The sequence below is a fragment of the Balaenoptera ricei genome, chromosome 1 (genome assembly GCF_028023285.1).
Source record: "Balaenoptera ricei isolate mBalRic1 chromosome 1, mBalRic1.hap2, whole genome shotgun sequence".
Classification (NCBI taxonomy): domain Eukaryota; kingdom Metazoa; phylum Chordata; class Mammalia; order Artiodactyla; family Balaenopteridae; genus Balaenoptera; species Balaenoptera ricei.
Window position 1 is genome coordinate 109,574,123 of NC_082639.1, and position 60,948 is coordinate 109,635,070.

Genomic DNA, 60,948 nt, shown 5'->3' on the forward strand with positions numbered 1-60,948 from the left:
CACCAATACACCAATAAACCAATACAGGTAAGCTGTAGATCATGGCAGGTCAGTCTTCCTCCTGCAATAAGAAGCTAGAAAAACTACAAAAAACATGTTTTTTAAAGGCAACAAGGGGATGTCAAAGGAATGAGGACGAGATCAAGTAAAATTCCAGAGACAGGAGAATGTTTCTGAAGTGAGCTGAGCACAGGCTGAAGATAAGGCCTAACCTAGACAGAATGCCTCTGCCTGGGGAAAAGAAATCACCAAAGATTTTGGTGGTCATGCAATGCTGGAGTGACAAGTTAAAATTTTAAAGGGCCTCTAATGATGGCTAGTTTTATCTATGGAAAATTTGCAGAACTCCTGGAATGTTCATGAGGCTGGAGAGTTGGGTTAAAAGCTTCTAAAAGGCACAATGAATCTCCCACAGTCTGGCATTATTGATTAGGAAGTGAAGACCTGCTGAGGCAGGGAAAGGAGAAGAGCCTCAACTACTCAACTGGTATCCTCCTCAAGATATTTGCCAGATTTTGAGACTCCCTGGAACAGGAGCTTGCAGAGCTGGCTCAATCTTCTTCAGTACTTCAGAGCTAAAGAGATGAATACCTGCCCAGCTTTCAGTCAAAAGATTGTGAGGAACATGCCTGAAGAATATGGATGAACCAGACTGAAACAGCAACCCAACCCTGAGACAGCCTAATCCTTGACTGGATTGAGGTGAATCAGTCCCTCACCCTATCTGCCTAATAGGAAAAAGTGAGAACGCTCTCTGGTGGAAGAGAACATGATATGGAGCCTTCTGTAGTTATTCATAATTTCTGGCAAACAATAAAAAAGCATAAGACTTGTAAAGAGAAAAAAATATGACCAAAATGAAAAGAAAAAAAATATAAAAAGACTCATAGATGATCCAGATACTAGAATTAGCATACAAGAATATAAAAATAACAATGATTAACATGTTAAAGAAAATAGCAAAAATTATGGACATATAAATGAAAATGAATTTAAACAGAAAATTGGAATCTATAAAAAACTCAAATGGACATTCTAGAACTGAAAAACAAACAAACAAACAAAAAGCCAAAATCTGAAATGTAAGGGTTTAACAGCAGATTGGGCACAGAATTAGTGAACTGGAAGATATGTCAGTAGAAAACATCCAAACTGAAACACAGAGATAAAAAAGAATGGAAAACAAAAAGAAAGTAAGAAGCATAGGAGACATGCTCAAATATCTAGCACATGTTTAACTGGAGTCTTAAAAAAGAGAAGAGAGAATATTGGGAAAAAGCAATATTTAAAGAGATAATGGCTGAGAAATTTCCAAAACTGATGAGAGATATCAAACCACAGATTCAAGAAGCTCAGCAAACCCAAGCAGGATAGATACAAATAAAACCATGGCTAGGCATATCCTAGTAACATTGTTGAACATCAGAGACACTGTTGGGTATCTTAAAAGAAGTCAGAAGAAAAAAGCCCCATTATCTTCAAAGAAACAACAGTATAACTAACAGATGACTTCTCAACAAAAACAATGGAAGCCAGAAAAAAATGAAATAACATATTTAAAGTTCCAAAAGAAAATAACTGTCAACCTAGAATTCTATACCAAAAGGAAAAAAATGCCACAAAATATAAATTTTAAAGATATCTTTACCAAAACAATCTTGAAAAAGAAGAATAATGTCTTGTACAGTCTGATTTCAAAACTTACTACAAAGCTACAGTAATCAAAACAGTGTGGTACTGTCATAAAGACAAACATATAGACTAATGGAATAAAATAGAGAACCCAGAAATAAACCCTCACATATGATCAATGATTTCAACAAGGGTGCCAAGAACATTCAATGAGGAAAAGACAGTCTTTTCAACAAACGATGTTGAGAAAACTGGATGCCTACATGTATAAGAATGAAGTTAGACCCTTACCTTACACCACAGACAAAATTTAACTCAAAATGGATAAGAGATCTAAACATAAGGACTAAAAGTACAAAACTCTTAGAGGAAAACATAGTGGAAACGCTTCTTAACATTGCATTTCGTAATGATTTCTTGGATATGACATCAAAAGTATGGATATGATATCAAAAGTATGGGCAACAAAAAAAGATAAACAGGACCACATCAAAATCGGAATCTTCTGTGCATCAAAGGACACTGTTGAAAGACAATCTGTTTCTGCTTTTGTGGAACTTTTGCTTTAGCAAGGCAGTCTTTAGACAAGTGTGACACATGCTGCAAGAGAGGTATTGCAGAACTGAATTATAGAGGATGTAAAATTACAAAAATCCTCAGGGCATACCCACAGGGTAGTGCAGCCATGGACAAGCTAGACACATTTTCTTTCTCATCTTTCTGTTACAGCCCCCTGGAGCCAGGCCCTGAGCAGGTCAAGAAATGATCCTTAACTCTTTTGGAGTTGAAGTTTCAAATACCACTTCTCCTAAAATATGGAGCAGTGAAAATGTTTGTGAGGTGGTGGTGATGGTGATTATTAATTCCAATGTAGTCTAGTGTTATTCTTTTCTTAGAATTTCAAGACATTCCCCATAACCAGGGATACCCTGACATGTTACAAAACCAGTCTGGTGATTATTGACTTAAAAGCTCGAACACTGGTGAGAGCTAAATACTAATTAAACTCGAAGTAATAGCCAACCATAGAAAACTGGGCAAACTTAAAAATGACTTTCCAGATAATACCAGACCTGCTTTAAAAAGAGAAGAAACTTCTTATAAGTTTCCCTTGTTTCAGTTTAACTTACGTCTTGTTGTTTTCATCTTAGCACAAAAGACATGCTGGTCACCTTCCTCTGAATAGTGCATCATCAAATGTTAGTGGTTTGCTTTCCCTGTCATCCTACTCTCAGGCTGAATGATTCTAGATCCTTTCACTTTTCTTCTTTTAGACTCTGTGGAATTTAACCACCTGCCTGATCTCTGGGACTGGTACTGGCCCTACCAGAGCCTTAATCTAGGGACCTTAAAAGGAGTGAGACCAGAAGCCAGCAAGCCACCTCAGGCCACTTCTAAACAAGGATATAGCCAATTAATTGATGGCTAATTGCTTTAAAGTTCATATGAAGAGGACTCTGGTAGCTATGAAAGTGAAGTATTCAAGCAGTTTTAGAGGAATCCCAGTAAGCCTTTTGTCATTACAAAAGACACCTGCTATTTGTCCAGGTAAGCCTCAGAGAGGTCCAAGAGTCACCTGGAATATGGGGTTTGCGAGAAGGTGGCTACTACTTTGAAGAAAAAATCTACTACCTAGTTTTCAAGTCCCAAAGGTGATACAAAGAGCATCATTTGGGTGCCTCTAACACAAGATCTTGACCCTTCCCATTCCAAGGTTTCATGACCTAATAAAATATTTTATTTCAATTAGGCTAAAATTTTATGCATTGCTTTGGTTCAGATTAACTCAGGGAATTTTAAAAAACAAAACTGATTTGGTTTCCTGCTGAGTGAAAAATTTTAAAACTAGTTGTGAAGGGAGTTGTGGCAAAGTAGTGGTTTTAGGTTCACTGTTTGATTCTAGACACTGCTTCCAGCCCTTGCTACAGAACCACATTGAGAAGGGAACGCCTGTAATTTAGTTACACTCCCACAGTCAATGGAATTTTTCTGATGTTTAAGAGGTAGGCAAGAGCCTTTGACAATTAGGAAACTTTCAGAGATTTGTCCAAGGTCCTACAGAGTGAGTGATCCATCTGAGATATCATACACCCCAAGGTACGCGCAACTGTATGATTCCTTTTTTAATTCTGAGTTTGAAGACTCAGATCTTATACTACTTGCTGTGTGATCGGGTAAATCACTACACAAGTCTCGGTTTCTTATCTATAAAATGGGTCGAACATGCCACATGATCCTGGGTTCACTGTTAGCTTCGTGTGGGTTTTTTGTTTTTGTTTTTGATAAGGATCCAAAAAGGAAAGGAGAATTTCTGCTTCCTCGCTCAGCGTCAGCGTCTTGAAGTGCCCCGCCCCCCCATCCACCCCCGACCCATACCCATCTCCCACACCACCCACCCCTTCCTTGAATTTGTGCGTCAGAATACTGTTCTAGTCCAGACTCTACCGCGATGTGATACGACGTCTGGCAACTCCACACCTCTGGGTTTTGGTCGCCTCCCAGGACACTGGTACGGTCGGCTCTGACCTTATCAACATGGCAGCTGGAAGTGGCTTGCAGGAAGAAGAAAGGTGTGGCACTGAAGGATCACTTCCGCTTCCGTCGGCCACAATGCTTTCGTTTCTCGTGCTACCGTGACTAAGATGGAAGCGCTTTTGGAGTCGCGGTGCGGACTTTGGGCCGGCATTCCGGCCCCTGGGCAGTTTTACCGCATCCCGCCCACTCCCGGTTCCTCTGTGGACCCGGCGTCCGCGCTCTATGGGGGTCCGATTACGCGCACCCAGTAAGCTCTCGGCGCCTTAGCCTGCGCATGGGGAGGGACCGTGGGGCCTGTTGCGGCCGGCAGGTTCTGGGAGCCGGGGAAGGCGAGGGAGGCACCCCGGGGCGCACTAACAGCGGGGGAGCTCGGGGAGGAGGGTCCCGGAGAATGAAAGGAGCCGTGGAAAGTCAGAGGCGGAACCCACAACGTGGGAAGCGGGCTCAGGCTCTCCCCCTGCGTCGCCCCTCGCCAGACCACCCTCTCTCTCCAGGAACCCCATGGTGACCGGGACCTCGGTCCTGGGCGTCAAGTTTGAGGGCGGAGTGGTGATTGCAGCAGACATGCTGGGCTCCTACGGTTCCTTGGCTCGTTTCCGCAACATCTCTCGCATTATGCGAGTCAACAACAGCACCATGCTGGGTGCTTCCGGAGACTACGCTGATTTCCAATATTTGAAGCAAGTTCTCGGCCAAATGGTGTAAGTCATCTCGAGAATAGGAGTAGTTTCCAAATGGGGAGGAGAATCCACTGTTTTTTATCCCCTCAAGAAATTCTTGGGTGGAGAAACTTGAAACTGCAGCAGAGGACAGGGAGGCTTGGCGTGGAAGATGTGAGAATGTTTGCAAATAAGTAGTTTATTTTAGTGGGTTTAAATGGGGAAGATTGTGGTAACATCTTTTGGGGGTGGATGGAAACCCCGACTTCTGTTCTTTCCCTTTTTTCACAACCAATTCTTTTTAAGGATCGATGAGGAGCTGTTGGGAGATGGACACAGCTATAGCCCTAAAGCTATTCATTCATGGCTGACCAGGGCTACGTACAGCCGGCGCTCCAAGATGAACCCCCTGTGGAACACCATGGTCATTGGAGGCTATGCTGATGGAGAGAGGTTGACTTGAATACAAATAACTCATTTCCTTGACCTACCCAATCTCTAGTGCCTGTGTAGTGTCTGTCTCTTCCCCCTGAGTGACTCCCACTTCTACCTCAGACCCCATGGTCCCATCCTTCAGCTAAGATACAGAAACCTAAGATGACCTATTGTGTCCTGTTAGCTTCCTGGGTTACGTGGACATGCTTGGTGTAGCCTATGAAGCCCCTTCGGTGGCCACTGGTTACGGTGCATACTTGGCTCAGGTAAGTAGCCAGTTGAGGGACGAGGGATAGGAGAAGACAGAAGGCGGTGGGGGTTAGTGGTTGTCTGCTTGTTCTACCCTTGAAATTCTGACATGAGGAACAGGCTAGGATCTGTACTGCTGGGCGGATGGTTTTCTTTTTGGTCCAGAGGCCATAATGACAAGGTGGGGTATGTCCTGGAGGGAGTCAGTATACATGTGCAAAGAGAGGACACCCTAGAATTTCCCCTTCAAGTGGGTCTTAGCACAAGTAAGCAGAGTTCATTTTGCTGAGGCAATAGGTGGAATGTCGCCTTTTCACCCATTTATGATTCTTTTCACACCGTGGATTTGCGACATATCGCCTATCGCCTGGTATTCAGCTCGTGATATCTCCCATGTTTTTTCCCCCGATATCCCTAGCCTCTGCTGCGAGAAGTTCTGGAGAAGAAGCCAGTGCTGAGCCAGACTGAGGCCCAAGAGCTAGTGGAACGCTGCATGCGAGTGCTGTACTATCGAGATGCCCGTTCTTATAACCGGGTGAGAAGAGTGAATAATAAGTGATGCAGATCTAATTGGCAGGCTTTGCAATCCCCGAGTCTCTAAACTTTGAAGAACAGAGTGCCCCATTTCTGTGTCTCCTGTTTTCACATTTGGGAAAGACCCTCAACTTGACCTTTGACCAGGGACTTCTTTCACATAAGGGTTGGCATTTTCATTGAAGAGCTCTGCTTTCTTTCAGTTTCAAATCGCCACTGTAACTGAAAAAGGTGTTGAAATAGAGGGACCCCTGTCTGCAGAGACCAGCTGGGATATTGCCCACATGATCAGGTGATTGAAATTAAAATTACAGTAGAAAAGATAATTGGGAGATCCCTTGGTTGCAGTAAGCTTGGTTTTTCTGGAGGTCTCAACCAAAAAATTCTCTGGGTGGCAAGGGTTTGGGCTGAGGATAGAGCTGCTTTTACGAATTGATTCCTCACTCTATGGCTTCACAATTTTATTATGATCTCTTCCTTTTTAGTGGCTTTGAATGAAATACAGAGGCATTATCCAGAACTGAAGTTGTACCCTTCTTCTAACTTTGAACTTGGCTGGTTCAAAGGTACTATTCTTTTGTAAAATAAATCCTTTGAAACACTTGCTGAGTGGTTGTACTGTTTGACTAGGTCACCCCAAGAGTGAAACTGCTAAGTACTGCTGTGTGCCATCTCCCTCCCTGGTCAGAGAACCCTTTGGTTCTTGGTTCTGGTAGCATATATACAGAATGGTCTTCATGATAATACCGAAGACCCATTACTGTCTTCATTTGGGTCTGTATGGAAGGCTGCTTTGTATAGAAGTCAGACTTAATCTTTGTGTAGTAACATAATTAGCTTTTGTGTTTAACATTTTTCTTCAACGTTTTTATTTACCCATGCACTAGTCTAAAATACAGACTTTCTGGTTAATGTTGGCTCTATATGTGATTTTAGTTAAAACATCATTTCAAAGATGGAAATGTAACATCTAGTAGAGCTGTATAAGGTTACTCCCAAACTGGAACTAACAGCCTTGATCCCACACCCGTCCAACCTCCTCACCCTTCATGGGGAATACTAAGTAATTTCGACATTTAAGCTAAGTCTACTACTAATTTCTAGCACTGTCAGAAGACCTCTTACAAGTATTGTGTTCACTAAGTCCTAGGTGTAGTGGTGAGTCAAATCAATTCGGGTTATTAGCCAGTTCCATCACCAGGATGGCGTTAAACCCAAATTTAAAAAAACACCCTGGGTGATTCTGATGCATATCCTCTCTAAACCTCTTTTTGAGAAACTAGTATAGGCAGTAAACCCCAAAACCATTACAGGCATATCTTGTTTTTTATGCTTTGCAGATACTGCAGTGTTGTTTCACAAACTGAAGGTCTGTGGCAACCCTGCACTGAGAAAGTCTTGGTGCCATATTTCCAGTAGCGTTTGCTTACTTTGTGTCTATGTCACATTTGGTGATTCTTGCAATATTTCAAACTTTTTCATTATTTTATCTGATATGGTGATCAGCAGTGATCTTTGACGTTACTACTGCAAAAAAGATGACAACTTGCTGAAGGCTCGGGGTGGTCAGCATTTTTGGCAATAAACTATTTTTAAATTAAGGTATATAATTTTTTAGACATAGTGTTATTGCACATTTAATATACTATAGTATAAACTTACATGCACTGGAAAACCAAAAACACTGTGACTCGCTTTGCTGTGATAGTTGCTTCACTGCAGTGGTCTGGACCCCAACCTACAGTATCTCCAAGGTATGCCTGTATAGAAATTCAGTGAGGTGAGAGCTGAGAGAGAAATCAAAACCCCTCCACTTGTATTACCCATGATTACAACTAGAAAATTCAAGCAAAAGAAAACTATCAGCTTTCAATTTGCATCTTCCACACATTCAGTCTCAACACAAAGTAGTCAATAAATACTTGTTTATTGATTAAACTGAATTATAAAAAACAAAACAAAAAAAACTTCCTATACTACAAAGCCATGCAGGCAGAATCCACAAAGGTAACTTCCTGGCCAAAACCCAGCTGATCCACTGTTGGTATTATGGCCTTAAAAAAATTACCAATTGAGAAAGTCATACAGTGTGCAGAGGCCAGGAACCCAGCTCTACTAAATCTCGGGCTGCTGCGGAGACTACCAAAGAGAAGGATTAAGTCACTGCAGATAGAGTTGACCATAGTTCTTGAACTTTCTGAAAGGCAAAGTTTTGACTCAAAAGTCCATATTCTGTCAAAATGGCATCAGGCAAAAAGCTGGGGAAGAGAAGCCCAGGTGGATCCTCAGTTCAGTTTTCAGATGCCATGGGTTCACAAAGCTGGCCAAGCTGTTTATGGAAGGGAATACTCCAGTTCACTATATTATAGTGTGCTGGGAGTTAAAAAACACAAAAAAAACGGATGAGGAGAAACAGGTGGTAACAAATGTCACACCTGTACCACCAGGCCCATCACATCTTGAGAATCTCCCAGTCTGTGAAAGCCTGCTCAAATAGGGTCACCTAGAAAAAAACCACATTGTTTATAAATCCATTTCCCCTCATTTTTTAAAATGTTCCACTTATGTACATTTTAAAGATGAACCATTTACAAGCCTGTGCAGGTTGCCTCCTTGGCTCACAGGAGGGATACATTGCAGAAAGCCTCAGGATGTACAGAAGTATAGTATAGTTGTGGGAAAGGTGGACCTGGATTTTTGCTCCTTTTCTCTGTGTGTTACAGTACGTTTCAGTTTATAGCCATTGAGTACATACAATTAAAAAAAAAATTCCCTCATGCAAATTGTAGAAAAAATTTTCTTTCCTTGAAGCTGGCAGTGAAAAATAAAGATTCATGTCTTTTTCTTTGTGCACACCCCTACGTGTTTCTTCTTCATGTCAGATTCTTCTCTAAGCATTAAGAGAAATAGGGGAAAGCCACAGGGTAAGCAGAATTTCAACAAGTGGTCTTTTTAAAGTTCAATACAACTTCTTGCACAATTAGCTGCTGGCTGGCGGACATGTGATCCCTTGAACAGGTATGCTGTCCACTTAACAGGAGGAAGTTGAACAAAGCAGGGACTGCCCCCATGGATTGCAGGATGAAGACCCGTACACTGGGAATGGCTTCCACCCTAAGGTTCTGTGTGATCACCTCAGTACCTCTTGCTTGCTAATGACCCATGTATGATCCTTTGTCCAGAGTGACGGTGTGAGAATGGGGAAGGGGGCCAAGGATCACAGGTGCAAAGAATATTGGTTTTGTTGTGTTTTTGTTGGAGGGAGGGTGGTGAGGAAAAAAATCTACTCATCATTCTGGACGATTAAAGGTGGTGTCATGCATTTTTAAAGCCACAATTTTATATTTAGAGTTGCTGTAGAAACCAACATCTCTGGAGAGGGAAGGAAAGAAAGGAGAAGGAAGAGAGAGTTCAGTGGGATTTTTTTTCCATTTTCATTTTTATATAAAAGTGTTAAGACCACAATGAAAAAACGTTTTTATCCATATATATATATAATAAACCAGTTTGTGAGCTACAATTTTTGTCTTTCCCATCTTCAGAAATGTTCTCACATTGACAATGGTTGGATAGCATCATGCCAAAAGACACTGGCCACACAGTAAATCAAACAAAACCCAGATGTACTATGATACAGTTGAGGTAAAAGGGGAAACAAAAGATTTAACATTCGCCCACGAAAGATTTTTTTTTCCTTTTTCTTGATTTTGTCAGAAAAATACCAAGCACAGTGCTTTAAATTTAAAAAAAAGTCACAAAAACCTGTTTTTAGCAGAAGTGAATGACCAACGGGGCCGGGGCCAGGGCCAGCTCATCGGCTCAGACGTGATCACTATCGGTTTTCCTAATAATCCACAAATCCACAAGGATGTATAAGTCAACATCAGGGGGGAGTGGTGGCATAAAATTAAAAAATATAACCCAAATACCCCCACCTGGTATACCCCCTTTACCTCTACCCTCCCTAACGCTTTCCCACCCCCACTCCACACCCCCTCATGACCCCAACACTTAAATCTCCATCAGATCTAGGTCAGCTTCTTCAAAGCCATAGAAGGACTCGGTCTCGCTTTCACCCTCAAAGAGCTGGTGAAGGCTTTCAGGCTCAACTGTCTCTTCAGGAGATGACCTGGGTCGGGGAGTGGAAGCTGAGGCCTCCTCAGACTGTTCCCCACTCAGCTTCAGTTGCTCCTCTAGGGAGGCAATTAGCTCCTCCTGCATGTCAGCATTTCTTGTAGGTGAGTTAATGTTGCCATCAGGGCCAGGCAGAACGCTGGCCACAAGGAAGGACCGCTGAACTAGCTCTGGACAGTCCCCAATGACACCAAGCACCTCAGCCAGCCAGACCAGAACCAGTTGAAGCAGGACATCAGAATCACATGCACTATCTGCCATTTCCCGAGCCTGCTCCTTCCACTTTTTGTGCAGGAAGTTCTTGACAGTTCGTTTGATGCACACATCTAATGGCTGGATTTTGGAGCTACAGCCTGCTGGGACAACTGCAGGCAAAGTGCTAGAGGCACTAAGCATGGCCAGCACCTCTTCTGACAGGTGAGTGCGATGACAGTCCATCACAAGCATGCCTCTGCTGCGCTGGCAAGCGGTGTGCTTCTGCCACACTCGGGCTGACCACAGCTCCATGATCTCGTCGTCGCTGTAGCCACTCTCCTTCGCCTCTAGCAAGATAGAGTCTGGCACATTAGCAGGCTGATCCATCTGTCCTCGGTAGAAAACCAGGGTAGGGAGGACAGTGCCATCTGCCAGAATGGCCAGCACCACATCACACCAAGGCTCCCCTGTGCCCACTGTCTGCAGGGCATTCTCCTTTCGGTCATCACTGCTCAGTACCTCCGTATCCAGGAACAAGGAGACCTCATCAATAGCCACAATCATAGACAAGGGTAAGTCCTGGTTGTGAATCTGCCGTTGTACAAATTCAATGAAGAGTCCTGCATTCTCTGCCACATCCTTAGGTAGAGTGTGGGCCACAGCTCGCCGAGCGTGCGGAGTCAGGTGGTGCCGTAGCATGAAACGCACAGCCCACTCATAAGAGATCTTAAACCCCCCCTCCAAAGAACGTCCTATTTTGGTGGCCTTCTGGAACAAGGTCTCCTCATTTACAGGTAGCTGTTGCTCTCGTTGGGTCAGCACCCACTCAGCCAGTTTCTCTTCTGCCTCTAAGCTCAGATATTTGCCCTCCAGATTCTCCCCCTGTGAGGCCTGGAAGCGCCGAAGCCAACGCCGGATGCGTCGTTGGGGGTTTCGGAAGTGTTCAGCTGCCTGTTCCGTGTTGCAGCACAGGGCAAACAGTACCACTCGGAGCTTCTTCACAGAAAGCTGCTCCTTCTTGCCAATCACACTGCTACTACCACCCCCTGATGCTGGCTCAGGCTCCTGGGTGACTGGGCTCCCTTCATCCTGGTCATCGACATTCAGACATTCGGCCCCCTCCGTAGCCAAGGGTGGAAGGGCTAAAGGCTGGGGATGAGTGGGGGTTGGTGGTGGGGTTGCAGTTGAGGCTGGTGACGGGAGTGCCTGGGCCATGGGAGCTGGTAGCTCTTCAGGCTCAGCTGGGGTGGCGCCCGCAGATTTCACAGTGGCAGCTTTAATAGAGGGGAAGGAAGGAGGAGGGTACAAATTCTTCAAGTTCCGGTCGTGCACTCGGTCACGAGTCTGGCCATGCCTAAAGGGTTAGCAACGAGAGGAGGAAAAAGCTCAGTTAAACTAGAAGAATGAAATAATAATAGTAGTAGTAGTAATAATAAAGACCAAACATACTATAAAATAGAAATTAAACCATCAAGCGAGTTTCTGTTACCTTGAGTGAGATATCCAAGTGAGTCCTATGGGAAATAAGACAATAAAAAAATGTTAGCTCAGTGAAGAAACAAACCCTCCAAAGACAGTGCTTTAGATTTCAACAAAAAAGCAAACCTACTGCCTTCCCAGTCTTATATAAACTTCAGGTTAGAATGCTTCCAATTTGGTGAAGTGTATCTCAACAGTGAATGGGTTAGGCCAGGCAGAGATGCACCAGACTCATGGTATGACCTGTATCCTTAGCTTTTTTCCCTAACCCCCAACTCTCCTACTTACCCCGTGGCAGGATGCTACTGGATCTGTGAGAGGGGTTGAATACCAAATGCTTAGCCATGGCATCTCCCACAGAAGTAACAAAGGTACATGAAGTGCAGGCCAGCTTGATTCCACTAAGAAAGAGAGTCAAGAGTACATGAGACAAATGTAGTAGTGACACTAGAGAGAGTTAAGCTTTGAGGCTTAATAAAGAGTGTCCCTCCTTTCTCCTCTCTCTCAAATTAATTCATATATCCACCCCCCAAAATAATAAAAGGGATTTAATATAAAAACTTGAAAAATTAACAGACCATCAATAAGTTTTTTGTTACCTCACAGAATTTTTAAACAAAGCCAAATACTTGGGGCTCTTCCGTGGAACATGATTGCTGAGAAAGACAAACAAAAAGTGGTATGAGTTACGTGGTTCTGCTTGCTAAACTAGAGATCACCAGCGATTGACAATGCCCCAACAAGAGCAATGCCTCTTCACTCAATCCTAACCTCAACCCAAGCCTGTTTTCCTATCACATTAATATTTCCTATTAACATGCAAACGAATCATGGGGTGGGGGGAAATCTATTAAAAGGCACATTCTGGTTGGGGGTGGGGTGGTGGTGACCAGGGTCAGACGCTACATTTCTAAGAAGCTCCCAACTAGTGCTGCTGGTCCTTGGACCACATTTTGGGTAGCAACGTCCTACAGAATCAGAGCACAGACCATCAAAGCCAAATGAAGCCGGGTCTGGCCTCTTAACCTGCTAGGACAGGTGGACAAACAGCTCTAAAAGTTGAAGGAGGAAACCCCAGAAGCAGGGGAGGGAATGCACTGAGTTCTGGAGAACCTGAAATCCCAGACAGGAACATTGGTTTAATCGTGACTTACTTGATCATGTGGTTGGCATAAGCTCGAGAACAGCAGGTACTATAGCGACATAGAGAGCAGTGAACATAAGTAGGGAAATGATTAGGGAAATCTGGGATCTCAAAGCTGCACTCCAGACATGTCTGCCGGCCCATGACACTCCTGTCAAGAAACAAGGAAAATTCTTATTACTGCCTCAGGGGTTCCTAAATTGTAGGGGATTTAGACACAGATACTACCTAAAAGGCTACCAGATTACACTAGCTATCAGGAATAACTGTGCCCACCCGGCCCCCAGCCTCCAGAAGAAGGCACTGACATTTTCCTAACAGCTCTCTTCTGGACGTTGCGCTGGACAGGGGGATAAAGGAAGACGGGCAGAGGGTCCGCTGAGGAGGCCAGTGGTGCTGCCTCCTGCAAGGTGCTGGGAGGGACATCACTGGAGGGTACAGGAACAGTGCGTGGCTGCCCTCGGGAAGCCCGGATTGTCACCTGTGAGTCAAGGGAAGGGATAATTAGACACTACCCACGTTAAACCTCAGAATATGGAAAATCTCTATTCCTCCCCTTCTTGGATCTGTAAAGGGAATGTCAACAAACCCTTTACCTTGGTGCCTGGTTTCAAACCTTCCAGCTGCTTGGGTTTACGGAAGGTTTTATGGTGCTGAAGCTTGTGTTCAATTTTGTCCTTGGCAAAGAGAAACTGCAGCCGGCATTTGTTGCAATGATAAACATTCCTCTTCTGAAGGGGGAATAAAAAGAGACAGAATCCTTTAAAGGCTCCCAATGAATTTTCTTCCCTGAGGAGAAGGTAAATCATTGCCAATCGTTTTCTTCCCACCCTTCTGTTGATAATTTAACAGAGGAAAAAAGAGAAATATACAACATAACACCAAACCTATTATTTTTTAATCTTTTTATATAACTTTATTTTGAAGTAAAGTTACAAACCTATTATTGGGTGGTGAAAATCATCACCTCCCATGCTCCCAGAGAAAGGCAGACTCAAAGTCAGGATAACTAGGTCCTCAAACCATCTCCCGCTGACTTGCTTTAACAATTTGGCTGAGTGGCTTAAGCTTTCCTTGCCCCTTACTACTTCATCTTTACAGTGTGGATGGACAGTGCTACTACTTCTGGATATTCTTCTTATTTTTAAAAAAATAAAATATGTACGTGGTAAAAAAAAAAAATCATATTTTTATTCTGTACTCCTTCATGTGGTAAGCATGCCTTCAACTCCAACCCTCAGTCCCTCTCCACAGACACAACTTGTTACCAAGTTTCTTGGGTATTCTTTCACAGATAGTCTATGCATATAACCATATAGCAAACACATACGTCTCCAATCACCACCTGTTTTTCTTTCTCTTTCTTTAACAAAAATGATAGTCCTTTCTACATAGTGCTGTTTTTTTCCTCTGAACACATCAATGCATACAGATATGCCTCCCTCCAAGGCCATTTTGAGGATTCAGTCTGCCCAGTATTGAAATACGACACGTCTATGATTTTCTTCCCTAGGATAGCAAGGCTCTGTAACCTCAGCTGAGTTACAGGTGATAATTTCCATGCTACTATATGGAAATGCATTAGTGGTGGATTATCAGCAGTCACTATGTGTGAGCCTAAGAAAGTGCCTGCTTACAAGTAAGAGTGAGGGCACATGTGCACACACGTGGATGTTATGCACAGGTACACCCATCTTGTTCTCTCTTCTGTTCCCTCTCTATGTACCTTCACTCTTCTCCTCCAGTGGCTCCTTTCCTGCAGTATTTTAAAACAAAGGCATACCTATTCCATCTTAAAAAAACAAACACAAGAGCAACAACAAATTCTCCCTTGCTACCTCTTTTCCTGGATCTACCACCCTTGGTCCTCCTCTTCATAAACAAATTTATTTTTTTTTTATATTTTTAAAAATAAATTTATTTATTTATTTATTTATTGGGCTGTGTTGGGTCTTCGTTGCTGTGCACGGGCTTTCTCTAATTGTGGCGAGCGGGGGCTACTCTTCGTTGTGGTGCGCGGGCTTCTCATTGTGGTGGCTTCTCTTATTGTGGAGCACGGGCTCTAGGCATGTGGGCTTCAGTAGTTGCAGCACTCGAGCTCAGTAGTTGTGGCTTGCGGGCTCCAGAGTACAGGCTCAGTAGTTGTGGCACACGGGCTTAGTTGCTCCGCAGCATGTGGGATCTTCCCGGACCAGGGCTCGAACCCATGTCCCCTGCATTGGCAGGCGGATTCTCAACCACTGCGCCACCAGGGAAGCCCTAACAAATTTATTTTTTAATTTATTTTTTTCATAAACAAATTGCTTTAAGTAAGTTGTCTCCATTTCCTTACCTCTCATCATTTGTCCAGCTGAAATTTGACTTCCACCCTGCTAACCAACAAAACGGCTAAATTAAATGCTGGCCTCTAAAGTTTCTACCTTGCTGATACCTTCCTGCAACACCTGACCACACTCTTTTCTTCAAAATACTTTTGTCCTCTCAGCTTCCTTGACACCGAGACTCTTCTTGTTTTCCTTCCAGGACTATGGTCCTGGCTTTGTGGATAGAGACTTCAATGGTCCTAAGCCTTCACCTTATTCTCAATTTGGGGGGTGGGGGATGGGGGATGGGGGTGCAGCATAGCACTTGCAAGTTTAAAATCCACTGGATTTATATAATGATGATTCCTAAGTACCTTTCACAATCCAGGCTTTTCTCCCAGGCCTCAGACCTGTATATCCAACTACCTGTTTAATAGTCAGTTATACTTGATGTCCATAGATACTGCTAACTCAAGAATATCCAAACTTGGGACTTCCCTGGTGGTCCAGTGGTTAAGACTCCTTGCTTCCATTGCAGGGGGTGTGGGTTCGATCCCTGGTCAGGAATGAATAAGATCCCGTGTGCCACATGGCATGGCCAAAAAATTTAAAAAATAATAGTAATAAAAAAGAATATCCAAACTTATAATCCTCTCCTCAAAAATTATTTTCTCCAGTGTTCCTATCTCAATAAACAGTCCCACCATTCATTCAATTACCGAAGAGAGAATCCTGGGCACTATTCTTAACTACTCTCTCACTACCTTCACCTAAATCCATTTCTAAATCATAGATATCACTTATCTTCTCAAGATCTCTCAACTCTATCCTCTTTGTCCTCATTTCAAAAGCCAATAGCCACTATCATCTCTTATCTAAACTACTGAAAAAGCCTCTGGCTTGTCTCCCTAACTCTAGTCTCAACCTCCTTCAATTCATTCTCCTTAGAGCAGCCAGTGCAATCATAACTAAAAGCAAATTTGAACACATCACTCCAGGACTAAAAATCTCTTTAATGGCTTCCCAACAACTTATTATAATAAAAGTTGAAATTCCTTTTTTATGGCTTACAAGATTCTCCATGATCTGTTCCCTAACTTCCAACCTCCCCCTGAACCTTACACATGCCAACCACACTGAACTTCAATTTCTTGAATTTCCCTGTCTTTGAGAGCATTCTGTCCTTCTATCCCACTTCATCTGGCTCATCCTTACTCATCCTTCAGGTCTTGAACACCCCTTTTCCTAGAAGCCTTACTAGGCTCCCAGAATAGGTACATTCTTTTTTACATCTTGTATTTCCCCTAACACAACATTCTTCTTGCTTTATCGTACTGTTTAATTGTCCTGTTTAACCACTAAATCTCTAGAATCTAGCCCAGTGCCTGGCACACATCATTGGAATTCAGTAAATTTTTCAAACACATGTATATTATCTTCTCTACCAAAATTATTTGCTTAGCTCAGTCCTGGCCCCTGTATCCATAATTAAAAAATAAGAACACGGAAATTGCTTGGTGCCTGGTACCTGGTGCCTCATGTAATGCTGTTGGAATGCATTGCCATTTTTGAAGACCTTCAAGCAATAAGGGCAGAGCAGGTGCCGAGTATCCTCATGGATCATCCGAAAATGGACATCTACCTCAGAGTAGAGTGAGGAGCGATACTGACACACCTGAGTCACACAAGAAGGAAAATAAGCTAAGAGTGAAGTGAACAACTGAGGCCTTAAAAAAGAGGTAGCAACAAAAATGTTAAGATACGAAAAAAAAATTTTCCTAAATGTATAGAAATCAAATTATTTTTCTGACGTTTATTGCAGGGCTATGTTGGTGATAAATTCAGCCGTGAAATAAGATAAAAATGGGAAAGACAGGAAAGTCTGAGAACAGTCCATATTCTGACAAAGAGGAGTAGAGTTTTTTTCTATCTCCAAAGGGCACATTCAGGAGACAGACACTCCCTTAGTACAGGTATATGTTCCCAGACTGGGTTCCTTGGCTGGGTACATGCAGATATTCCTTTATGTTTTTCTCCTGCATGGGAAACCCTGAAAATGGAACCCGTGTTCACAATTTCTTCTGTATTTCCTCAGTGCTCCTAAAACTGAGTGTGTGCAGTAGGTACTAGGCAATGTTCATTAGTGTGTTCATTAGTTCATTCTTTGTGTTTAGCCTGAGAGCGAAATGGCTAAAGCTCCCTGGAGGAGAAGGCAATACCTGGCAAACATAAGGCATCTCTCCAGGCTTATGAGTGTCCTTCATATGCTGGAGAAACAGTGGCTCACTCTCAAACGCCCACTCACAGATCTTGCACTTGGCTGTAAGAAGAAAAATAATCAATAAATCCACCTGAAAATAAGACCAAAGTCCTGCTGACTCATAATCTTTATTTTCTCTGACTCCTATATCTTCATTTTCAATAGTCAGTAAATTACGAAGTCTCTTCTAGTCTTTCTTTAAAATGGTTCTGTCTCAACATTTGTGCTACTGAATAAAACTATCCTTCTGTCTCTAGCTCAGACTTCTTTACCAAAGTTCCATTCTAGATTTTGAACTCTCTACGAAACATAATATTCTACCATCTACTCTAACTTATTAATTCAGCATCCTCCTGCTCCCCATCATTTCCCTTCTCACATCCCACCTCCTCCTGAGCTCAAAACTTAGGCATTATCTGACTCCAAACCCATGTTCTGTCACCATTATTTCAAAATGCATCAAGGAATTGTCACTTCTGCATTCTCACAGGCAGAAACTTGGTAGAAGCCCATATGATTTCCTACTGCTAATTAGCTGGTGTCTAATACCTCCTATATCTCCAATAAATACAGTATCTATTCTTTATATACCATTGCCAAACGAATTCTTTTAAAATACTACATTACTTCATCCCTCTGCTCAAGGATAGACAATGATTATCTCCTATGAATAATTCAACATTTATTGAACGTTTACTAAATGAGGACAAATAAGGATTTGTCCTCAAAAGACTGATGATATGAACAGAACTTCTTGCCTTCTTATGAGTTATTGTGTTATTTCAGTATTAACTAATTTGAGATAATTAAACTTTAAAATTGGCCATTTTATCAAGCTTTTATAAGGCTGCAGTTCTAAATTTTTGGCAAAAATTTTAATTGCTACATATTTTGAATTATACAGGCAAAATATAGTTATTTGTATTTTTCTTACCATTACTGGAATTATTTTCAAGTTTTTGCAAACAAGAAAATTGTAAATTTGAAGCTCTAGGCGCTTATTTATTGGACAATGTCCAACCCCTGCCCCACACCCCCAAATGAGTGAAGCTGAAATAAAAAACAAAAACCAGGGGTCTGAATCTTGGGTCCAGGGAAGAGGTCTCAGGGAACCCAGGTATCCCCTGAAATTATCTGCAAAAGAAGTAAAATGTGTATTTTTCTGGGAAGTTTTGTGTTTATTTCTCAAAGGTGTCTGCAACCCATTTAGGACCACTTCCCAGAGGTACATTAGGTACAAGAACAAGATAAAGAAATAAAAAATTCTGCCTAGAATGAGGAAAAGCTGATATATGAGCTGAACCTTGAAAGAAGAGTGGTTTGCCAGACAGAGGAGACAAGAGAAGAACATGAGCAAAGGCATGGTACTGCATGGCATGTTTGGGAAACAGTAACTTAGTGGCATGACAATATTTTCTCCTGTTTTCTTCCCCCTTACCTCTCAATTCAATTTGCTAATCTTTTTTTCTTTTCTAGAACACTTTTAAGCATTGGTGTTTCCCAACCTTCTGTCCAGCCTTTTCTTATTCTCTATGTTTTCCCTGGGCGATCTCATTTACCCTCAAAGGCTTTTCCTACAACCCACACATCCGCTCTATTCTTATAGGTGTCACACATCAATTATAACAACATTTATTAAGCAATTTTTAATGCATAAACACCATGCTAAGATTTATATGTATTATCTCATACAAAGAAAATCAGTGAGAAAGGAACCAAAGGCATCAGTGGATTTAAGAGATCTCTAGTAACCTTTCACACCTATTGGAGTTGATGTCAAAAAAGATTTAAGAGGAAGAATTAACTGATTTTCCAAAGTGGCTATCCTAACACTGTCCCTCCCAGCACTATCACTCTCATCTCCCTAACACCTACCACAGTCTCCTGCTTTGAGAAAACAGGCATGAACTACTACAGCTTCTGCTTCCTGTTTTCCAAATTTGGAAGGACAGATTCCTTATGCCTTTCTAAGGCTCATCCGATCTCATCATTCCACATATCCCATGACTTTATCAAGCAAGTGGTTCTCCCTTTCTTCAGTCTTTTTCCACATAGGACCCTCCCGACACCTGAACATGATTAATCACCCTGAAGCATCCTTCCCTCAACCCTACCTCTTCCTTATTGTCCTTAAACAAGTGTGAAGAAAAACATAATGCTATTAAAAATTATACTGTTACCATAATTAAATATAATAATCCATTGATGTTTTGGAGACAATTCAGGAAACTTGAAAATGAAGATACATGATATTAAACATTTATGATGAGTTCTGTTATGTCTTGACAAACATACTATGGCTATGTATTTTAAAATGTCCTTACTTTTCAGAGATACATAATGAAGTATTTAGGAGTGAAATATCATTATGTCTATAATTTAGTTTAAAAACACTTCAGAAAATAAAAGGAAAAAAAATTTTCAAAACTAAAAAGAAAACAATTGGTCTCAAAATATTAACACAAAAAAATAAGCTACTTTCACGAAGGATCTGCCATGGATGCAAAAAAAGGGAGTTATAAAAAAAAAGGGGGGGGTGGAATTATAAAAGAAACCAAGAATAAGATTGATATATACTAAAGTACAGAAATGGTATTTACCTGTTTGGATCAACAATTTCTCAGGTTTTTCATCAGTGTAAATTTTAAGTCATAAGATACTCATATATAGTCAAGGATAAAAGAGCGGTAAGCCAAGAGAAAAAGATTGATGAGGTGCTGCACTGTTTCCCATTAGGAAAAACTTATCTTTTTATGTACAGTACATATATAAGTGGAATAACAAAAACACACCCCACCAGATTCTGTATAAAAGGAGATGTTTTCACTGGGAGATTCAGATGAGTTATTTGGGCTTCCCATGACTGACAGTGAAGAATTCTGGGTCCTAACCTAGACCAAGTTGGCTACTCTGCCACTACACTGTAGTGTTATGATGTTTGATTCCAGGATCTACTCTACTCACAAATGATTAGCCCAAAGTTCCACGGTCTAATATGGTAACCACCAGTAACATGTGGCTAGTGAAGACATGAAATGTGGTGAGCCCAAACTGAGATTTGCTGTGGTGTGATATACACACCAGATTTAAAAAGAAAAGAAAAAAAAAAGAATGGTAAATATTTCATTAATTTTAAAATTCTGATTACATGCTGAGATGATTTTATTTTGGTTATTTTGAGTTAAATAAAATACACTATTAAAATTAATTTCACCTTTAAAAAATTTTTATTTCAAATGACTACTAAAAATTTAAAATTACATATGTAACTCATTATATTTCTGAGAACCAGCACTAGTCTGAGCCACTCATGGCAATCCCATTTCCCCTGACAATATGACCAAGGCTAAGGAGATATAAAGGGAAAACAATTCTGTCTTGTAAGAAACAGACTTAGAAAAGACACAGGAAGATATGGTCTCTTCTTCATCTGCACAATTTTATATCCGATTGTATTCCTGAGACTAACACAGCCATCCTGCTATGAGCCACAGACAAGAGAACTGTTGAAAAGTACAAGACTCGCGTTCTGGGCTTGAAGCTTACTCCACCTTGAGTCTTTTCAGTTAAATGATATAATAATAGATGTCCTTAACATTTAATCCATCTTTAGTCAAGGTTTTTAATTTGCAGCAAAAATTTCTGTCTTTATGTGTTTCCTCATGCTGTTTCCCATCACCTAAAATCTTTTCTTACTACTTTCCATCCATCTAAATCCTTCGTGTATTTAAAGACCCTAAAAGTTTATGCATTACTTTCTGTGAAATCCACAAGGATCTTTTCCCTTCTCTGAACTATTTCACCTATCACTGGTATCATACAATGCATATGATTACAGCAAATATATTGTCTTGTTCTCACATTTTCCTATAGTTAAATAATTTTTGTCTCTTCAACAAAACTAGAAATCCCTTAAAGGACAAAGGAAATATTCTAGAAGACTGGACTCAAATCCTCACAATTTCACCATATTAGAAGTGTATGCTCTTAAGCAAATGACTAAATGTTTCTGGGCTTGTATTCAGCCTGTGTTTCTCATCTGTAAGATGTAGAGTGTAGCTAACACTCCAACTCATCTTATATTTCATGAAAGCACTGTCTTAATGGTAAAGTACTCTGTAACATTATCTTTTATCCTTCATAAAACCTATGAGGGTACTAACTAAAATGGAGACCCAAATACAGGTGCCTGCTTCTTCTATAAAAGGATCTAGGTAATAAACTCTTTACATATACCTCTCTACAGTGGTCCTGAACCAAAGCCCCTTAATTTAGAATCAAGCACTGAACTCGACTCATGCTTGAACAGAATAGAAGTCAGGCTTGTAAGATAATAGGGTAAGTGAAGTAAGAAACTGACTACGAATATGCAAAGAATTTCCTCGACACTGTTACCCACATATAAATAAACATAATGGGCTCCCCCCAGTGCCATTCATTGAATGAAAAGTTAAGTATACCCCTGGAGTTTAAGAATTTCCAAACTTACTAGTTGATTCATAGGGACTATGAACATTTTCCAAGTGGCACTGGAGCTGGAAGGGAGTGGAAAACTGACGATAACAGTGCTGGCAGATAGTATGACCATCCACCTCACCGTTCTGCTGATCAAGTTCTACGTGATGTTTCATATGGTTCATAAATCTGTAGCACGGCACAAAGGAAAAGTACAGACAACATAAAAGATCAGAAGCCTTGGAGAAATGTACCAGCGGAATCACAGAACAGACATTACATGTTTCCCCCTCCACCCTCCCACCCAACTTCCTCTTTTTGGGACATCTTCTGAGCCCAGAAATTAAGACAGTTCTCGAAACTTTTCTGGGGAAGGAGATGCACTGGTCTCACTCTACCCAAAGTTATCTTTTATTTATTACCACAATGTCTCTTTCTATAGTACTAGTTATTGATTTAATGATAATCCTTAGCAAGAAAGGATAATAATTGGGGCCATTCTCCAAACAGAAAGACTTAAACACGTAAGAAGCTTTCAGACTTCACTTGTCCAAGGTGAGCTCCAAGGCTCTTCAACACTCACCGAATGTTGTTTTTTAGCCTTTTGGTACAATGTGGGCATCGGAAAGATGTGGCGACCTTAGGGAAGTTTGTGAGCTGGGCTACTTTGCCACCATCCCGTCCATAGTAGAAGTCATCTACTAGCATAATGAGCTTGGTCTGGACGGCATCACCCACATTCTCATTTGGCTCTGGTACTTTGGTAGGTGGTGACAGAGCAGGAATAGGTGTAGAAGAGGGAGTGGAAGCAACAGGAGTTGTTTTCTCAGGGGATGGGGGCTTTGCTGCTGATGGGACACTGGGTTCTGAATCCAGAGACTTTCCTTTCTTCTGGTATTCAACCATTTCTGGGCAACAGTACTATAAAGAAAGAAGACATCTGATCATCCTGGTTCTCCTGGGGGCTGAGATGTGCTAACTCCTCAACTTCACTAACATTCCTTGGTAACTGTTTGGTTCTAGGTATTCTCATCCAGCTTTTACCCTGCAGTTTTCTAAAATGCTTCCAGGTTTCACTCTTTTTCGTGTGTGTGTGTGTGTGTGTGTGTGTGTGTGTGTGTATTTACAGCCATATGCCACTCCAAACACCACACTTTGTACTTCTTCCTGTCTTAGATCCTTTAACCACTCACTAGCATAACCTGGCTCTGAGCTCCCTGGTAGGAAGAAGTCCCAACTTTTGCATCTGGACTAATATCAAAAATGAAAAGACTAGAATTAGAAATTGGTTAATAGCTCCTGATTCATCCGATGACACAATAAATAGAAAATGGACTGAGGCCAACTTGGCCTGTCCTCCTGTGCAGTTCAAAATCTACGAACTACGGAATTAAGGTCACATATGTTCTGATATATTTGAGGGTCTTTAAATATATCCTATCACATTTCTGAGCTCATTCTAAAACAGGCCAAAAGAGAGTAACCCTTTAAAAAGCTTCCAAGTCATTTCAGAGCCCTTGCTTCACAAGCTCCCAACACTACACTACAGGAGGTATACAGTGAGTGGTAGCCATTTAAGCTGAATCTCCATCACAGGTGATATCACTTACACACATGTGGCCTCTCAAAGCTTCAGTAACACGGAATTGAGCATTACACCGTGGACATATCTTCCGTCCACCATCCTGGAGGTCAAACACTGGGATGGAAGAGGTCACTGGAAGTGAGAACATCAATAAGATTAATAAGATGATACTGGAAAAAGACTACTGGCCTTTTGGAAAAAGGTTAAACACTTCCTGAGGGGTATATTAAGGTTGGTAAGCAAGCATGAGAAATTGCTATGAGGCATATTCCTTCTACCATTCTTCTAACTCTAGGCCAGGGGACAGCAAATCACAGCTAGTAGACCAAATCCAGCCAGCTGCCAGTTTCTGTTTGGCTCGTGAACTAAGAACGGCATTTACATTTTTTGTTGTTGTGGTGGTTATATAAGATTTTTCTTTAATTGTGGTAATAGATACTTAAAGTTTCCTCAGCCATTTTTAAGTGTTCAGTTAAGGACATTCACATTTTTGTGCAAGCAATCTCCAAAACTCTTTTCATCTTGCAAAACTTGAAACTCTACAGCATTAAATAATTCCCCATTGCCCCCTCCTCCTAGACCCTAGCAACCGCCATTCTCTCTTGTCTCTGTGAGTCTGACTACTCTAGGTACCTCATATAAGTGGACTCATACAGTATTTGTCCTCTTGTGTCTGGCTTATTTCATTTAGCATAATGTCCTCAAGGTTAATCAGTGTTGTAGCATGTGTCAGAATTTCTTTCCTTTTTAAGACTGAACAATATACCACTGTATGTATATACCATATTTTGTTTATCCATTCATCAGCTGGTGGACATCTGGGATGCTTCCACCTTTAGGCTATTGTGAAAAATGTTGCTGTGAACATGGGGGTACAAATATCTGTTTGGGTCCCTATTTTCAATTCTTCTGGGTATATACTCCAAAGTGGAATGCTGGAACATATGGTAATTTCATGTCTCATTTTTGGAGGGACCATCACCCCATTTTACATCCCCACCAGCAACGTACGAGGGTTCCAATTTCTCTGCATCCTCACCAACACTTATTATTTTCGGTTTTTTGGATAAGAGCTATCCTAATGGGTGTGAAGCGGTATCTTATTGTAATTTTGATGTGCATTTCTGTAATGATTAGTGAGTGATGTTTAGCATCTTTCTGGGTGCTTAATGGCCATCTGTGTATCTTGAGAAATCTCTATTAAGCTCCTTGGCCCATTTTTTAATTGGATTGTTTGTTCTTTTGTTGTTGGTTGAGCTGTAGAAGTTCTTTATATATTCTGGATATTAAGCCCTTATCAGATATATGATTTAAAGATATTTTCTCCCATTTAGTGGGTCGCCTTTTCACTCTCCCTAACGTTAATCCTTTGATGCCCTAAAGTTTTAAATTTTGCTGTAGTCCCATTTATCTATTTTTTCTTTTGTTGCTTATGCTTTTGGTATCATATGCAAGAAAGCATTGCCAAACCCACTGTCATAAAGCTTTTCCCCTATGCTTTCTTCTAAGAGTTTTATGGTTTTAGTTCTTTTGTTTAGGTCTTTAATTCATTGAGTTAGTTTTTGTAATATGATGTATGGTAAAGGGTTCAACTTCATTTTTTTTGCATGGGGATATCCAGTTTTCTCAACACCATTTGTTAAAGGTTTTCACATTTTTAAAGGGTTGAAATAAAAGCAAAAGAAATGATCTTCTGACACATGAAAATTAAATTCAAAATTCAGAATCCATAAATAGTTTCAGTGGAGTAGAGTCAAGCTCAATTATTTACATATTGTCTGTGGCTGCTTCTGTACCACAATGGCAGAGTTAAGTAGTTGTGACAGAGACTATATTGTACATAAAACTTAAAATATTTACTATCTGGTCCTTTACAGAAAAAGTTTGTCAAGCCCTGTTCCAGACCGTTGAAAATCCTTATGCTCATATCCTTCTACATCTGAAAACCTCTCTACCAAATCTCAACTTTAAAAGCTTGTTCAGGGACTTCCCTGGTGGCGCAGTGGTTAAGAATCTGCCTGCCAATGCAGGGGACACGGGTTCGATCCCTGGTCTGGGAATATCCCACATGCCGTGGAGCAACTAAGCCCACGTGCCACAACTACTGAAGCCCGTGCGCCTAGAGCCCGTGCTCTGCAACAAGAGAAACCACTGCAATGAGAAGCCTGTGCACCGCAATGAAGAGTAGTCCCCGCTCGCCGCACCTAGCGAAAGCCCGTGCGCAGCAATGAAGACCCAATGCGGCCAAAAATAAATAAATTAAATAAATTAAAAAATAATAAAATAAAATAAAATCTTGTTAAGAAATCCACCTCCTCCATGAACTATCTTTTGATTATCCCACTGATCTCTGATCAACCAATCCATTTTACTAATCTCCAAAGAACAATTAACACAAGATTCCTTCTGGCTGATTCAGTTACACTTTTCACAAGTGGCAATCCTCTTTACTACACTAAAGTTTCTGTGAGAACAGACTATAGCAACTATACCTTATTTTATTTCTCTATTTCATAGTATAGAGTTCTGATACAACAAATACTTTATTAATGTTTTTGAATGATTGGCTGCCCAGAGTCTTTCTGGTTATCGTACCTTTCATTGAAGACTCAGGCCCGCTGGTTCTCTGAGAGCCATGGGCAGAGCTGTTGTTGGATACCACCATTGGCCCAGGACTCTGGCCCAGGGAAGGGATGGTGTTAAGGGTATTCACCAGTTTGGCCACTTCATTGCTATTTTCACCTGTAACCCCAGGTCGCTTCACAGTGACAAAGCTGGCAATGCTCACTGCAGGTGGAGAAGGGAAGGAGGGAGCTTTGTTGGCCAAGTGATAATCATCTGTTCTCCACCCACCACCCATCCCAGCTCTGCCATCTCCTCTTCCCAAGCCTCACCTAGTTTGGGATTCTGGTTGGATTGGCCTGGAGGCTGAACAGCAAGGTGCCCCAATGAGGTCGGCTGTGTGGCGGTGGGAGTGGTAGAAGTGCTGGGAGTGGACTTGGTCTGCTGGGACTGGGACTGTGGGACGGTGCTTCGAATGGTGAGAGTGGCTGGGATGACGGTGGTGAAGGTGTTGGTGGTGGGCCGCACAGGCATCGTGGAGCCTGGCCTCACAGGGGTCATCTGAGAGAACACTTGTGGGACTCCAACTGTCGGCTTAACAAACTGGGTACCTGGGGCTTCAAAAGAGAGACAAAAATACCAAATCTTGGTCAACGAGCTCACCTATAATACATTCCCCCTGTCTTTACTGGAAATACTGGAATAGGAAAAGATTATCTCCCCAAACTGATTGGTGACTGTCAGGTTCCCAAGGGTAGCATAGATTCTAATGTCTAAGACAACAGGTATCACAAACTGATAAAACAAGTTAGCCTCAGTAATCAGCCCTGAAAACATTAAAGTTAAAGAAGAGTCCCATCAACTCCTCCCAAAACACCTTACCACACTGCCTTTTCTATTCCAGGAATACAATAATGAGTAGCTTGACCTTTGTTATTGGAAGAGAATAATAGGTATAGAGTGGGAAGCAGTATGGGTATATACAGGCCAAAGGGCAGAGCTGGTTCTGAAAAAAGTGATCTTTCTCAGAATACTAAAGGAGTCTTTCATTCTCTTATACAAATTCAAATAGAAGACAGACTATGCCATTCTACTAGGACGTCCCAAAGGTGAGTCTCCTGGCTCAACTATAGACAATTTCACTGACAAACATTTAAGAAATATCAGAACTAGATAGGATAAGCTCATGAGACTGAAGGCCAAAAACCCCTATGGGCTCTGAGAACAACAACAAAAACTTAGGAAGACAAGCTACAGAGATACCTTTACTACAACTAAATCAAGATACTCTTTTTTGGTCTGAATTGTAGTAAGCTTATAGACACTAAATATAGAACTGGGGGAAAATTACAAGATTTTTAAATATTATCTTTCAATTTGGTTTCTTAAAAAAAAAACAACTAGTCATTGGCAATATTTCTCCTCAAAGGATATGCCATTTGTTTAATTTATATTCCAAATCTATGCTATAAAAGTAAAGCAAAATAAGTTTATAATCCCACCATGTAAGTGAGCAGACTTATAAGGAATACAGAATTTGGAAGTTTGCATTAATAATAGTTCTTCAGGATAACAAACTTAATAGCTGAATAAAACAGCAGAAACAGAAAAATAACTATATAAACCCTGTTTTATTGCCTTGTGAAGGGTGGTAAAAAGTTAAAAAGAAAAATAAAACCACCACCCTGGCCAAAGGTTAGAGAGTTTTTTAAAAATGGGGCTTCAATCAATATGATTTTTGTAGTTTTAGATTTCCCTTAAATACACTTTTTAAATGACCTTGAGTATTTTGAGACAACAAAAACAAGTCTTCTGGATGCTAGTTTATTCCAAATGGGTAGACATTTTTCCTTACCTGGGACTAGTGTAATTGGTCTAACTGTTTGGCCTTGCTGTACGTTCAGCACAATCCCAACCTGATTCATTGCATTTTGTACAGGCCGGACATTTCTTACAGGAAATCCCTGCATTAAAAAGCAAAATGATCTTTAACATGGAGATCAGCTAACACTAGCAGAGACTGCATTAAGACCTATATCCAAAAAAATGCCCACACCCTTACCTAATGATTCTCTCCTCTAGAACTAGAACTTTTAAATGACTGAGATGGAGAAATTTTGGACTTCTGGCAAACTTTTGAGTGGCAAATATTAAAACTGGAGAATGAGCTTTGGTACATATGAACAAAAATGAAAACCTACTTCTTGTCTTAAGAGAACCTCAGCTTAAAAAAACTCATCCACAAACTGGCCCCTCAATTACTAAAGGCATAGAATGCAAAAAAATGACACTAACAGTATTCACTGGAGTGATTCAACATACAAACAATTGTAAGAAACTGTTCCCAAAGTCCACTTCAAAGGCCATATACCTCTGGGAAATTTGTTAGACAAGGCAGAAAAAAGCATTTGCCTTTACATTCCACACCAGCATTAGGCTTTCAACTCCAATTCACATTTATATCAAATAAGTCATCTTCCTTCTCTTCCAAAGATCTCCCTGCACTTCACCAATCTTGCATGTATTATCTCCATAAGTCAACTAACTTACCCCATTTTAAGAAAAATAGCCCAAGTAAAGGGTGAGAACCCTTGAGGACCAAGTGTTAAGGCTTCCTAATGCAAGCTTCCCACTCTTTCCTGCCTAGACCTCAATCAAATTACTTAATAGCCCTCCAGGGGTATAAAGAGGCAATTACCCAGCTGTACGCTATGCTGGGCTTTCTACTAAAGTCAGCATCAAATTAAAAACTAGCAAATGAGAAAGCCAAATCAAAAGACAGGACTTAGAACCATTTCTAATGATGCTAAAGACTCTTAAGTCAGAGCCTTCAAAGGTTCCCATAGTCTTTCTCTCCTCTACCATGTCTGAATTCAGTAGAATTCAGAGTCCTACTTACCTGTGTAGTGATGAATATTGGTTGTGAGGCCACAGGGGAACTAGTCACATGATTGGCATTCTGCATGACCTGGACAGGCCTCAATACTGGTTGAGTGACCACTGTACCCAGACCTGGGGTTGGATTCTGGGTTAGGATGAGCGGCTGTCCACCTTGTTGGACCAAAGAATTGCCAGCTAAAGGGAAGAGGAAAAAAAAAAAACAATGTAAGAGAAAACAAACCCACCATTATAAGCAACACAATGGTCTTAGATAAGAAATGGTGTCCCCATATATCAAGATATCCAAGACTGTCACTCACCTCAGGTTTAATGTCACCAAACTTACCAAATATTTAAGCTCCACCCAAAGCTACAACTAACAGGAAAATACACAGGAAGGGAAAGTTCACTAAAATCTTCCCCATATATCTTAACTAGGGATGTCTTAACACACACAGTAAGACTTCTATATGGCTATCACTTTGACTCTGATGATTTAAGTGACCACAAATAATCTCCCCATACCAAATCAGCAAAACAAAGTAACATGTAAGTTCCTTCCCCACATTTTAACTAGGTAAAAACCTATTTTATCAGAATGTAATTTGTTGTTAGCTAATCCACCTTATCTTTTAAAAAGAGGAATATTCATCTACAAACATTAATTCAGCAAGTACACAGAATCTAAAAAATGGGATCTCTTCCTAGCACGTCAAATCTCAGAAATGTAACAGATTCTCTAAACATCCATTGTCTTTTATAGGTATGGGAACACAGAGACTGACAGGCTACCTTCTTTATGTCATCAGAACTGATAAAGAAAAGACCTGGCCAAAACTAATCAACACCAAGTAAAACTGATATGACTTAAGAAGATTCATTCATTAATAAATAGTAACAAATATCATAAATATTAAAAAACTGGCTAATTTTTTTGAAATATTTTAAATTCTTTTTCATGTGTGTTAAAAGTAATTCTGTAATGTTTTTAAGTCCTGTATTTGCTACAGTTGGCTAAAAAATCATTTATACTAAGTTTCCTGATTTACAAAGAATACTCCAAAACAGAAATTCTATTTCAGAGAGCCAAAATATTGGGTTTGCCAAAAAGCACGTTCTTTTTTTCTGTAAGATGGCTCTAGTAGCACTTAGTTGTCTTTAACTTCATTCAAAACAATTTTGTTAGATTGTATTGTGACAGCTGTCATATCAGCATGCATTTAAAAAAAACTTATCAAGACTGTTGACTTTTTGTGTAGTCATTTTAATACTGAAGATGGAAGAAAAAAATTTACATTTTTGGCAATATTATGCTTTATTATTTCAAGAAAGGTAAAAACGCTGATATGCAAAAAAAGATTTGTGCAGTGTATGGAGAAGGTGTCGTGACTGATCAAACGTGTCAAAAGTGGTTCGCGAAGTTTCGTGCTGGAGATTTCTCGCTGGACAATGCTCCACGGCTGGGTAACCCAGCTGAAGTTGACGGCGATCAAATCCAGACATTAGCTGAGAACAATCAACGTTATACCACGCGGGAGATAGCCGACATACTCAAAATATCTGAATCAAGCGCTGAAATTCACTTACACCAGCTTGGTTATGTTAATCACTTTGATGTTTGGGTTCCACATAAGTTAGGCGAAAAAAACATTCTTGACCTTATTTCTGCATGCGATTCTCTACTTAAATGCAACAAAAATATTTTGTTTTTAAAACGGAAAAATTGTGATGGGCGATGAAAAGTCGATACTGTACAATAATGTGGAATGGAAGAGATCATGGGGCAAGCAAAATGAACCAGCACCAACCACAGCAAAGGCCGGTCTTCATCTCAAGAAGGTGATGTTGTGTATATGGTGGGATTGGAAGGGAGTCCTCTGTTATGAGCTCCTTCTGGAAATCCAAACGATTAATTCCAACAAGTACTGCTCCCAATTAGACCAACTGAAAGCAGCACTCGACAAAAAGTGTCCACAATTAGTCAACAGAAAATGCATAATCTTCCATCAGGATAATACAAGACCGCATGTTTCTTTGATGACCAGGCAAAAACTGTTACAGCTTGGCTGGGGAGTTGTGATTCATCCACCGTATTCACCAGACATTGCACCTTCGGATTTCCATTTATTTCAGTCTTTACAAAATTCTCTTAATGGAAAAAATTTCAATTCCCTGGAAGACTGTAAAAGGCATCTGGAACAGTTCTTTGCTCAAAAAGATAAAAAGTTTTGGGAAGATGGAATTATGAAGTTGCCTGAAAAATGGCAGAAGGTAGTGGAACAAAACGGTGAATACGTTGTTCAATAAAGTTCTTGGTGAAAATGAAAAGTGTGTCTTTTATTTTTATTTTAAAACCAAAGGAACTTTTTGGCCAACCCAATACCTAAATCAAAGATTCAAGCAAAATACTGCAACTTTTTACCTCAAATCACCAGAATGGGATGGACTCCTCTGAAGCTTTAAGTTCCACTTGACAAATGGTGTCACTACAGTTAGCTACAGAGCTAGACCACCAAAGTGGGTATACAGGTGGCTATTAATGGGCCAACCTTGGATTGTCCCATGTTCTCCCAGAAACTGAGAGTCCATCAGTGGACTAGACCCTCATAGTTACTGCGCCAGCAGACTAGTAATTATAGATGTTGACAGATAAAAAATTCCAAATTCTAGCTATGCTAATTATACTGCCAATTTATTGACTCTCTCTCTCTCTCTATATATATATATTTTTAAATTTATTTATTTATTTATGGCTGTGTTGGGTCTTTGTTTCTGTGCGAGGGCTTTCTCTAGTTGTGGCAAGTGGGGGCCACTCTTCATCGCGGTGCGCGGGCCTCTCACTATCGCGGCCTCTCTTGTTGCAGAGCACAGGCTCCAGACGCGCAGGCTCAGTAGTTGTGGCTCACGGGCCTAGTTGCTCCGCGGCATGTGGGATCTTCCCAGACCAGGGCTCGAACCCGTGTCCCCTGCATTGGCAGGCAGATTCTCAACCACTGCGTCACCAGGGAAGCCCTATATATATTTTTTTAACTTAAATATTTTATTATGGAGATGTTCAAATACATATAAAAATAGAACACTATAATAAATCTCTATGTACCTATAGCAGCTTCAATAATTATCAACTTAAGGCCAATCTTGTTTCATCTATACTTCCCATTCTCTTACCAGCTCCCATATTATGTTGATACAAGCTTCGGATCATATCATTTCATCTATAAATATTTCAGTATATATCTCTAAAAGATAAGGACTTTAAAAAAGAGGAAATATCAACACCATTATCACTCCTAAAAGATATTATAATAATTCTGTAACTATAGTGGATAATACTGTAGGATATAATTGAAGTTTGCTGAGAGAATAGAACTTAAATGTTCTCACTACCCCCTATCCCTACCCCCAAAAAAGGATAAATATGTGAGGTGATGGATGTGTTAATTAACTAGATAGTGGGAATCCTTGCACAATGCATACATATACCAAATCACAATGTACACATTAAATATCTTACAATTTTATTTGTCAATTATACCTCAATAAAGTTAAATATATACAACAATTCTTGGGAGCTTCCTTGGCACTTCCTTGGCAGTGGTTAGGACTTTGCGCTTCCACTGCAGGGGGCACGGGTTCCAACCCTGGTGGGGGAACTAAGATCCCACATGCCGCACTGTGCGGCAATAAATGAATGAATGAATGAATGAATAATTCTTTAATATCAAATACCCAGTTAGAATTCAAATTGAAAATTACATTTTTTTGTTTGAATTAGGTTACAAAAGGGTTCATAAAGTATAACTGATGACATACCTCTTCAATCTCTTTTAATCTATAGGTTCCCCATCCATCTCTTTTTTACTCCTTTGCAATTTCTGGTTGAAAAATATTGACTAAGCAAAACCATGTATTTTCTATTCACTATTTTAACTGCTAGGGTAAAAGAAAATAAATTATCTGTTATTTATCTAAGCCTAAGAATTCTTAAGATAATCACTGACTCAACATCTCAACTAAATATAGGAAGGGAAGGATGGAAAATTTTTTGCATTTATGTGAAATCAACCAGCATTAGCAAGTCTCAAAAGACAGGCCTTGTTCATGAAATCTACACATACTCTACTACTATAAAGAATGTTAACACAAGCATTTTCTGCAAATATTCTCTCTGACATCAGGGTCATGTTTGAATTTTGGTGGATTGTTAGGACTTTTCCAAAAATAAAGTGCAAATAAAAAAGTAGGTTTCTAAGCCTAGACTAGGTTTACAATTCAATTGAAAGCAAAAACTAGCACACGGCAAGTCACACTGGATAAATTAAAGTCACACTGAGTAAATATTTATTTAATGTATTCTATAAATTCATTCTAATAATTCTAATGAATTATAATAATTCCAATTCTAACAAATGAGTTGTTTTTAATGATTTCTGCATTCTTATTAAGTCTTTCCTAAAAGAAATTCTGACAATTCAAAGGTCTTATGAAGTTCCATTTCCAGAGAATGAAAGAGGCAGTTAGAACCCTGAGACTTAAAAAAGCCTTTAAAAGAATTATCTGACCAATCCCCTACCTGTAAGTTTGCTCTCAAATAATCTAGGTACCACAGCCATAAACTGATTAAATAATAGAAGATTCAGCAGCTTCTCTCACAACATGTTCTGTTTTACAAATCTGAAGGTCTTGATTTTTTTTTCTTCATTCTTTTAAGTTCACTTACACAGCCTTAAACCCCAGAAATAAGAGGGCTAAATGGAGTTGAAATGGACCAAACAGGAATTGAAAATCATAATTACAGTAAAAAATTTATAACATTAAATTCATATCATTCACAGCTCAGAATTAAGCAGTGGTTCGTTTCACTTCATAATGTTCCTTTCCAATGCAAACATATGATCAGTCAGAACTATACGAATAATTTCTAAATGCTGAGTGGTAGATTCTGAAGAACAGCAAAAATAATAGTAAAAATGTTCTAAAATTTTATTCCTAACACTTCGTTAAAAGAAAAAAGCCTTATTGAGATATAATTCACATACCACACATATTTTATCACCCATTTAAAGTGTACAATTTAGAGGCTTTTAGTATATTCACAAGATTTGTGCAATCATCACCACTATTTAATTCCAGAACATTTTCATCACCTCAAAAAGAAACCTTATACCCATTAGCAGTTATTCCCCATTCTCCTCCCCCCAGCCCTGGTAACCAACAATCTAACTTTCTGTCTCTACACATTTGTCTATTATGGGCATTTCATAATAATGGGGTCATATATGTGGCCTATTTGAAATCTATCTATCTATTTTTGGCTGTGTTGGGTCTTCGTTGCTGCGCGCGGGCTTTCTTTAGTTGTGGCGAGCGGGGGCTACTCTTCGTTGCAGTGCACGGGCTTCTCATTGCGGTGGCTTCTCTTGTCGCGGAGCACGGGCTCTGGGCGCACAGGCTTCAGTAGTTCTGGCACTCGGGCTCAGTAGTTGTCGCTCTCGGGCTCTAGAGCGCAGGCTCAGTAGTTGTGGTGCACGGGCTTAGTTGCTCCGCGGCATGTGGGATCTTCCCGGGACCAGGGATCGAACCCGTGTCCCCTGCACTGGCAGGCAGATTCTTAACTACTGCGCCACCAGGGAAGTCCCACATTTTGCTTATTCATTCAACATCTTAGGTTGTTTCCAATTCTGGGCTATAATGAATAACGCTGGCATTTCAAGAGTATCTGATTTTAGAAAGTCACACAACTGTGTGCTTATCTACGCATAAAAGAAGTTTTGAGCCCCCTTTTTTTTTTGGCCGCACCCCATGGCCTATAGATCTTAGTTCCCCAACCAGGGATTGAACCCGGGCCCTCGGCAGTGAAAGCACGGAGTCCTAACCACTTGACCACCGGGGAACTCCCAGCATGAAAGAATTTTTGGATGAACACACAAGACATATGTAACTGTGGTTACCAGTCTATACCCTTTTGTTTTTAAAACCATGAATACAGGTTAACATTTTAATTTGAATACTAGAGCTTTCTAAAGTAAATAAAATCCATTTTCATATTTCAAAAAATTTTTGTACACAGGCCACAGGAATCAAGGGTCCATTCAAAGAGAGTAGGTCACATCAGTGTGTCATGAGATGCTCATCATGGGCCTTGGAACGCTGGGATCAAAGAAAAATTTAGCTAAACTGGTTGCTAATAGCACTTTGACAGCTTATTTTAAGAGAAACATAGGAAAGTAGTATAATACGGTGGGAAGGCCACAAGTTTTGCAGTCTAAGTAATTCAAATCCAGTTTAGTCACTTACTATTTGACCTTAAGTACATTATTTAGACTCTCCACGCCTTGGTTTCTACATCTGTAAAAATGAGAAAATCTCTAGATAGAGGTTCCTCATCTTTATATATATGAGGGTCACTATAAGTTTAAAAAAATTTTAAGGATTTTCCATGTGATAAAAATTATTTTTTCAGGGACTTCCCTGGTAGTCCAGTGGTTAAGACTCTGAGCTCCCAATACAGGGGGCCTGGGTTCAGTCCCTGGTCGGGGAACTAAGATCCCTCATACTGCAACTAAGCCTGCGCGCTGCAACTACTGAGCCCACGTGCTCTAGAGCCTGCGCACTGCAACTAGGGAGCCTGTGCACCACAACTTCCCACATACCGCAACTAAGCCCGCACACCGCACCGAAGAGCCCGTGAGCTGCAACAAAGACCCAGCACAGCCAAAATTAAATAATTAATTAATTAATTAATTTAAAAAATTTTATTTTTTCAGTATCCACTTATGTAGAGCAATCTATTATGGCAATTTGACACTAACAAATTTTAAATGCCTGACCCAGCAATCTCACTTTATATTACAGATATGCTTACACAGCGGGCACAGATACAATGCCTGAGAATGTTCACTGCAGCACTGTTTGTAAACACAAAAAAATGGGATTGTAGTAAATGTCCAACAATAAGGGAGGTAAATGGTTACATCCAACACTAAGAACACCAGGTACACTTCTAATGGAAATGAAAATGGATACAACATTTCTAGATGGCCAATCCAGGAAAAACATTGATCAAAATCCTTAAAAATTGTGATAACCTTTGATCCAACAATTTGACACTTAGAAATGTATTCTCAGAACTACGGATGTGAGAAAAGACAAGAGAGACAAGAGACACAGAGATGTTCACAATAGCCCTTTAAAGTAATAGTACACTCCTTTACAACCTATTGCTAATAACAGTTAACCAAACAACGGGAAATAGTCATCAAAATATTACAAAAAGATTTATTAAAATGAGAAGATATTCACTATATATTAAGGAAAAAAAGCAAGTACAATCTGTATGGATCCATTTTTATAAAAAGTGAATCACTGCACATAGCATACAGATGTACATAATAGTACATATATGTACAGAGTAAGTTACAAATAGTTATCTCCAGGTAGTGAGATTACAGTTAAAAATTGTTTTCTTTTTTTTTTTTACTGTCCACTTTTTCTACAATGCACATATTATCCTTGTATTAATAAAGCTAAAGGAAATAAAATACGTAAAAATAAGTCTTTTATAGCAATGCAATGATTCTATGAAGGTGCTTATTCTACACATGAATCTTGAGTCATAACTTGCCAGTAACTTACTTTCAGAATGTAGAAACAGTCATCAGAAACGAAACAGAAACCAATACTACGTAACTTCTCTAGTCAATAAACTCATTAAAAAACACTTCTCTTTCACCATTCTTTCAGGTAGACAACAACCCTGTCCTATTTTTCATACCCAGGAACCAATAACCAAATGAATCTGCCAAAGAAAATATAGAACAAGGCTGCTCTCGGACAATTCTTAGCAGACTAGTGGGGCTCTTCTAATTAAAAAATATAAACAATCAAACAACCCCCCCCCACATCTCTTTAATAGTTAGGAATTTGGGGTTTACATTTTCTTTCCTAGAAGTTATCAGCAAAAAGAATCAGCTGCCCTCTGACTTGAAACACTAGCATCGATTCAGCACTAACTCAGAAGGAACAGCACCACTTACTTCCATATCAGAGAATCAGTACTAAACTCACTCCAACACCAGCAGAACCACATCAGTACCTAAAACTGAACAGGTACAGCTGTTCCTAAGACCTTTTTTAGTCTCTCACCCCTCTAGCCCAGGAAGAATTTCCCAATAATCCCACTTACCATTGTTGTTGGCAATTAGTGTGACAAGAGTCTTCTTTGTACTGTCGCTGTTCTGTGCCCCGCTGCTACTAACGGTGGTGGATGTAGAGAGGTGCCCAGCAACAGAAGCATGGGCAGCGATGGGCACTGGAGCCGAGACAGGCTGCTGGCTCACAGAAACTGTGGGGAAGGGGAGGCACAGTCACTTGGAGACAGGGACAGATGACACTAAAGGATACTGTTCTAATCTTCCCTTTTCATCTTACTGTGGGTCTCTATACCCAAAACCTTTCCTGCTTTATTCGTAAATCCAACTGTTCATCTGATTTCTCCTATGTGTCCCTCACACCACAAATTAGACACAATGCCTTCTTCTTTGTCTCACATTTCCTGGTTAATTAAGTTAGATTACGAGCTCACTGAACCCGGATTTTACTGTTTTGCTTATATAGCACAAGCAAACCTCTAGAACTCAAAGGCTTATTATCTCCACTACTGGTATTCATAACCATGCATTAGTAAGCCGTCCACAAGACCCTGAACTGTCCTGTTTCAGCCCAAACCAATGCCATCTTCAGTTCTCAAGGCAGGAAAGATAAAAAAAAAAAAAAGAGCAACAGATACAATTTAGAGGGGAAAAGAACTACCACTCAGTTTCTGAATTCAGGGCAATCTAGAATTTGACCCTGCAACATCACCTTTTTGAAAGAGAAGCTAACAAGCCTAAGTTTGTAAACTGTCCATGGAGGCAGACACGAAGCAAATTCTGCTCAGCTCACAAAGGAAACCAAGTTCAAGTAAAACAAACAAAAAATTCCCCAAGACTATGGGAACCTGTTTTTGACTGGGTATATAAATGAGCACTGACACACACCTTTGCATTCTTGTTCATACATCATTTGGTAAGAGGATTGCTTATGTGTTTGATAAACATTGGTTAATCCAATTCTCAATGTTTTCAATTTATTAAATATAGTGTTTCTAGCTTTATGTACAAGGAAACCAAAGCACTTACAGACCAGAGCACGGGGGAAAAAGGTAGCACCAGTGCCACAGTGAAGCAACCCTGGATTCTTGAAGTCTTCTTCCACCTCACACTTTCTTAACAAAAATGCCATTCAATTCAGTCAATATAACAATGATCTAAGAGCAAAAGAATTTTTGTTACCTGTAGTAGTTTTATCCACTGAATTATAATCCTCAACTACAGAATCCTCAATGACATCACTGATTTTCTGCCATGGCTCCAACTCCTCCTCCTCACATTCCATAAAGAGGTCGGTGTCCGCCATGCTAAAAGAAAAAGAAGATTGAATAAGATATTGACCTCAGAATGGGAGAAATAGTTTTATACAAAATATGGAATCAGATTCCTGACTATTGGTAACCTATTCCCTTGTGCTCCCTCTACCATTTCCCCTAACCTCCCCCCCATTTCCAAGGTTCCAGAAGTATAACTTTTATTCTTGAAAAAAAAAAAAATTAATGTGGAAGAGTCCACAGCAAATTATTTAATAATTAGGGTTATAAAAATGTAATCTATAATACCCAGGGCTGGGATTAGGGTGAGGCGAATCATGCAAGTGGAGGGTCAAATCCTGCTTTATTTAAAATCGATATTTTGCTCATTATGAAATTTTTTGCATTAATATTGAGCTTTAAAAAATGATAGATTTGCTGTTTGAGGAAAGCACCCTAGGAACTTGTTTGAAAAACCGGGAAGTTTTGAAGAAAGCGCTAACCATTCTGTCTCTAGACTGCTGTTCTACTGATTCTGGACTTGAGCTGCAACATTTCCAGCCTCCAGCCAACCCTGCTTGCTTCAGACTGGCCCCCACAATCCTAATTGGCAAGGGCCAGTTCCTTAATATCTATCCTGTTGTTACCGTTCTGAACTCAGTGGTTTTCGTATACTGATAGACTCCTTGGTTTGTCTCAAGTCTGAAGTCAAGGGGAGATTCTGTCAGCAACCAAGACCTCTCTGTTCAGTCCTTAATGGGTTTTTCCTCAACTGCATGGCTTGTCCCTATATTTGTGCTACTAAATGTATAAAGGTATATAGTTATACCACCCTCTAAATTTTCTCTAATCATGTAATATATTGTGCAATGTTAAATACATTGCATCCTTAAAGCTGTCTGTCCATTAATCTTTATTTCAAAAATCTGAACAAAGGTCCAGGATATACTTGAGCTCTATGTTTGGTGAAATTTAAATGTAAATAAAATAAAAATAATAGCATAAAAATGATACATTAAAATACTATTTTATCCTGATTACTGAGCCTTTTTGCACTTAAGTGAGAACCTCAGTTGTCACAATCTAATTCCAACCCAACTACTACCTTAAATTCCACCATGATTTTGGGAGTCAGCCTTTAATTTGAAAACACTGCTTAAACACTGCTTAAATTACATTCATCTTTGCAATGCAAAGTTATTATTACTATGCTGTCCTCCAGTATCAGTTGACTAAAGGTCAATTTCTTTGTCTTGGAATGGGAGTAGCATTACTGCTCAATGTTCAAACAAAACTTTTAAGGCAAGGACTCTCGGTGCCCTTAGTATCTCAGAAATTTCTTCACCACACCCCTAAAGCAAAACCAAAACAAAACAACCAACCTAACCTTTGTGTTTAAATAGTTAGGTCCCTACAATTTGATAGTATTAGTTTGCAAGATGCCCAACAGATGGCGTTGTCCCCTTGAAAATTTAAAATATTCCAGCAATGCCGCAGTAAGTTGGCTAGTCAAGTGCCCACAGTTTAATGGGTAAAGTGCTTCATTTGATTCTAACTGGTCTCTTAATATTCTATTTTAATTATTTCTGTGTTCCCAAACCAAAACCACAAAGGAGAGAAGGTATGAGCAGAGTAAGAAAAAGCTCTAAAGTGTCAACTTAAATTTTCTTAGTTTTGTATTTAATTTACATATACAAAAGACAATGCTAGCCAGAAACCAAATTAAAAAGAAGCCAAATCCATATCAAAGGCATTCTTTGAGTAAAGACTACACAACACACTTTTGTATTTTCCAGTCTAGTTCCACTGAAAGAGGTAACATTCTAAACAACTCTTTTCTAACTGCTTAATTTTATACTATTGTTCTTTGCTGTGTAACTTTCTTAGAGCCCACAGCCAACAGACAATTAATGCATACTATCAAACATCCAGCAGAATGAATATAAACTGTGGATAACCTCTACAGATGGTTTTCAAGGACCTTCTTTCAGCTGTGACCAGCTGCAAGCAAACTCTCCATACATACGTTGAGCAATCTGTAGAAAACTTTCCTTGGGAATAAGCAGAGCTATCTGAATGCAAATTGTGGTTTTCAATGTCATGCTTATGAATATTTTAATAGCACATCCAAAGGCTGGTCTTTTACCTCAACTATTTATAGTATCATAAGAGACTGAGTTCATGTTTTATCCTGTCAATGAAGATTAATAATGAAACATTCTTCCATCTGACGGGAGTCAAATTATGTTATTCCTACCATGAACAAGGTATTCTAAGAAACAGAGTGGAAAAGGCAGATGTGAAACAATGGCAAAGAAAAATGTTTATGTCCTAACTACTTTTTACCAAGTGAGAAAGAAAAGTAACTCCTCAGATACAAGCTCTGCCAAGACAACCAATGTAAATTAAAAGATTCAAAATGGAAAGAAAATTACACTTAGAAAATATTTTTCAAGGTTTTTACAAGGGAGAAGACAGTTAACCAACAAGGTCTGACAACTCAGAAAATAATGAATCCGCTGACTGAGCATATTTTATGACTCACACCAAAATATCTCTGAAAGACACTGAAAACAAGTTTTCCAAATAGTCCTTATTTCTGATCTAGACTCTTCTATCTCAGAATGTGATCATTCCTTTCATTTCAGCATCTATAGCTCAGGGTCGAAAAATTAACTCTGTTGAAAAGATGGGCCATGCCACAATAGAGGTATCAACCTGAATTAAATTTCTTGTAAACTTTAAAAATGAAAAATGCAAATTTAGCACCCTTCAGTAGTTTTCCAGCTATCAGAAAGGAATCTTCGGGCTTCCCTGGTGGCGCAGTGGTTGACTGCCTGCCAATGCAGGGGACACGGGTTCGAGCCCTGGTCTGGGAAGATCCCACATGCCGCGGGGCAACTAGGCCCGTGAGCCACAACTACTGAGCCTGCGCGTCTGGAGCCTGTGCTCCGCAACAAGAGAGGCCGCGATAGTGAGAGGCCCGCGCACCGCGATGAAGAGTGGCCCCCACTTGCCGCAACTGGAGGGGGCCCTTGCACAGAAACGAAGACCCAACACAGCCATAAATAAATAAATAAATAAATTAATTAATTAATTTTAAAAAAAAAGACTCCTCATTAATATAGTGAAATGCTATATTTAATATCTTTACCAAGATGCTCAAGGAACACCATCATTCTCTGCGGTATTCCAAGTGATCCATGGCCTATAACCACCTTTCAACTATTTTTGATCAAAGAAGACAGGAATTACTAAATATGTAGTACTAAAGTATATAAATCTTCCCAAACTATCAGTCTACTCATGTTTAACTTCTTTCTACACCAAACCTTCAACTTAATTTCTCACAAGAAAAAGAAAACTCTGGAATTTTCCCCTCTCTTCCCTATTATTTTGCTATAAAGGATAAACATACTCATAGGCTTGGAATACATCTCACATGCAAAAACAAACAGTGACTTCCCTGGTGGTCCAGTGGTTAAGAATCCACCTTCCAGGCTTCCCTGGTGGCACAGTGGTTAAGAATCCGCCTGCCAATGCAGGAGACATGGGTTCGGGTCCTGGTCCGGGAAGATCCCACATGCCACGGAGCAACTAAGTCTGTGCGCCACAACTACTGAGCCTGCGCTCTAGAACCCGTGAGCCACAACTACTGAGCCCGCATGCCACAACTACTGAAGCCCGCGTACCTAAAGCCTGTGCTCCGCAACAAGAGAAGCCACCGCAATGAGAAGCCCACGCACCGCAACGAAGAGTAGCCCCCGCTCATAGCAACTAGAGAAAGCCTACACGCAGCAACGAAGACCCAACACAGCCAAAAATAAAATGAATAAAATAAATAAATTTATAAAAAAGAAAAAAAAGAATCCGCCTTCCAATGTAGGGGACGCGGGTTCGATTCCTGGTCAGGGTACTAAGATCCCACATGCCACAAGGCAACTAAGCCCGCAGCTGCAACTACTAAGCCTGCATGCTCTAGAGCCCGTGCGCCACAACTACTGAGCCTGCACACTCTAGAGCCCGCGCACCACAACTAGAGAGAAACTTGTAGGCCACAAGGAAAGATCCCACGTACTGCAACTAAGACCAGACGCAGCCAAATAAATAAATAAATAACAAAACCAAAAAACTTACATTGAGCTTCAATCCTTACTCAATTTTGGGACATTTTCATTTCTTCTGAAAAAGTGCCAGGTAAAAACCTGAATTTCAGAAATTAAAGGCCAGCACATAGGGAACACCATGCTACATCAAGAGAAAAACTTGCACAGGTAGTAAATTTGAGAATCATATACTGTAACCAAGTAAAGGGGCAAACTTTCATCATATTACAACTATGAATCTCTGAATCAAGACTGTAGTGATTCCTTTTCTGCTATTCTTAAAATGAGATATCAATTTTAATTATATACAAGAGTAGGGAATTCCCTGGCAGTCCAGTGGTTAGGACTCCATGCTTCCACTTCAGGGAGCCTGGGTTTGATCCTTGATTGGGGCCAAAAGAAAAAATTATATACAAGAGTAGACATGTATCCATCACCCAGCTTCAAAAATTATCAACCAATCTTGTTTCACTTATGCCCTCTCTCCTTCATATTATTTTGAAACTAATCTCTAATATCATATTTATAAATATTTTATTATGTAGCTCTAAAAGATAAGGACTTGAAAAGATCATGTACCAAAAAAAAAAAAAAAAAAAATCATAGAGAATTGCTTGGTCATTCAGTGGTTAGGATGCGGTGCTTTCACTGCTGGGGCTGGGTCTGATCCCTGGTTGGGGAACTGAGATTCCACAAGCTGCATGGCCAAATTTTAAAATAAATAAATAGATAAATCATAGTACCATTAATATGCCTAAAAGATTTATAGTCTCTTAATATCAAATATCTAGTCAACACTGAAATCTCAAATTCTCTCAAACGCCATATTTCTTTTTAAATTTATTTTATATTGGAATATAGCTAATTTACAATACTGTGTTAGTTTCAGGTGTACAGCAGTGATTCAGTTATACATATTCATATATCCATTTTTTTTCAGATTCTTTTCCCATATAGGTTATTACAGAATACTGAGTAGAGTTTCCTGTGCTATATAGTAGGTCTTTGTTGATTATCTGTTTTATATATAGTAGTGTGTATATGTTAATCCCAAACTCCTAATTTATCCCTCCCCCCACCTTTCCCCTTTGGTAACCATAAATTTGTTCTTGAAGTCTGTGAGTCTGCTTCTGTTTTGTAAATAAGTTCATTTGTAACATTTTTTAGATTCCACAAATAAGTGATATCACATATTTGTCTTTCTCTGTCTTACTTCACTTAGTATGATAATCTCTAGGTCCATGCATGTTGCTGCAAATGGCATTATTTCGTTCTTTTTTTATGGCTGAGTAATATTCCATTGTATATATGTACCACATCTTCTTTACCCATTCCTCTGTTGATAGACATTTAGGTTGCTTTGATGTCTTAACTAAATACCGTATTTCTTAAAGTTTGTTTGGTTTAGATTCAAATAAGGTCCACATATTATGATTATTTGATAAGTTTCTTAGGTCTCTTTTAATTTATAGATCTTCCTTCATCTTTATCCCCCCCCCACCGTAATTTATTTGTTGAAGAACCAGGTCACCTCTTGCAGTTTCTACAATCTGGATATTGTTGATTACATACACATGGCATTTAATATATGCCTCTGGCCTCTGTATATCCTGAAATTGATAGCTGGATCTAGAGACATGATTAGATACAGGTTTAACATTTTTTTCCCCCAAGACTACTCACAAGGGCAGGATTTTCTTCCATCAGGAATCCTTCCATCCAGGCTCAATGCCTAGAACTAGTCATTCTAAATCTATCATTCCCTTTTATTAACTGAAACACCTTGATTTAAAAAAAACAAAACGTATCTACTATTTGGTTACCCAGTGGTGCAGTTCATACAGTAAAAGTCTCGACTCTTTCCATCTTGCTTCTTTCCCTTTACCAGTTTTCAAAATAATGATCTGTTTCACTAGCATTTCCTCAAAGTGACCAATGAGCTTGTTCTTTTAAAATTAATTAATTAATTAATTTTATTTTTGGCTATGTTGGGTCTTTGTTGCTGCACACGGCTTTCTCTAGTTGCGGTGAGCCGGGGCTACTCTTCGTCATGGTGCACGGACTTCTTGTGGTGGCTTCTCTTGTTGCAGAGCACGGGCTCTAGGCGCACAGGCTTCAGCAGCTGTGGCACGCAGGCTCAGTAGTTGTGGCAGACGGGCTTAGTTGCTCTGTGGCATGTGGGATCCTCCCGGACCAGGGCTCGAACCTGTGTCCCCTGCATTGGCAGGCGGATTCTTAACCACTGCACCACCAGGGAAGTCCAATAAGCTTGTTCTTAAACTATCATTGTATCACATCATATGACACATCAATTTAAACATATTTGATATGTTTTGATCCACTGCAGTTATCCTTATTGATACTCAAAGTGTCCTATTTTGGCTACTGGGAACTTCTCAGTTAGCTCCTGAGTCCTTCTGACACAACCCTTGTGTTTGATAAAATCCTGGCTATAAGTTTCAGGCTCATCTCATACATTCTTGCCCCAGACCTAGAATCAGCCATTTCTCTAAGGAGCCCTGATTTCTTTTGGTGTGGAATGACATTCCAAGATCGCAGTCTAGATGCTAGTGACTTTTCTGCTCATTAAAAAAAAAAAAAAAGGGGGCTTCCGTGGTGGCGCAGTGGTTGAGAATCTGCCTGCCAATGCAGGGGACACGGGTTCGAGCCCTGGTCTGGGAAGATCCCACATGCCGCGGAGCAACTGGGCCCGTGAGCCACAATTACTGAGCCTGCGCGTCTGGAGCCTGTGCTCCGCAACAAGAGAGGCCACGATAATGAGAGGCCCGCGCACCGCGATGAAGAGTGGCCCCCGCTTGCCACAACTAGAGAAAGCCCTCGCACAGAAATGAAGACCCAACACAGCCAAAAATAAATAAATTAAAAAAAAAAAAAAAGTATTTATTTGGCTGCATCGGGTCTTAGTTGCGGCACGCGGGATCTTTCGTTGTGGTGCGTGGGCTTCTCTCTAGTTGTGGCGCGCGGGCTCTAGAGTGTGTGGGCTCAGTAGCTGCGGCACATGGGCTCTCTAGCTGTGATGCACGCAGGCTCTAGAGTGCACATGCTTAGTTGCTCTGCAGCATGTGGCATCTTAGTTCCCGGACCAGGGATCGAACCCATGTCCCATGCATCGGAAGGCGGACTCTTAACCACTGGACCACCAGGGATGTCCCTCTGCTCATTTTAGACATAAAATTATCTCCATATCAACCCCCAACTATTAGTCAGCTACCTTCAATTTCACTTCTATGTCATTTGGCAGAAAAATTCCAAATCTACAAATAAAACTTGTCTTAGAAACTGAAAACAAACTTCTATTTTCTCCTGAGATTCTTACTTGAGATGTTTCAATCTTTTAAACTTTATTAACTAATTCTCATTACTTCCACTCTTTTTCCAACCTTTCCCTTCCCCTAACAAGTTGCCTACATCATTTTCCTCACTGGCAGAATTTACATATAGTTAAAAAAAATTTTTTTAAGAACAATCAAAGATTAACAAAGAGGACACATGTAGTTTAACCAAGCCCTTTAGCAAGTAACTTTTTTTGAGGCTGCCTTCATTACCTTAACATAATCATCTATGTTTTGTTGCATTTTTCAGTAGTTTGTTTATTTTTTATTACTGAGTAGTGCTCCATTTATGGATAAACTATCCATCCACATGTTGACAGATAGTTGTTTTCAATTTTTCAGGCTATTATGAATAAACCTGCTATGAACATTTGGGCACAAGTCTTTGTATGTGCGTATGTTTTCATTATTTTGGATAAATAACTAGGAGAGGAATTTCTGGGCCATAGGGTAAGTGTATGTTTAACTTCCAAAGAAATGGCGAATTTTCCAAACACTAGCCTAAGTAGCTTCTGACTTACCCAATTTACAAGTCCTGCAGAGATGGTCTTGTAACTTACTATCTATCTACCTATTTACTGCCACGCCACAGGGCATGCGAGATCTTAGTTCCCTGACCAGGGATCGAACCCACGTCCTCTGCATTGGAAGCATGGAGTCTTAACCACTGGACTGCCAGGGAAGTCCCCGTAACATACTTCATAATGTAGGGTTGCTTAGCTCCTATGACTCCTAGTTTGGGGCCCTCAGCTGATACTCTGAAACAACAGGAACATTCATATTCAACTAACGTATAAGATACTTAATTTAACATTCTTCCCTTAACTGCTAGACTGAAATATTTGAGAGGGCAGGAACCATGTCTTTCTTATTTATTTATTAAATTGAAGTACAACTGATTTACAATGTTGTGTCAGTAAAGTGATTCAGTTATACATACATATATATAAAATATATAATACATATGTATGTAATATACATATGTATAATATATATATATTCTTTTTCAGATTCTTTTCCCTTACAGGTTATTACAAAATATTGAATATAGTCCCCAGTAACTATTTTTTTAAAGACTGTCTTTTCTTGAATGCCAAGATATAAACAGATCACCTTAAAGATATCAAATTTCTCAACTGCTCCTAACAAAAACTTTACCCATAACACATAGCTAATAAGGTTCTTTTCCAAGCAAACTGGGAGGTGGGAGGGGGATGAGATAAAGCAAAAGACCTACACCTTACAAATGAAGAGCTCATTTCTAGCTTCAATAAAATTTCCAATAGAGCTAAAAAATGTCATCATATTCCAGTGTTCTCCAACATATACTAAGCACAGTCCAAGCTGTGCAGCATATCTGCAGAAGGGAACTGTGTTCAACGGCTGTACATAGGTTATATAAAGGGAAACCTAGATCATTAAGGAATCCACATATGCCAGTGGCTTTTATCCAACTCAGTAATACTCAAACAGGGATAATCTGCCCCCAGAAGACATACAGGAATGTCTGGAGACATTTTTGGTAGTCATAACTAGGAGTGGGGTTGGGGAAGGGTGCTACTGGCATCTATCTAGTGGCAAGTGGCCAGGGGTGCTACTAAACATCCTACAATGCATGAGACAGATGGGGACTTATCTGGCACAAAATGTTAATAGTGCCAAGATTGAGAAACCCTGATCAAACTGAATCCATGTTCTGAAGGGGAAAATTTTTTTTAAAAATCATCCCACGTTCTATGCATAAAGAACTCTCATTTCTTTTTTTTTAATTGAAGTATAGTTGACTTACAATGTTATGTTAATTTTCTCATTTCTTTTTAAAATAATGTATCCTCTCTGCAACAGAAGAGATGAGAACAAGATCCCTATGAATTGTTCAAATGGTTACATCTTAACACAGTAAAAACATTTTTATAAAACTCATATACATCTAGTTTGTTTCACCCTATAATGATCTACCTGTGAAACTTGTTGCTGCCTAAGTACGTAATTTCTCCTTATAAAACTTAAGCATTATGATGTTAATTCTGTAAATTTATGGTTACTATCAGTATTAACTGGTAAATAATCTTTGTGAAAATAATTTCCCAAAGTCCCAAAATCTCCATTTCTAAAATTTCTGGTTGTGCCCTTTACTATTCCTCTGTGGGTTGCTTTTGCTAAATATATCAGCTCTTATTGCCTCTTCAACTTTCCAGAGAGCAGTGAACCAAAATGACACGATGCAAACTTATTTCTGCGGTCCTTCTCAAAGTCCTATTGTTATGCTTGAACTTAAAATTACGGAAGTAGCTCTATGTCTCAAAGCCAAAAGTTAAGACAGTAATAAGTTTAAATAGAAAAATGTTAGTCAATAATCCAAACTCTACCTGTCATCAGCTGTTTGGTCTGTGGCTTGTTCTTTTGTAAACAAACAAACAAAAGCTATTGACAATAATGTTTAACCTGAATCAAATCAAGCACTTAAATTTAACTTCCAGTTTTTAGGAAACACAGCAGTAGAGGAATAAGTTAAGTAGCACCTCAAGGAAATAATGAGATAAATCCAAAAAGTGGGACATTTTAAAAGGAAATAACCAGACAAGTGCAGAATATGGAATATTTTATAAAACTACTAACAGTTTAAAAATGTCAATCTCACACACACATGTATACATGAATGCCCACACACAGAGTGAGAAGACTAAACCAGACTGAAAGAAACTAAAGCAATGTAACAAAAGGCAACATGTAAACCTTTACTGGATTCTGGTTCATAAAAAAGCTATAAATGACATATTGGGGAGAACTGGAACATTTGAATATAGACTAGATACAAGATGATATTTGGAAATGATTTTTAATTTTCTTAGAAAAAATAGTGGTATTAGAGTTATGTAGGAGAACGTTATTTATTCTTAGCAAATGCATGAAATGTTCAGTGGAAGTATCATGACTGTGACTTTCAGGTGGTTCAGCCAATATATATTTTGGCGTTTTCTTACAGACGTCAAATATGCCAACATTAAAAATGGTTGTGTCGGGACTTCCCTGGTGGCGCCGTGGTTAAGAATCCATCTGCCAATCCAGGGGATGTGGGTTCGAGCCCTGGTCTGGAAAGATCCCACATGCCGCGGAGCAAGTGCACCACAACTACTGAGTCTGTGCTCTAGAGCCTACGAGCCATAAGTACTGAAGCCCGTGTGCCTAGAGCCTGTGCTCCGCAACGAGAAGCCCAAGCTCCGCAGTGAAGAGTAGCCCCCGCTCACCACAACTAGAGAAAGCCTGCACGCAGCAATGAAGACCCAACGCAGCCAAAAATAAATAAATGGATAAATTTATGAAAAAAAAATCATTGTGTCTAGGTGGTGGGTTCATTGTAGATACTCCTTGTAGTACTCTTTCACCTTTTTTACATGCATGAAATTTTCTTAAAATAAAAAGTTGGGATCAGATGAACAAGGTCTGAGAATCTAACATAAAATATGGTGGCTATAGTTGATAACACTATAATTGAGATTTGCTAAAAGAGTAGAGTTCACATACACACAAGATAAGTATGTGAGGTGATGGATGTGTTAATTAACTGAATGGGGGGAATCCTTTCACAATATTTATGTATATGAAATCACCATGATGTACAGTTTAACATTATACAATTTTATACATCAATTACACCTCAATAACGCTGAAATTAAAAAAAAAAAAAAAAAAGAAAAAAGTAACAGGGAAAAACTACCTACTCATATCTTGGTTGTGATATTTTGTTCTACTATATTCTGCCATTTTCTTTTTGCCATTTACCAAATCAAACTGGTAGCCTCATGGGTTGAATTTTCTGTAAACTCGTTCTCATTTCTAGGAGCAATTTTCAAATAGATTATATATACACATTTCTAAAGATGTTGCACAATAATTAAATGTTAGAAAAAATAAATCGAAGTTGAGTTATACAGGTTACCAAGGAGGTACTGTAAGATGACATGAACACTGCCGTCTTCCGTTAATCAACGCATCATGATTATCTGACATCTTGGTAACCTATCTGGTTTCTGTATTTTGTAGCAGTAATTACACTGGTAATATGATTTTCGTGCACTCAGTAGGTTTTACTCAACACTGCAACTCACACAGGACTATTAGTGATTCCCATAGTCTTTAAGTCTTTGGCATTCATCTTTCCATGCATAATATGGGTGTACCAGATACATACCATTCTAGGGAGGACTGAATTGTATCTTAAATGCCGGCAAATATGGTAGTCTACCTTATACTCAGGTCCTACAAAATCAGCTAGTCAGTAAAAGCCTACATAACTGAAAAGCAAGATACAAAGAGACCCTTTATACAATCTTATTTAAAAGCGGCAAAAAGAATCCCTCAGTTACAACTGTCAGTCTACTTCTGAAGTATTTAATGGGCAGAAATGTCTACCTATCTTCACCTCAAATAAGATTAGGAAAACATGTTTTCTACCAAAACTCTCCAGACAGATTTGGCTCTTGAAGCGTTGAATTCCTTTAATTTGTCTGGTTCTTTTATAGCTCTAAAGTAAACTCCAGGAATGAAGAATTCAGTATCTAACATTTTCAATTCACTGCTAGCGCATACCCACCCATAAATCAAGATAAAAAGAACATCTGAAACAGAAAAAATGTCGTAAACAAAAAATTTAAGAATACCACTCTCTTGCTCCTGAGTGAGAAATAAACAATAATAATCCTCAAAACAGTCGGTATTCAAGTTACTTCAATTTTTGACTTTAAAAGGGATTAATTCCAGAAAACCTACAGGGCTGAATACTTAGTATGGCTATAAAACTAATTATTGTTAAACTTGTAATAAAAAGCGTTTATTTCCCCAGTCTTCCGCATGGCCCATTTTGTCCCTCACAGGAACTGCTGTAGAACCTCACATATAATATTCACAATGGGTTCCTAAGTAGTCTTAAAAATCTGCCTAAAATTCTCAAACTTAAAATACTTTCCACTTATCTGGCAGCAAATCTCCTATCAAGAAGGACCCAAATATATTCATTATGGGCTCTTTACTAAAACAACTAAAGTGAGCAGTTAAGTTTCCTATTTTTAAAGGGTACAATATTCAGTTCTTCTCCCAAGAAAAGTTCTTCTTCACTGATAGTTGTATGTTGTCTAAATTCCATTTCTACTCAATTTCATTTAACTCTGCCAAATACTAGCAAAACATTAGTCCTTTCTCCTCTCCTCCGGAGTTACATGTAAAAATACGTTTTTGTGAATATGGCTTATTATCACAAACCAGATTGCCAAAGAATCTATCAAAGTCTTACCATACTGATATTATGACAAAGATACCACCAGCTCTAGGGTTTGTAATTTAAATCAGAATATCTCCACTTTCAACAAAAACACATATATGGAGAATAAAGACTGAAACATTATCTGGAATACACTTTATTTTACTATGATATAATAACAGGCATTATTATGCACTTTACATTCATTATTACAATTAATTCTCACTATATACCCTAAGTAATACATTTTACAGATGAGGTCAAAACGAGGTTTAGAGAGTAAGTTGCCCTAGGTTACAGCTGGTTTGAATCCTGGCTGGGATATTTACTAAGCTTTTTTTGCTCCGGAATTCTTCCCCAAGTCACTGCCTCTTCCATTATTAACTCCAACATTTCTGAATTCTCCGGAAGTTTCTATACGGAGACAGATTTGGATGATCTCAGGAGCAGAAGGATAGGACAGACCCAGTTTTTGGTCTCGGGACCCCTTTACATTCTTAAAATTATTAAGGATCCCAAAGAGCTTTTTTTTATGTGGACTTTACCTTTTGATATTTACATTAGAAATTAAAATGTAAAAAATGTAAATACTTATCAGTATATTCAAAAACAAACCCATTACATGTTAACCTAAATAACACTTTCAATTAAAAATTACTATTTTTCCCCCAAAGAGTGAAATAACGTTTTACGTTATTGCAAATCTTTCATGTCTAGGTTAATAGAAGAGTTTGATTCTCATAACTGCTTCTGCATTGAGTCTGTGGTTCTATGTTGTTTTGGTTAAGTATATAACGAAGATCTGCTGTCACACAGATAGAAAAAGGGAAAAGTATCCTAAAAACCTTTTCAGATAGTTTGTATATTGATATAGTACTAAAACTAGACAAATGATAGTTTCTTAAAGGATAATTGCATCTTGGAATCTGAAACCCTATCAATGAATGTTATGTTAAAATCCACTGATGTACCTTAAATTTTAAAAATTCTAATTTTCACTCTCAAATTTTTATCACTGGGAACAAATACTGTCAATTGTTTTCCTTGAAGTGACAAGCTCACACTTTTTTCAAGAAAACATCCGCAAACACTTAAGTGTTAAAAACTGTAGTTTATCAGTCGTTCTTTCAAGTAAAAATGCTGTTCCAGGAAACAAGCAACTCAGAACTAAATCTCACAAATGCCTTTCCTTATGACCAAGACCTACCTCAGCAGGCAGTGTAAGTGCTTCAGGCACACTTCCCATTTGGTCATAGATTCTTTTTTTTTTTTTCACACACACACACTGTATTTTATTTTTACAAGAGATAAATAGACTGACACCAGGCATTGTACATGGATGGTCACAGATTCTTATAAATTAAAAAGACATGTACTAAAAGGCTGAAATTTAATAAAACTAATTATTTTTACTGCTTCATCAAACACATTCTCAAGTAAGTATAGAGTTTCCTGCAGTCGTTTTATTAAGTGTTGCTTTTGGATCATAAGTGCAGATGTCAGTGAAAAAGATAAAGTGTCTCAGTATTATTTTGAAAACAGTTATGACCTCGAAGCTCTCCTGAATGGGCCTGAGGGGATCCCCAGGGGTCAGCAGACCACATTTTGGGAACTGCTTTTCTAGATTATACCACCGGTTCAAGGTGGGGGTGGAAACTAACAAAATTCTGTTCATCCCAAGAGTCTTCACTCTGTTAGTTCCTTTAGTTTGAGATACATCAGCATAGCTGGTACATTATAACCATAATATACGAAAGGGGAAGGAAATCAAGGGCATAGATTGCCACTTAAGTGTTCAAAGATTATAGTTTGAGCACCTTTATGCTGGATCAATAACTCTCAATATGGTGGTTACGTTAATCAGTCTCAGCTGAAGGACTGCAGATTAAAAATGTAGAGATGATACCCCTCTCCCCATCCCATCCAAAAAAGCTTGGGGATGAGGCCCCCCAAACCGCACTTTTAGAGATCTTCAAGGTACTTTTTATGCACCCCGAAGTTAAGAACGATTGTGCTAAGTAGTTCAAAGCCCAATTCCCAGTTCCAAAAGCAAGGGGTCTCAAAATTCAACGTCGTTCGCCAAGAAGCAGCCCTCCGGCCCTGCCGTTTCCCTTCAACTAGATGGGAAAATTCCTTTGAAAGTGAAATTGTACTTCTGTGGGGTTTTGAGCTGCGGTGGGAGGTCTCCAAAAGAGCGCAGAAGGCTGGGCCACAGACTGACGGCTGTTCCGATAGGACACTGTACCTCAATTTCCATCTCGAAAAAGAGATTTGGGCTAAACGACTTACTCTTTCCAGCTCTACCTTTTTCTGAGCTGAAAACATCCAAGACAATGAGAGAAACGTCCAGTATTATTAACAATTTGAGGGAATCCCGCGTCTGACAGAAGAGGAAATTAGGACAACTCGCAGAATGGAGAGAAAGCAGGTGGATCAACGACATCACTCTTTTTCAGAAGGTGCTAAGAATCTAGAGAAAATAGTCCCTGGGATAAACATGGCGCCCACCGCGGCAGGATATAACCATACGAAAATAAAGCTTTTTTCCGCCACATCCCATTTTATAAATCACGGCGCCACCCCAAAATTTTAGAGCCGGGGGAGGAGACTTTGTAAACTGCGGTGCACTAAGGCTTCGGGTGTACTATACGCCCGAGCGGGGATTACATAACACAAGGGAGAGACTAAGCAATCACTCATTTCCCTCCTCGCGCTCAAAAAGAGCGCCCCACTCGTTCCCCGGCGGGGGTGGCGCGGGGACGGCCGAGCACCATCCCCACCCCCGGGGGACGTCGGCCCACCACCCCTCCCGCCCGCCTCCCCTGCGCGGCCTCGCCCTCCCCTCCCGCCGCGCCCCGCCGTCTCGCCGCCGCCCGCGCCCCCGCCTCTTCCCCAGCGGGCCGCCGCCCGCGCCCGCGCCCGCGCCCGCCCACTCCTCCGAGACGCCTCGCGCCGGGTGTGCGTGTGGACGTCGGGTGTGTGCGGGGCCGTGGACCGCGAGTGCGCGCGAGCGCGCCGCTGCGGGCGCCGGGGGCGACCGGCAGGCAGACAGGGGCCTGCCCGGCCCGCCGCGCGGCTCCCCGGGTGCACGCACTCACACACGCGCTCGCGCGCCGCACCCCACGCCCGCCGCCGCCGCCACGGGCCGCGCCGCCACGCGAGGGGGGCGGGGGCGCGCGCCACCGGGCCCCCGCCCCCACCCCTCGCGCTCCCGCCCCATCCCCCTCTCATTGTCTCGCCTCGGAACGCCTCGCCGAACGAAAAGATAACGGAACCCCCGGGAGAAGGGGGGTGGGGAGAGAGAAAGCTCGCTCGCTCACTCACCTCCCGTGGTCGTCGCCGCCGGTAGTCTGACCCGAGGAAGGCGCCGTCGCCTTAAAGGGACCTTGCACCCGGCGCCGGGAGAAGGGGGTGGGAGCAGGGGAGGGGACGGGGGCTTGGGGGGAGACGGAGAAGAGGGAACCGTTGAAAGCTCGTCTCCCCGAGGGTGAAAGGAAACCTCCCTCGGGTTCGAGTGATTTGGGGTGGATTTTTTTCCCGAGGGGGGCGGGGGGGGCCCCGAGGGAGGGGGGCGGGGGGGCCAAGGAATGCGGCTCCGTGTACGGGAGCTGGCGCGGGGGAGAGAGACGCTGACTCCCCCCACCGACCCTCTCGCCCCGCGGAGGGATACGGCTCGTCACTTCCGCCCTCCCCCTTTCGTGGTTTTTCAATTGGTTGGAGCGCGTCGCACGTCATGTGCTCATCCTAACCACTGCCCGGGCTTCTTTTCTAGTCAAGTTTGTCTGGGCCTGCAAATAAATAAATAAATAAATAAATAAAAATTTTTTAAAAATGAAATGAAAAATAATTAGCCCAGAAGCAATATCTAAATTTTGGTGAGAAAGATGGGATTTCCAAAGAAAATACTTCCCTGGACTTTCCAAGGAAATTTTGGGAATCTCCACACTTTCCACTCAAGGCTTATACCTAATCAAAAGGGGAACCTCATGCCACAGGCCAGATGGTGAGGCCCAATGGCACCAACGACTGATATTGGAACAAAGGCATCAAAATGGCACTCGTTCTTCTTCAAGAGACATTCGGTCAGGTAGCTTTAAGTGAAGAACTTTTAAAAGCCATTTTTACCCTGAACCCTTCTGGATTCTGGAAGGAAGTCACACATGATTGCTTATTAAGGTAGTTCATGTATGGAAACTATTTTGAGATGAATAGACTCAGCAGAGATCTTCAAAGAAACCGTAGACTCCACAATTGTGCTTTTTGCTCCAATCAAGGCTGAGACGGACTGGCCCAAAGAAATTGCTTTGTCCATTCAAGACTATCCTCCTGTTATTTTTCCTCAAACAAAAACTAACCTCTTTTCCAAGTAACTAAGAAATTTTTTCCTTTATTACCTCCTGAAGTGATGATAAAATTTTAGTATTTTCCTTGGATATTTGAGGATATTGTTGCTCTTTAAGCAATACGCAAATATTTGCTCCAAACCAAATGCTAAGTCAAAGTACTTGGTGCAAGACTGGGGAGATGCAGAACCACATTTATTCCTTCTCTAGGTACACACTCCAAACCACCAGACGATGAAAATAGGCAGTGGAGGTAAGCATTCCAAATTGTGCACCCATGGGCATGCACGCACCACCACCCATTTTCATCATCCTATTTCATACATTTCAAAAACACGTGAAGGATTTCAACTAGTCATTCTTAGGAAGAGCTTTATTACTTGAATTGGAAGAATCACTGAGCCTTCTGAAAATTCTTCTGAAACCGTTCCAGACCTGATCTGGAAAAGCCCATGCTGGGATTATGGAATCAATCATCAAAAGACATTCTGCATAAAGCTCTAATCCTATTTTATGCTTTCCTGCAATAATTCAATTCATTATAATGTCATTTGCCTCTGAAATATTCTTGGTGAAAAATATTTTGCCATGCTCTAAGTGCCAGCTTATGCTCTCTGCCAGTGAGGTCTAGCCCAGCAGATTGTACCATCTACCACTGACCAATTACCATTAGCATACCATACTGAAAATGCATCATGCATGTATTCATTTATTCAACAAATATTTATTGAGTACTTGCTATAGGCCAGGCACTGTTCTAGATGCTGGGAATGGAATGACAAAGAAAACAAAATCCCTGAATTCATGAAACTTATACTCTAATGAGGAGAGACATACAGTATACACATAAATTGTTCCAATATCTATTACAGAATAACAAATGGTCCCAAAACTTGGTGGGTTAGCACAACAATTTTATTATTATCTCTCACGGTTCTGGCAGGTGATTAGACTAAGCTAAACAGTTCTCACTTGGAGTCTCATGCAGTGGCTGAGGCTGAAGTCATCTCAAAAGCTTCCTCAAAAGTCTAGAAGTTGATGATGACTGTTGGCTTGGACTGAAGCTGGGGCTGTTGGTCAAAACAGTGAGCTGTTGGCCTCTCCATGTGGCCTAGGCTTCCTCATATCATAGTGACTGAGTTCCAAGATTTAGTGCCCCAAGAGGACCAGGCAGAAGTTGTCTGGCTTTTTGTGACCTAGCCTCAGATGTCACATAGCATCACTTCCACCACAGTTACAGGCCCACTTCGATTCAAGGGGGATGGGAAACATCTCTCAAAGGGAGCAGTAGAAACATCACATTGTAAGAAAAGTATGTGGAATGTGAAATCTTGTTGTGGTCATCTGGGAGAATACAATCTGCCACACAAATAAATTAATATATAATATGTGATATGGTGATAGGTGCTATGGTGGGGAAAAGGGCAGGACAGGGAATTGGGAGTGTGGTACAGGGGTAGAGGGTGGTTGGAGAAGCCTTTGTCATTAAGGTGACATTTGAGCACAGACCTGAAGAAGGTGGAGCCAAGTTCAGGTTTTACTCTTAGTGAAAGTGAAGTCACTGGAGGATTTTGAGCCAAGGAGTGACATGACCTGAGAAACATCTTTAAAGGAACACTCTGGCCGCTTGGAGAGAATAACTGGTAGGGGCAAGGTTAGCAAGCTATTGCAATTTTCAGGTGAGAGATGATGGTGGCCTGGACCATGGTGGGAGCTGTGGAGCTGCTGAGTGAGTTCTGCAGTACCTTGTTTACTTCTCTGTGACCTATTTTTCTGTAGTTTAGTTTGTGCCCTGGGAGACAGTTTTGACCCATAATGGCTAACAAAATGTGTGTGAGTGATGGCGCTATGCCTGCCACAAAAAAAATAAAGGAAGAATATCCTGCTGAATGTTAACATGGGAGTTTTGCAGGGACTGGAGGCATCTTTGAGGAAAGAATTCAGGAAACAAGGGTAAAGATCAACAGATAATCAGGGAATGGAATAAGTTCTTTGACACTGTAAAAGGTATCCTAACTATGCCACAGCCTGGGAGGATTGATCAACAGTTGAACGACTGATAGCTGGAAGAAATCGGGGGCAGAGAAATCTATAAGTTCAGAGCAGAGCATTTGAAGAAAACTCTACCACCTTGCAACACCAGAGCAACATGTCAAAAAAGGCTTTATAGTTAGCGTTCCCATTTCCAGAAACGTATTCTCCTAGCTGAAGAGGGAGAGCGTGTATTAATTTGGACAGTCTTGGAACATTTTGTTGTCGTCTGCTAACACAAGTTTCTAGAGTGAAATAATAGAACTGATACTTGTGGTCTCCTGTATTTGAACCATCTTGATGATGATGGGAGAACCAAAGCAGCAGAACAAATAACCTGGATTAAATCCCTAGAAATCAATTCACATGTACCTCTATAACATATTAGGGAGGGGTCTGAAAGCCAATCCAGTTTGGTATATTGAAGAAATTGGGACCCTAATACTGCTGCTAAAAAGCGACCCAAGTCTTCGGTAGCCAACTTAGAAAAACTGAATCCTCTCCATATGGGTTTCTAAGAAAGAAGGTCAAAAGTTAATGGAAGTCCCAAGTTGGGCATTTCACAGTTAGGTAGCAGGAGAGTGTTTCTTTTCAACAGTTTATAGAAACACTTATTTGCTTCCTTGGCTTATGGTTTCTGCCACGAGCTGAAAATTGGAACCACCTGTAACTTGCAGAGTGTCAAGGCAGAGACACAAATGATTTCAACATGTCTTCTGAAGTAGTGAGCCATGGGTGCTCCTCTGCTGTCACTTTGTTAATGTACAGACCCAATCACTGACTCCTCAGGTTCAGTGTGAGGCTGAACGGTATGTCTCAGGGTGGGGATTGAAGAGGATTGTAAGGTCAGTCCAGGCAGAAAGCAGCTTCGTGGGGGCCAATGCCAGGTTTCCTTAAAAATGAGCATCCCGCTCTTACAGAACACACTTAGGTCATCAAAACCAGGAGCTCAAAGGGAGCTACTCATTTTGGAACAGCTAGAAAAACAGTGGAAACATTTTCACCACCTGAGCATCTCCCAGCTCAAAAAGATTGACAACTGATTGCACTAAGCCCGGGAGTCTAAAGAAGTCAACGTGTGGAGTAGGAAGGAGACATGGAAATGCCTAGCTTGTAGGGAAATCATTGTGAAATAAAGGACAAGTGAAGATCTATGTTTGACCAGTGTCAAATAAAAAATGGGGAACTTGGAGGCTGTTGTAGATTGTATTTAAGAATATTGTTTGCTAACTCCTTATGTTTAGAGGAGCTGAGGACTTTCCTAGGGGCTCAGAAAATTCTAAGGAGGTGAGAAATAGCTGGAGGAAGTTTTCAGCCTGGGTTTCTCAAAGAAGAATTCCTCATTAGCTTTCAGCAAGAAGCAATTGAAGGTCTCTGTCTTCAAAATATATTTTTCAAGAAATGCATGAGCAGCAATGTCATCCGTCATCAAGACTTCTCAGTGAGTTGCTATATGATTTCATGGAAGATAATAATTTAGTTAAACTTTGAATTAAATTAATATTATTTAAGAGATACTCAGAAGCAAACCTATACTTGTTTCATCTAGGTTGTTGCACTGGAGTTGAGCAGGTATGATTATCAAGTAATTAAACTGATTCCATAAAACTTCACGGAAAAATGAATTGGATTACTTTATGGACACACTTGTTTATGTGGCTTGTTCATTATAAGAGATTGCAAAGTAAAATTAAAAATTTTTTTTGTCTAGGATACATTCTTTTTCTAATTTAGCGGTGTTTGTATTTTATTGTAGTCATAAATAATTTCCAGAACACAACTGTGGACATTAAACAACTTGAGTCATTCTTTTGAAGGACGTGAAGATTAATATCATTGTTTTACAGATGAGGAGACTGAGGTATCCTCCAGAATTAAATTAAAAAATTTTCTGGTGTAGATAAGTGGTCAGATCCTTTTGGGTCTCTTCTTATTGTTGAGTATGTACAGTAAGAGTTAGAGGTAGCAAGGAGGCCATCTCCTGTGATAGCCAATTATTCATTTTTTAATGCCGTTTCTATTGCCTGACACATAAAGGTAATAAAATCTGAAAATGTGAGAGTGCCAAGATTCACCAATTTAAAATCATTTTATAGGAGGAAAATGATTTAACCTTCATTCATCCAGGAAATAATTCTCGCTTCTAGGTTTGTGTGTAAATGCATTGGTGTGTAAGTACTATGAGTCAAGTGCGAATATGAGTTTCCTCTTTCCTATGCACCTGCTTCCTGGCAGCCTCTGATCTCTGCTTCTCCTATTCAGAGATCTTATACCTAGTCTAGAGAAGTGAATCTTAACCTTTTCCGCATTATGAACCCCTTGAAAATCTCTATAAAAGCTATGGATAATCTGCCCCAGAAAGATACACATTTGTGCATATACACAAAATTTTGCAAACACTTTCAGGCTTAAAGCCCATTCATGTGCCTGTGCATGAACCCCAGGGAAAGAGCCTCAGGCCTGGGCTCATTGGACAAGATGCTTCACTCCCTGTGTTGCCAAAGAAACAATAGCCTCTCAATAATCATATGAACATGTATGCCCAAAGAACTAGAGATTCTTCTCATTCTGACAAGTGGCTTATTATTATTATTATTAATTACTATTGTTACTACTATAATTTTATTTCTTCCTTTACCTTTGCCCAAAATGTTATTCAATATCTGTGAAAGTCCAAGAACCTCTAAGACCTGAAAGATGATCAGATAGTCTAGCTACCTCATCCAGTTGAACTGATACCTTTGGAATTGAGGAGGTTATCTCTGATTCTCCAACCCTGCAAATATAGTGACCCTCATGGGATGCCTGGCCTCATTTACCTGATTCATTGGCTGTGACTCATTGAATATTCATGTACTCTCTGCATTTCCCAGCCTTGAGGTAGGGCCTCAAGATTGAGTCCTGACAAATGGGAGTATGAGTGTGATTGGTGACTCCCAGCCCACTTAAAGCACTTAAAGGCTGGTGTGGCTCTTCTCTTCCCATTTAGAGAAACGGTAGAACCACAAGATGGAAACAGTCTAGATCCCTGAGTCACCCCAGGGAGGAGAGCTGAACTAGTGAGTTTCCCAAAATACATTGGACTTAACCAGAACAACAACAAAAAACCTTTATTGTGCTAAGCCATTGAGATTCCAGGATTAATTTGTTAATTCAGCATGGCCTAACTATACTGACAAATACATTGGTATAAAGATTGGATTTGAAAAAAAGAAAGAAATTACCCCAGAACACTTTTATGGCTAAGAATGGGAATCATTATGGTTAACTGGATACAGCTTGATATTACCTATATTGCAGGGTTATTGTATAACAGATATAATAGTATATAAAATACCTAGGATGGCACCTGGCTTATATTAGTTACTTCATAAATAGTGGCTTTTATTATTAGTTCTTTTTAAAGAATATTTATTT

General features: G+C 40.2%; 2 protein-coding genes across 8 annotated transcripts; one reads left to right on the top strand and one right to left on the bottom strand.

Moving 5' to 3' along the window:
- Positions 1–4,237: 4,237 nt before the first annotated feature.
- PSMB4 (proteasome 20S subunit beta 4) lies at positions 4,238–6,648 on the top strand. Its single transcript, XM_059901615.1, has 7 exons — positions 4,238–4,414; positions 4,662–4,868; positions 5,133–5,279; positions 5,446–5,527; positions 5,929–6,045; positions 6,248–6,336; positions 6,530–6,648. Exons 1-7 carry the CDS (start codon positions 4,275–4,277, stop codon positions 6,540–6,542), a joined length of 795 nt encoding a protein of 264 aa, XP_059757598.1. The 5' UTR covers positions 4,238–4,274; the 3' UTR covers positions 6,543–6,648.
- A 3,390-nt stretch (positions 6,649–10,038) lies between these two features.
- POGZ (pogo transposable element derived with ZNF domain) lies at positions 10,039–54,799 on the bottom strand. Of its 7 annotated transcripts, none has more exons than XM_059931172.1 (19): positions 54,482–54,799; positions 38,371–38,495; positions 37,224–37,382; positions 29,061–29,236; positions 28,017–28,125; positions 26,494–26,778; positions 26,195–26,386; positions 23,625–23,731; positions 22,598–22,935; positions 22,049–22,203; positions 17,519–17,619; positions 16,828–16,974; positions 13,593–13,727; positions 13,305–13,477; positions 13,007–13,147; positions 12,452–12,508; positions 12,141–12,253; positions 11,863–11,887; positions 10,039–11,727 (listed from the first exon to the last, which is right to left on the bottom strand). In XM_059931172.1, exons 2-19 carry the CDS (start codon positions 38,492–38,494, stop codon positions 10,056–10,058), a joined length of 4,209 nt encoding a protein of 1,402 aa, XP_059787155.1. In that variant the 5' UTR covers position 38,495; positions 54,482–54,799; the 3' UTR covers positions 10,039–10,055. The 7 variants fall into 7 exon arrangements, with proteins under 7 accessions (XP_059787155.1, XP_059787145.1, XP_059787171.1 ...); XM_059931162.1 differs by having other exon boundaries at positions 26,195–26,413; XM_059931188.1 differs by lacking the exon at positions 37,224–37,382.
- Positions 54,800–60,948: the final 6,149 nt, after the last annotated feature.

Coding starts and splice junctions, on each gene's coding strand:
- PSMB4 (XM_059901615.1), top strand. CDS start 4,275: ATGGAAGCGCTTTTGGAGTCGCGGTGCGGACTTTGGGCCGGCATTCCG. Junction 4,415..4,661: donor GGTCCGATTACGCGCACCCA/GTAAGCTCTCGG, acceptor CTCTCTCTCCAG/GAACCCCATGGTGACCGGGA. Junction 4,869..5,132: donor CAAGTTCTCGGCCAAATGGT/GTAAGTCATCTC, acceptor ATTCTTTTTAAG/GATCGATGAGGAGCTGTTGG.
- POGZ (XM_059931162.1), bottom strand. CDS start 38,494: ATGGCGGACACCGACCTCTTTATGGAATGTGAGGAGGAGGAGTTGGAG. Junction 13,728..16,827: donor AGCATTACATGAGGCACCAG/GTACCAGGCACC, acceptor TTCCCCCTTCAG/AAGAGGAATGTTTATCATTG. Junction 13,478..13,592: donor GTTTGAAACCAGGCACCAAG/GTAAAGGGTTTG, acceptor CTTGACTCACAG/GTGACAATCCGGGCTTCCCG.